This window comes from Salarias fasciatus, chromosome 4 (genome assembly GCF_902148845.1).
Source record: "Salarias fasciatus chromosome 4, fSalaFa1.1, whole genome shotgun sequence".
Lineage (NCBI taxonomy): Eukaryota > Metazoa > Chordata > Actinopteri > Blenniiformes > Blenniidae > Salarias > Salarias fasciatus.
Genome location: NC_043748.1, coordinates 23,422,146 through 23,483,093, shown reverse-complemented (window position 1 = coordinate 23,483,093; position 60,948 = coordinate 23,422,146). Strand labels below are relative to the sequence as shown.

The 60,948-nt window shown below is 42.5% G+C and overlaps 1 long non-coding RNA gene across 1 annotated transcript; it reads left to right on the top strand.

The window, feature by feature from the left end:
- Positions 1 to 792: 792 nt before the first annotated feature.
- LOC115387581 (uncharacterized) lies at positions 793 to 7,755 on the top strand. The gene is made up of 3 exons (XR_003931397.1): positions 793 to 1,939; positions 6,792 to 6,881; positions 7,025 to 7,755. It is a non-coding gene; the product is annotated as an uncharacterized LOC115387581 (long non-coding RNA).
- Positions 7,756 to 60,948: the final 53,193 nt, after the last annotated feature.

Below are 60,948 nucleotides of genomic sequence, written 5' to 3'. Positions count from 1 at the left end.
TGCCAGGAAATTGCATAATTTTAAAAATCTTTCCTCAACACTTGCAGAGAGGCTTCAGCTTCTTCAGGCTTTTTTAAGTGCTGGCAACTTTTTCCCACCAGCTGTTGTTGTAGAGAAGGGTACACAGTTTTTCTTGGGAGACTACATCGACCACAACAGAGAAGCAGTTGCACACTTAAATACTTTTCAGCCAGAAAACACGGTCATAGCTCATGAAGTTACTGTGACGGGTACAGCATACAAAAAGAACATGTTAATTGTGATTGGTGACAGTGAGGAGGGGCTCCGCATGGGAAAAATAAAATTATTACTTGTCCATACACTGTAAAATGGAATTTTGCACATTTGTTATTTTAGCTCATTATTTTATGTCAGTGTAACAAATTATTGTTGTAATCATTGTAACAAAATGAATTTACGAGTTGAAAATGCCTCAACTACTGAATATTCTTTAATATGAAAATGTCAGTGTAACTGAATCAGGAATGTTTGTCAACTTGACTTTCGAGCAGTTTTTGAAGATAGTTGGGTCACGTGTGCACGTCATTACGTTTTGGCGGTAGCCACACCCCTTCTTCCCCCTGTCGGCCGGTGCCTGGACGCCATCGTTGCTCTCCGCTTCTCTTCATACGGCCTGTGGATATTTTTCATACCAGTCCACGATTTTTGATCATTGCAGTCTCTGCACTGTTGCAGCATCGAACTGCCACCGAACTGGTAAGTTGTATGTTATGTTGTTTTGTTTTTTTTTTTTCGAGAAAGAAAAACGGGGTTTGAGAAAGAAAAAAAAAAAAGAAAATGTGGTTCAGAAGCTGTTTGTCATTCGCCACATTGGCTTGACGCACATGGCAGAAAAAGAAAGTAAAGACGTTTGGTATCATTTCACTGTGACTTTAGAAAGTACTAGAAAGCAAAAAAAGCAGCCACGCGTAATGGATAAAACTTAAAATATGACTCAGTGGTGACACCGAGGCGACTTTCCCTCTTCACCGTGGCTTGCTCGTCCTCACCGCCACACATAACTCAATGTCCGTGATAATACTAGTTTAACAGTGATAAGGAATTATCGGACCAGTACCGGTTCCTGTCATGTGGTACTGGGTCGCACAGATGATCAGTTCATTTGTGACTGTAAACACTCCTAGCACGCGATGCACAGCTGCTGCTCGGGAGTAGTCGAAGGGAGGCTGCTGTTGAAGGTCTGCTTCCCCGCGGTAGGGACGGCGGTACACCATCAGCAGACCCTGTGGGACCTCCAGAGGATTCAGGTTTATTGTTATTATACGTGACAGCGATGCTGTCGTAGCATTAGCTATGAGGCTAGCGCCACATTATTATGGGCACCATCGAAACGCATTTTTAACATTCTTTTCACAAAAACTTTCCATGTCCTGTTATTGGTGTGTTTATATTTACATATATGATATGAAATAACAATTTTATTTCTACTAATTTTTTTGTGCCTCAAAAGTAGGTCAAACTTGTATAGGCTGGAACATTATAAATCACAGGACTTACTGAAATACAACACTGAAAGGCCATTTTTCACCTGTCAGAAAATGATGAGCGAATATCTTTATCTATATTTTTGTGTTTATCTGAATATCTTTAAGAACATTATCTCAAAATACCTGTTTTTCCTGCTAAAAAGTGAATAATGCAGTGATAACTGCATTTAAATTGTACTTCCATCTGGTGCAAAGAGACAGTTATAAAATATATTCTGCAGGGTCATGACTATGCAAAATAAGTACCTTAGGTATCAGAAAATAACTTATGTGTCAGGGTGCTACTAAAAAATCTGGTACACAAATCCTAACCTATTCTTTTTTTTCTTTTGCAGGTGCCTAAAACAATCTGATCCTGTTAAAAGAGGTGCATCATTTACATTTTCAACACTGGTATTCTTAAAACCCCGGTGTGCGAATAACCATGTAGGGTAAGTACAATGGCGTTGATAGATATCCAGAAAAAATAGCTTTGTACTTTGTTTTGACCTGTTAGTTGTGATGTCAGTGGTTGTTGGAGTTGTTAGTGAATGCAACAGTATGCAGTATTCCCCCATAATTGTACAAGCCTGGTGAACAATCAGGCTACTGAGAACACCATCCAGGCCAAGAAATATATTTTCATTTTTAAGTACACAATAATCCTTTGATTTGGTAGTAATTAAAATCAATTCTGGAATTTGAAATTAAAAAAACACACCTTCAGTTTTTGAGAAGTTCTGCAAATTTCCATTAGAAATATTCTCTTGAAATTTCAAATCTTAAAGGATAAGTTCGGTTTAAACAGTTTTCACGTTGTTTATAGAAAGATGTATAACAATGTACTCACTTGGAAGGGTTTTCTGATCCGAAAAGTGGTCTGGGAGAAAATTAGTCCTCAGACCTCAGTGTTTCCCCTACCATTATATTAGGGGGGCGCCCCGCCCCCCCAACGGCACTCCCCGCCCCCCCTAGAAGGTCAAGTTAAATTAAAATAATTGTTACGTTATTACACGCAAACTTTAGTTTTCCTGCATAAAGACCGCTCCACATGCTGTTCTGAATGCACTGGACGCGGAAGCGCTGCCACAGAGTTTCTGATCGCCTCCCATGTTAACCTGTCTGACTGACCGCACACAACGCGCAGGGGCTCGCGCTCTGCAGCGCGCCCGCTCCGAGCGTCGAGAGCGCCATTTGTTTTGTTTAAAATGCTCTTTAAATGTGAAAACCGAGAGCAGACGGATCCAGCCGAGTGCAGTCGATGTGTGACCAGCGCGGAGAGCGCAGCCAGCAGACACGCCTCCAGTGCGAACAGCCAAGCGCCGGCGCCGAGACGTTCGCATCCAGTGCGTCAGCACTCGCTGCAGCACTCCACTGTGTCCACTCCATCTTATAAACAGTCACACGCCTTTATGATCTACTGAGATCCAATTTTTTCCTGAAATTTCAAATATCTGGGGAAAATCTGTCATTGACTGTGTGTTTGATGGGGAAGATGTGGCTCCAAAAGTCGCTGGTTCGAGCCCCGCTACCGACCCAAATATGTGAACTACTTCGAAGTGGATATTGTTAAACTTTGACATAAAACTAAGTTTGTTATGAAAATATTATTCACCTTTTGTAAATGTATTGCTGTCTGGTCAGACCTGCATTAAAAGAGCTTTTATAACTCTGATATTAACAAAGCTATATAAGAAGACAGGCTTTCTTCAAAAAGCTTTTCTAGTTGTAATGATACCCTTATAAAGAATAAGGTCAATTTGATCAGTTACGATTTTAAATACATGATCTTGACATGTCATTTTATCTTGACAATGCAAAAAGGTCTGTCTGTTTTCCCTTTCTAAACAGATATTTATGTGAATAACAAACCAAAAGCACTGCTGCATAAAGAAAGGCCAGATTTATTGAAAAATACAAACATCATTTGTATATGACACAAAGAGATATATGAGCTAACTGTGTACACCAAAGTATTTCAACACAATTACATACAACACCATTAAGAAAAAAAAAAAAAAAAAAAAAAAAAATCACTGAACACATCCAGGACTGTCCGAGCTCTCTTGTGGACACCGGCACCTGTGAGCTGCTTTCTGCATACAGGCCAGTGCAGAATCACTTCCCACAGTGATACAGCATCCACAGGAGGAGCCTGTGGGTGAAAAACCACTCTGGAGCAGGAAACTGGTGAGAAATAAGAGCAGGCTCTGGTGGTGTGGACCACAACTACAGGTCTAACTGCAGTTGCTGGTTTTTCCAGATGGAGGCTGAAATCCATCTCTGGTCCTGAGCAGGTCTATTTTATTAATCTCTGCTGGGAGCCAGCGAGGCTCAGAACCTGGAGCAGGCTGTGCTTCTGCTGCTGGAGCGTGAAGAGGGTCGGATGTGGAGAGCTCAGAGGGAGCAGTCGGAGGTGGAGCAGATGGACACAGAGGTGGTTGTAGAGGACAGGGGGATTTGAGGAGCTGAGGATGAGGCTGATGAGGTCCTGGACTGCAGACAGGTGACGGTGCTCTGCTTGTCGTGGTTCTGAATGTGACAGAGGACACAGAGGAGCTGCAGGCCTGATGAGAGAGGAAGAGAGAACAGCTCAAAACATAATGAATGACAGTGGATGGTGAGACTGTCAGTGACTATGAAGCATTTCAACAATCCCACTGAAATTAGGCCGACACCACCGTGCTGCTGCTACGTTACCTTGAAGACATGTTTTCTAGCCAAACTCAGGATTGGGGTCAATGCAGCATAGTCAACATGTTTTCTCTAAATATTTTTCACATGACCAACACCCTGTAACATCATTCATATTTACCAATGCCAAAGTCAAAGAGGGCCTGGGAGCAGTCTGTCCAGATGCTGCTGCTGATGGACCTGGATGATCTGGAGCGCTGGGGAATGTGACCGGGACGCTGCTGGAAGGCTGCAAGAGCACAGGGAAGGAAAATGAACTCATTCATGCAGAATAAAACACCTGCACACATTCATTTCATGAGATACTAACAACACCCTCTGTGCATGGAAACCGCAGCTACATGTTTGCATCTGGCCAAACAAAGATGACTGTCCCTCAGCTGCATTGGGCATTTCTCAATCTACAATACAATTTGAATATATCTTATAATGCCTCACACTTTTTTAAATTAAGTTTATTCTTAAGTGCACACTGAATGCTGATTATTCTGTCCAACTTTACCTTCAGATAAAGATCAGGCCACTTCTTCTGGTGGTGCTGGTCTGTTTCCTGCCTCAGAGGGCCAAACGCTGAAAGCAGCAAACCTTTGCAGGGTGCAAATCCACCCCTCATCCCCCATGCCTCTGTGCTTCTTCTATTTGGAAGAAGGAATAAATGCACACGTCACACCAAGAAGTCCAGCCAGAGTTATGCCTGAGAAATAGCTCTTACTGATATGTGTTATATTACTGTCATTATTATTTGGAGGTACATAAGTTTAAAAAGCACAAATTCTAACATATTGTATGTATATTCTTTAATGCATAGTTAACCTCAGTGTTTTTTCTCATTTCTTTTTGTGTGTGTGTGTGTGGGGGGGCTTTACTGAGGTGACACTGCAAATTAATAAAAGATTTTCAGTTAAATTTCTTAGCTGATATTTTTGCCAATAAGACAGCACAGTGAAGCCGCAGTAGAAAAGGACTTCAGTCCTTTCAGTTCCAGTCAAGTCAGGCTAAAAATGTGGCTCTGGAGCTCAGAGAAGCTCTCAGAAAATGTCAAATATATAAATTCATTGAAGTTAATTGGCACATTGCAAAATTAAATAATACTCCTGTGGCTACGGTAACAGTTAAAACAAAAGCAGCACTTTAAATAGCTAAAACAGCTTAAAAAACTATAGGTATTCTGAAGTGAAAAAAAACAAGCATCTAAATAACACAATCAAAACAACAAGCACGGATAACACGAATGAATGAATGAAATAACTCCAGAGTCACCACGATGCCACGGTCGTTTCTTTCTTGTGAACATAGCGGTGTCATATGTGTAGCTTATTAAAAAAGACTAAACGAAAGTTGATATCAACTTACCTTGATATGCAAAGCCACAGTGTTTGTCCAAAGAGTTTGAGGAGGACGAAGCGCACCGGCAGTGGGTCCATCGTGACTTGATACGAGTGCTGTCATTGGTTGTTTAGCCAGCTAGTTGTAAGCCGGACATCGATTGGTCGAGAGAAGCCACGTGGTCAGATCTGGATTGGGTGGGTGATTCTGGGCAATTCTGGGCAGAAGAGACGTCGGTTGGCTGAAAAATTCTGGGGCTGGAGATACGCGATTGGTTGCTGTGAGAATTTCTGGACAATCTTGCTCTGGATTGGGTCGGTGATTCTGGGCAATTCTGGGCTGAAGAGGAGGAGATTGGCTGAAAAAGCTGGAGATGCGGAGACGCGATTCGACGAGGAAAAGCAGCCGGACGGCTCCCAGGTAGGGCAATACACTTTACCCACCTTGCCTAGTATGAAAGTTGTGAGAGTGAATGGTTGGTGGTGGTGGTCGGAGGGGCTGATGGCGCAGATTGGCAGCCTCGCTTCTGTCAGTCTGCCCCAGGGCAGCTGCGGCTGCAGCAGTAGTTTACCACCACCCAGTATGGTGTGAATGAATAATGTGATGTAAAGCGTCTTTAAGTGTCCTGAAAAAGCGCTATATAAAACCAATGAATTATTATTATTATTATTATTATAAACAACGTGAAAACTGTTTAAACCAAACTTATCCTTTAAGTCTCCTGGTTTTTAGCTCCAGTGTTTCCTCATGGGGTGCTCCACGCTGGGTGTTGCTTCTGGTCCTCTTATGGGGTTGCTGCTGGGTGACAGCTCTGCCTGTGTGGCTGGAGGCCTCTGCACTGTGGTGCGGGGCCTCTTGTTTGTGCGGGGTGGGTCTCTGGCAGGGCCCCTCCTGGGCCAGGAGCCCTCTTAGCGTGGAGGGCCCCTTCCTTACCTCAGTCCTCGGTACCCAGCCATGACTCTCTTTTATAATAGTTTGTTTGCATGGATGGGTGTGTGTGTGGATGTGTGTCTATGTTGGTGAGTGTGTGTCTCTGTATGTCTCTGTTTGTATTTAGGGGGTGGAATGGCCTCTGTTTCTTTTGTCTTATGTTCTCATTTGTTGTTTTAGTTTTTTCTTTTCTTTTTTTTTTTAAGTACGAAAATGCCACACAAAAAAAGTTTGATTTCATTTGGTTACTGGTTTGAGGTAATGGTGTTTAACGATGCACACAGCTTGTTTTGTGCAGAGTGTTTCTTGTCACCATTGATCTATGGTCAACTTACTTGTTTTGTTTGTCATCAGAGCTCAATCAGCAAGAAGAGGTCCATTTTTCTGATGAGCCTTCCCCATTTTCTGGAGGATGAACCTTCACACTTTGTCCAGATTGTCGAGGTAAGCATTTCTTTACTGTGGTCTTTGTAATAGAAATACTTAGTCATAGTTCACTGTGCCTTTAACCACCTGAACATACATAGCATACTTCCAAAAATATTAGCCAGGGATACTAACTTTTGCTTTCCTTGTATTTTTTGTAGGCCACAGACGATGAGAACAAGTACACAAAGGGGGTGAAAGTGGGCGTCGCTATCGTCAAAGAGGGAGATGACATCATCAATGCTGCGGTGGTCCTTGAGGAGGCAGTTGTCCTATGCGACTTGGATGAGATTCCCAACGCTATTGCCATGCTTATGGGACTTCTTTATGCACTAAATATCGATTACCCAAAAGAACTGAAATACACCTTTCAGGTCATCCAGAGGGTCCTTGTGAATATTGGTGCCGGACAGTTTTCCTCAGTTGTGCATGGCCTATGCAATCGACTTTTGAGGAAAAAGCTGTAAGAAGGTTCATATGCAGAGTCAAGTGATCTCCAGATTTGTTCATAGCATAGTGTGCAGAATATTGTGTAGGTCACACTGTGTCCAGATTTGAAGATTTGTTCAAGGATAAATTTGTGTAGGTCGCACTGTGTCCAGATTTGTTCAAGCGTAGTATGCAGAATATTGTGTAGGTCACACTGTGTCCAGACTGTAGATTTGTTCAACGATAATATTGTGTAGGTCACTCCGTGTCCAGATTTGTTGAAGGAGAATTATTGTGCACGTCACACTGTACAGATTTGTTGAAGGATAATGTGCAGTGTTGAGTAAGGAACACTGTACCCAGATTTGTTCAAGAACTATTTGACATGTAAACTTTTGTATAAGTCATACTGTGCCCAGGTTGTTAAAAGAAAATTGTGCAGAGTGCTGAAAAAGTAATATTGTGTCCAGATTTGTGAAACACTATGCAAAGTATTGATATGTCACACTTTGTCACGATTTATAGCATTGGATCTGATTCTCTTTCATCCTTTAAGTGATTTGACTTGCCACAATAAATGGTGGATGTTGATGTCTAAAAGCATGATTTTGTGTTTCCATTCTGATAGATATTTTTAAGTTTTAATAAGTGAAGATGCAGTCAGGTGAACTTAAAAGTTTAAGTTAACTGTAGCAGGACAGTGTCAACACAACAAGATGCATTAGTTATGTTTATGAATTCAGAAGTGCAACAAACTACAGGCAAAGTTCAAAAGACAAAACAATTTAATTCAAATTGACTGCATTTCACTGATCCTGAAATAGATTTAAAAGTTTAGTCAGTTAGCAAATCCAAATCAAATTAACTAACACAGAAGTTAACACAACAAGGGATGTTCAGTCAAGATAACGATAGATGATGTTTGGAGAACATCTTGTGCTCTTTGACTTGACATAAAATTTTAAGGCAGCCTTAAAACTGATATTTGTATGTTGAAACAGCTTGTTTGATTTTACAGTGTAGAGATTCAGCAGTATATTTTATTGCTGAGAAATATTTAGCTGTGCATCTCCCAGATATAGGTGTTCATTGTCTCACACAACACTCTGGAAAAATACTGCTATATTAACCACGAGAACCTGCTTGATTACCACCCCTTGCCTGAATATACTGTGGGTGCCATGGCATTAATACTTCTCCACCATTCTTTCGTCTCATTATAGGGTGATGTCTACCTTAATTGAAGAAATCAGGGTCATCATCCTCAGGGCGTTGCCAAATCTTTCTGAAGAGACAATATTTCAGCTCATTTCTAAGCTTCAGTCCTCTGGCTTAGAATCAAAGGAAGACCTCAGATATGTGCAGCTGGAAGACATGGCTGACCTCTTGCCTATTATTCAGCTCTGGAAGGAAACTTTTGGATGCATTTAAATCAGGTAATAAAAATGAGGCTTGCAATGAGCCACCGTGTTACTAATTCTCCAAGCCACTTTGTGAGGTCACCATCTTTCAACAGTAATTCACTGATGTTTTGTTTTCTTTGTTTTAGAGGCAACAGAAGTGACTCTCGATCTCACAGTGATTCCAAACCCCTCACCACTCTCCAGCCCATCACCACTAGAAAGCAGCTCACCACTATCCAGTTGTTCATCCCCACCACCATCGTCAGTGTCTAACCTGTCAGACTTCAGCAGTCCAAGTAGCAGAAGCTCCCAGATATCCAAAACATGGCCCGACATTCATCCAAGTAGCAGAAGTTCCCAGATATCCAAAAACATGGCCTGAGACATTCATAGTGCCTTGGGATAAAATGCCACAAGAAATCCGATCAGCTATTGCAAATGGGAAAAGACCAAAATTGGCAGAGCTATGGCAGATGGTAAGAGTGCTGGTAGACGAAATGAGGAAGAATGAGGCTATCCCAACACCCCCCCAGTGTCTCACAGTTTATCAAAATATCGTGAGATTTCAGAGTTTTGCTGGTGTTTTTCCAGACGGCTCACTTATGGCAGGCGGTTATACTTAGCAATTTATTCAGGTGAAAAGTCGTATTGAGAACTTCAGCCGTGACTGCAGCTTTGCACACCACTGTGGGCGCTGGATCCAGCTCCAAGAGCAAGAGAGGGCCAATTGACACATATGGCTGTACAAGATTTAAGCCAGAACTCCCACCAGGAGAGTCTGATGATACTATGGAGCAGAAACACCACAGATTGGAGGAGATCTATAGAGAGGAAGGTGCAGGTGGGGTTGAAAGAGCAGATGTTTGTAGTCTTGTGGAGACCACATTCTGTCTACCGCATCGCCGAATAAATACAACTCCAGCTCCTCCAACTGAAGAATTAAGAAGCAAGTGGCCTTACCTCTTCATGCAGGCAGCGCGGAGATGCTAACAGCTAAAGCTAGAGCTAGCTAGCTCTTTACTAGCGGTAAATAAAGTGAAACCAGCGCGGCTGCCCACAGCTGGAGACGGCGTGGAGTGATATGAAGGGAGAGAAAATAGTGCCAAACGTTTACGAGGTCTGACTTTTTCGTCGACAACGGTTTGTAATGCAAATATATCACTCTTTCGAACACATATTGGTTTGAGAAGAAAAATGCTTTTTTTTCAAGATCCCAGCAAACTTGCCGGACTACTTTCCTCTGGACGTAAACCGGACAGGATCTCCGCTCACTGGACGCTGTCAGGGGTCAGTCTGTGTGAAAGAACAACACTGCTGACGGGGATGCCATACAGATTTATGTCAAAAATCCCGAACTATCCCTTTAAGACTGTCCTGTCCCAGAGTGAGGATGGTGAGGTGGCGCTCCATGTTGTCCAGCTGCTGACGGCCCACTTCAAAGAGACCACAGATGGCTCATCCTCCTCGCAGACATAAGTTTATTTCTCTTCTTTCCTCATTTCTATTGCAAATTGTTGCCTTTTTAAAAATCATCTTTTGGAACAAATATGCTTACTACATTCATATTGTCTATGCTCTACAGCAGTGGTTTTCAAAGTGTGAGGCGCGCCTCCCCTGGGGGGGCGCCAAAGGGTGTCAGGGGAGGCACGAGAGGCAGAGAAAGACTTGACTTTTCAACAATCCTTTATTTTAACAAGGCTGGGTTGTATCAAGTCAACGCTAACATATACAAAACACCAAATCGAAAGAGATTAAATAAATACAAGGAATAAATAAATAAATAAAGGGTCAACCATTCTCTGCCACAAACTACAGCAAAACATCCGCAAAAGTTATTTTTGAATCTCTAACAGAGAACAAGGCACCATCATGATCCCAGGTATTTTTAAAAGTCTCCAAGTCCTCCATTTTGAAGTAGTACCTGTGCTGAAACTGTACGTGAGCTCTCACAAGCTTCTTGAACAGCAGTAGAGCATCACATCTCCCTTCTCCCTTGATCTTCTCCTTCCTGCTTAGGTAAATTGACATTTTTGCCTGTCCAAAAATGAAATTCAACAATCTCCCCTGCCTCTTCTTCTTCTTCCCATAAGAGAAACCAAAAATGAACATTAACTCAGTGAAGTGCTCTTTGAACCGGCTCACTAAAGTGCTTAGTGCTCTGAACAGTGGAGTTAATCTGGAACACTGGGCAAAACAGTGAAAAACAGTTTCTCTCATAGAACAGAAAGGACAACCATCTGGAACCGAAGGATTGATCACTGACACAAAGGCATTGACTGCTAAAATCCCCTGTAAAACACGCCAGTGCAAATCTCCAACATTTTTTGTCAATGGTGGTTTATAGAAAACATTCCAAGCTGGTTTAAACTCTGGTTTCACTTTCAGAAAAGCTCTCCATGGTGTGTCTGCCCTTCCTTTGAGTTTTTCTCTGTTTAAGGCCTTTACACACCCCTGGTAAAGACCTTTCCCATTAGCAGAGTCCAGAGGCATCCAAACACAGCCACTGAGCAGAGGGTCAGTCATGCCACAGTCCGGAAGATTTGCTTTGATCGCCATCCTAGGAAAAGGATCAGAAGCATTAGGTGTTACTTGGCCATTAGACCACTGTTGCAGGAGTGCCTTGTCCTCTTTGGAAAACGCCCTCCTGAACTTCTCCAGGATGGCACCAACAGTCCGGACAGACCGGACCTCCAGCCTCACCGCCAGGGCCTCAGCGTTATCCAAGTTTTCTCCAGCCAGCTGCAGCAGATGTTGAACCGTTGTTATTCGTTTCTGGAAGAAAACTGCAGACATTAGCGGGGCGTCTTTCCACGGTGCTCCCAGACGTGCCCCTTGGAGTATGGGTTCCTTAAGCAGCCAGTGCAGGGAAACAGTAGGATCCAGTCTGCTCACCTCCATCAGCCTCCACACTCTGACCACGCTGGCATAGAAAGGTGGCAAACAGTTTACACTTAAGTTGGCCCAATCAAAACAAAACAGTGTCTTATCAAAACCCAAATTCCCAACCTGACCAAAAATAAAATCTGCAACTGGCCTCCATGGTAAAATCTCAGAACCATAGAGGTAACTTTGCAGAAACTGTAACCTAAAGGCAGCCTTCCTGCTTAGCAGATGAACCAGCCCCTGTCCTCCTCCTTCTTTTGGCAAAAACAAAACACTTTGAGGGACCCAGTGAAGATTGTCCCAGAAGAAGTCAACGATGGAACTCTGAACACTCCGTAACAAATCCTGCGGAGGTTCGAGAACAGCCAACCGATGCCAAAGTGTGGAGGCCACCAAGTTGTTAATGATGAGTGTGCGCCCCCTATAGGACATCCGGGGTAATAGCCAGTGCCATTTTTTTATTCTGCCTTCCATTTTTTCTGCAACTCCTTCCCAGTTTTTCATAACCTCACTTTGGCTACCGAGATGCACTCCAAGGTATTTAATCCCATTTCTCTTCCAACAAACTCCACCAGGTAAACTTGGCTCAAGTCCGCCCCATTCTCCAACTAGCAGAGCTGCGCTCTTGTCCCAGTTTACCTTGGAGGAGGAAATTTTTCCAAAAGAAGTAGTAATGTTCAGCAGCCTCTGAATGTCCTCATTGCCAGTGATGGCCACCATGATGTCATCTGCATAAGCCGAAAGGTGCAGTGGCGACGCATCCTGCCTGAGTCTGACCCCCCTCAAATCATTCCTAATCTTAATCAGCATGGGTTCAATGGAAAAAGAATATAGCATTCCGGACATCGCACAGCCCTGTCTAATGCCCCTCCCAACAGAGAAAGGAGCACATAAACCACCATTGACTTTCAATATACTTTCAATGTCAGAGTAGAGAGTCTTAATCATGGCTACAAAGCTGGGGGAGAGACCAAATGCCTGGAGAGTATCCCAAAGGTACTGGTGCTCCACCCTGTCAAAAGCCTTTTCTTGATCTATTGAAATCAGACCAAATTTCAAACCCAATGAACTAGAGACTTCCAAATAATCTCGAATTAGGGATATATTATCCCTTATTGATCTGCCGGGGATACAATATGACTGGTCGATATGAATGACATGCTCCACCACCTTTCTCAGCCGGTTGGACAGCACCTTGGACAGGATCTTGTAGTCAGCACACAACAGACTCACAGGCCTCCAGTTCTTGATCTCGGAAAGGTCACCTTTCTTCGGTAGGAGGGTGAGGACCGCTCTCCGACAGCTGAGGGGTAACTTCCCACCAGCCAAACTGTCTCTGATAACATCCAGCAGATCCTCCCCAATTGTGGACCAGAACGCTTTGTAGAAGTCCACAGGTAGACCATCCAGGCCTGGAGATTTGCCGTTCTCCATCCCACTGAGCGCCATTTGTAGCTCTTGTAGTGTCAGTGGCCGCTCTAGGTCTGCATTGTCCTGTGCTGACACCTGTGGCAGGTTTTCAAGGAAGGAGCTGGACATCAGCTGATCCTCCCTGTGTTCACTGATGTACAGTGCTGAGAAGAAGTCCACAGCTCTCCTCCTGATCTTCTCTGGCTCTGTCAGATCCCTCCCATCAGCTGATCTCAGGCAGTGAATCAGTCGCTTCTGATCATTCTTCTTCTCGAGGGAAAAGAAGAACTTCGACGGAGCATCCATGTCAGCCATATTTCGGAAGCGTGATCGGACTAGCGCCCCCTGTGCTCTAAGCCCCAGCAGATCTGCTAAAGCTGTCTTTTTTGCTTTGTAGGCCTGAAAATGGCCTGAATCTCCTGTGGAACCACATAATTCTTCAAGCTCCACGATCTCCATCTCTAGATCTTTGACTGATTTTATGATCTCTCGAGTGACATTGAAATTATATTGATTACAAAACTGTTGGATTTGTATTTTTCCAATATCCCACCATTGCTGCAAGGAGGAAAACTGAGGCTTTCTGGACCTCCATTGCTTCCAGAAAAAATCAAAACACTTTTTAAAATGGCCGTCATTGATTAAAACAGTATTAAAATGCCAATAAGCACTCTTGGGTTTTACCCCCGTAATAAAAATATTTCCCATTAGCAAACAGTGATCCGAGAACCCCACTGGGCTTAAAGTGCAGGATTTAAAAATCTGGGCATGATGTTTAAAACAATAGAGTCTGTCCAACCTGGCCAGAGAGACCTGATTATCCTTCATATGTGCCCAGGAGTACTGCCTACTGTCGCCATGCTTAGAGCGCCACACATCAGTCAGCTCATACGTCTCAATGATCCGTTTCAGCTTCCTCCTTGACTGCACATTCGGTTCCAGATGGTTTCTGTCCAAATCAGTGACAGTGCAATTAAAGTCACCCGCACAGATCAAAAAATCCGTTAAAACACAGGTTGAAAGGACATTGGATAGATCCTCTAAAAAAGCACACCGCTCACCAGGGTTAACTGGTGCATACACATTTAAAAGAGTCAGGGTACATTCCTCATATTTTGCTGTGACTTTCAATAATCTTCCCTCTACAATTTCCTCAACCTCATAGGACAATGGCAGAAAAGACTCTGAAAAAAGAACTGCAACTCCTGCACTGACTGTGGACTTGTGACTGAAAATTATGTCCCCACCCCACTCCCTCTTCCAGTCAACAACATTATCAGCATTACTATGGGTTTCCTGCGCAAAGGCAACGTCAATATTCTTAGTTTTTATGAGCTCAAAGAAGACTGCTCTCTTTCTAACATCTCTGGCCCCATTTAGATTTAAAGATGCAAACCTAAAACTGCTCATGGTCAGAAGAAGTGCAAGGAACCAGAAAAAATGTGTGAAACACATTTTTATCTGTTTTGATTTACTTTTAACCATCATTAAGTTGTAGTTTCACCTTTTGAACTAGTTTCTGAAGACGGTAAACCTCTGGTCTCTCCAGTCCCTCAGGACCTCTGTTTCTCATCAGCCACCTGGCTGATGCAACAAACAACAAACGGTTTGGAAAGAAATCTTCCACTTTTACTTCCCGTTTCCCTTTAGTTGCCTGTAAGAATCGTCGTATCTGCTCAAGACTGTAGCCATTCTCCTTCTGACCATCAGGGAGGGTTGAATCTGAAGACTCCCGCTCACTGTCCGATGTAGATAATTCATCTGAATCTTTACCTTTATTCACATCTGCTTTTTCCAGTGCTGCCATTTTCTTTGGTCTTGTCCCTGTTCCTTCTCTGTTGGTTTTCCGTTTAGCTTTTGGTACTTTAAAAACAGATTCGTCATCCATTACTTTTTGTTCGCCTTCAGAAAGAACATCCACATCTATCTCTTGTTCTCTATCACCATCTTCAGTGAACTGACTGACTGTACTGGTCTGACTGGGTTCTGTGGAAGCCTCAGCAGAGGTTGAGGGGGGCTCGCTACCCGGGTCCCGGGTGACTGGCCCCTCCGGGTCCTGGGTGTCTGGCCCCTCCGGGTCCTGGGCCCCCGGCCCTTCCTGCTCCTGCTCAGCCTCTGCATGATCTTCACTGTTTCCCTCTCCTTCAGCCTGAACAGTCTCTTCTGCTGGTTTGTTAGCATTAGCAGGGCAGCTGCGCACCAGGTGACCTTCTTCCCCACAACCAAAACATTTCATAACATCTGAAGTAGCAAACACAGTGTAGTAGAAACCTTCAATATTAAACTTCAACACGATGTTAAGTTTCTCATCCCCATCTCTCAGGATCATATAAACTTGTCTCCTGAATGACACCACATGCTTCAGTTGGGGGGATTTACATCCTGAAGAGATCCTCTTCATAACAGACACAGTCTGACCATACCGTGACAGCTCCCTCAGCAGAGCCTCGTTACTGATAAACGGCGGTACGTTGGAAACAATAACCTTTTGCGCAGGATTCATTAAAGGAAAAACTCGGACATGAGCGCCCCGCAGCACCACGCCTCGCTCCACCACGCTGTTCACTTTATCAATAGATTCCAGGAACAACACCACCGCGCTGTTCATGCGCGACGCTGCTCTCACCGCCTCACAACCAACCACCTCTCCTACCGCCAGAGCGCACTCCTCCACGGAGAAGTCCGCTCCGACCGGGACTTTCACTCCATGCCTCCGGGAGAGACGCTCAAACCCGCCAGCCCCACCATCGCTGGCCATGGCACCCAGCCAAACACCGGCTGCTGCCGCACCCGCTCACACCGTGACCCCCCTCTACCCCCCCTGTGAAACCCCCAGTGCTTTACAACAGTTGTGACAAGTGAAACAAAGAAAAAGAAAAACCATCCGCGAGAAAAAAGAGGTCGAAAACCAAAGTTTTCAGAGGAAACGCTCATACACTCACCAACACACTCCACTCACCAAACGCTCACGCTCACGCATGCGCACGAGAGAGAGAGAGAGAGAGAGAGAGAGAGCAAGCGAGCGCTTCTTGCACTTGGGCTTCCGTAGCAATCACAGTAGTTTGTCCATGTGTAGCTGCCGCAGTCCACACGTGGGACTCACAACAACAGAATATTTTACCTGAAAAGAAAGCTCCGAGTGAGTATCGCGACCGCGATCCCCCGCTTTACAGACATCTGCTACAGTGGTTGATATTGAGATGACCCTCACCCTACCCTCGACTCCTTGTTGTATACTGATCGGTATGTATTCAGTAAATTAACATCCAGTTTATTTCATATCAGATGAGCTGTAAAGTTTTCTGTATTCCAGCAAAGTATGACTGTTAACTGTCGTGGATTTTTATTTAAAAAGTATCCTAGGCCAGTCACAGTGCAAAAAATCCCACAAACATAATTTCCGGAAAAATCTCAAAATCTTCAAGTACATCCACTCTTGGTTCTTGAAGTCTTCAATCGCAGTTCTCCTCGGAACAATCAGGCAGAGTTGGAGTCAGAATGCAAAAAGAGGACTTGATTTCCAAAAACCCCCTGGCAGTCAGGTAGACCGAAAAGAACTGACGCGCGGACCGCTCGCCGCTCCGTCTATTTATACTATTTTCTGGGAGTTCGTTGCATCTCAAATGACTTTTCGTCAAGACACAATTGTTCTAAACCATTCCGTAACCCTCCATTGAGGCACAATTGTGAACTTGTCATTTGCTTCTCAATTGCCTCTCTTCCCCCCTCCCTACAAAGGTCAATGTCCGTGACCCCTTCAGGGGCCTTATCTGCCTCCATCAACTCTCCATCAAGTCTCCATCCATCCTTCCCAAATGCCAGATGTTGTGCAACAATTCACATAGTGTCACATTCCTTGTCCAATGAGCCTCAATTGCGCAAGAGGGAGACAGAGAGGCAATTGACCTGTAATCTTAGCTTTAGAAAAAAGCAAACTGTCCAGCTGCCAAGAGGCTGCCGTAAAAATGAAAAATGACAGGCAGGCAAACCTGAAAGAATACATTGTTTTTTTCCACACCTGTGTCCACTAGCACGAGACATGCATGATATGAATAATAGTAAATAACATAATATAATAAGCATGATGTGAAGAATATTATAAAATTATTCAACATAACCTAACAAAGTTCATACGGTCTCCCGTTTTACAAGTAAGCTCTTTTTTTTTTCTTTTATCTCAGACAGAAGTTATTTAGGTTATTTACCTGACGTGTTTTGGCGTCAAACTTGCACCTTCTTCAGAGTGTCACTTTTTTTAGCATTTTCATCAGTATGTCTGTTTCTCGAAGTAGAGATATTTATACATGTCAAAATTCTTTCTGAAATAATAACCTCACGTTTCAGGTGGAACAGAGTGTGTGAGTGCTGGACACTGGATGATCAGCCTTGAGGGTCATATCTTGAGTGAGGGCATCCAGCCAACATTTGTGATGGAGCTTGCTGCTCTGTTTTCAATTTACTACATCTGCAACCTGCAGTACCAAGATGAGGCTGCCTGTACTCTTGAATTCATTCAAAGGTAAGGCTTTTGTTGTCCAACACACCTTTTTCACAGCACTCATTTTGATATGAAATTGCAAACTAAACCCAGGTTTTACTGGGGACAGTAATGAAGGTTCCATCCCTGTTATAGATAACAGCACACCATGACCTCTAATCTCAGACTATTGTGTTTTTTAGGCACTTCATTGGGATCAACACAGAAAAAGGGAGAAAGGCAAGACTGTCTCCCAAAGGACAGGGAGAGTCGCTCATGTGTCCACTCTTCTGAAGAATCTAATGGACTTCGAGTGGGATTTCATATAGGCTAGGTTAGTGAGACCTCGTCACCTTGGCAGTGCACGTCAATGCAGCCCCATTTCCCATGTTCTTTTTGTTTTTGTGACATGTTCTCCTTTTTACTGCAAAAATGTGGCTAATTAAGTTGTATAGCATTGCAGAAAAAATGTTGTTCATGATTATTATGTTCTGTTCTTAGAGGACTTGGAGCTTTCTTTTCATGTTTTAATAAATGTTTAAAATGTAAATAAATGTTGAAATGTTAAAGCTAGGATTGGCAATCTGGATGAGATACATTTTTTTAAATACTTGTTAAAATGATCTTTATGACCCGATGGGAAGCAATTCATAGCGTGTTTTAAAGTAGAGCGGAAAATATCTGCTACCTACAGCAGAAGTAAAACGGGAAAAACAGCAACCAATAGTCTTGCCGGACACCTTTTTTTAAACCAATCAAATCCCTTTGCCCTTCGACCTGCCCCCTGCGTGTACATGTCAGTGGCGTGCACTGGCCCTGGTTCAGTGCGCGCGTGGCCAAGCGCTTTCGGCGCTTGCGGCTCGTGTGAAAAATAGAACGGAGTGGCACGAGCCGCGGCGCTCCCCTGCGTGTTGTGTGTGGGCAGTCAGATAGGGAGATAGGGACATTCTGATTTCAAATAAGAACTTTAACTTTAATGCGCCTTTTTCCCCCATTAAAGTGCAACGTTTGTGTTACTAGATTTAAACAAGAATTAATACTTATTTAAGTTGTTGAGAAGCTTAAGTTAAAAATTCACTAAAAAGGAACTGTGAGAGCATGTTTTGTGAGGAAAAACATTTTTTTTGTTTCCAAATTTATTTGCTACCTCTGTTTAAACTGTTAAATAAGTTTAAAATAGACCTTTGTTAAAATTACTTGATGCTTTATGGCCAAATTATTATTAGTTATCATATTACTTTGAGTACAACCTTTGTAAAAAATTGTAAATACTACTCCTTGGATTAATTGGGCATATTTTGTGTTTTCCTTAAGGTTTTTCACCTAATGAAGAGCCTAATGATGAACCTAGGGAAACTAAGAACCCTCTTAAAGGTTTAAGACTTCAAAGAAAGCTGAAATGAAATTGAAGGAACTTAAGGATTTGTTGACAATAAATGAATTCGAAAAAGGTCTTGGACTCCTTCTTTGAGTGGAATCCATGCGACGAGAACACCCCAGAGCAGCGTAAAAACTCAGAGGACTTCATAAAAAAAAAAATAATGTTGCTAAGATATTTTCTCTTCCATAGATTTTTTTCACTGCTTCATTTAAGTTAACTGACTCATTGAGTATTTTGTACAGAATGGGGATTGCTCACACACACCGTTGGAGCGTCGGGGCGCCCATGTGTACGGTCACAGGTGGCCGCAGTTTGCCTATGCCTACAGCCGGCCCTGGACATGCTGTGGAATTCAAGTGAAAAAATGAAATCTTTTTAATCATAAAATTCAATGTATGTATACATACACAGCTTAACGTCACATGATTGAGACATTGACGGCTAGGGATGTGTCACCTTTAAGGCACCAAAGCCTCCTCAACTCCACAGCTCTCCAAAAATGCAAGAAAGGTATCCCAAATCTCTTTAAATCTGGCTGATTTCCTTTCCATTGTATATGTTAAGTTTTCAAGGACTAGGCATGCTGATAATTCTTTCAGCCATTCACCGATCGTAGGTCTTTTGACGTCTTTCCAGCAGTGAGAGATCAAGCGTCTAGCTTGTATTAAATATAAATCTGTGATTTTCTCCTCTTTACTGTTAACCATACAGTCTTTTGGATACAAATTAAGAATACAAAGTGCAGGGCAATCAGGCACTGGATTCAAGGTTATCTTAGAAATGCATTTTGTAACTTCATTCCAGAACTTGCATATTTCAGGACGGTCTCACAGACAATTAAATAAAGTACCCTTTGCGACATTGCATTTAACACAGAGATCAGGAATGTTTGGATTCATTTTAGTTATTCAAACCAGAGTGATATAGATTCTCATAATTCATTTATCTTGAATCAGTGTAAGATGGGTATTTCTTGTTAAGAACTGAGCTTTCAAGCACACTTCCCTCCAATCCTCCTCAGAAATGTCTTGTTGCAAGTCATTTATCCATTTAATTTTCTTGTATTTGGTACAGTCTTTATGATTTTTCGCCAGTATATCATAAGCCCAAACCATTAAATAATTGACATAAAATTCAAATTCTTTGAATTTGGAGCCTTTATTGGTCCCTCTTAAAGCAGAACTATGCAACTTTTTTACCTCAATAAATGTCTTTCAGAATCCCTGTGGGGGTAAACAAAGACTTGTCACGGTGATTCGCCTGTCCCTCCACTCCCCCCGGGGTCTGTGTCCTGAAAACAGCGCTTGCAACTTTCAGAGGATCCGACCCGACTACATCTGAGAGAACAAACCTGCTTTACGGCACTCATACGGGAGTACAAGGATAAAAGCTGTTGGAGTGCGATATCTGTCATTGTGTTGCGATAGACGATCTTTGCATGATGTGTTGATTGGTTCTAATTTCTGTTTGGTAACTGAAAAATAAAGAGGAGTGGCACCTCCTCTGGTAGAATTGAGCGCGAGTGAGTTCGCTGCACTGAGCTGAAAGCAGCATGTCTGAGTGTGTTTGTTTTCCAATAAGTTTGAGTGTGCGAGGCAGGTATGTCTACGCCAGAGGGAGCAACCGGAGGAAGTTCCCGGGCAGCGCGAGGAACTGCCGCTGCAGAAGATTTAACAAAAGCACAAAAACAAACATGAAACCCTCGCTAGCGTTAGCAACGCCACCCTTAGGTGCTCACGGATGGCAGAACCAAAAAGACAGAAAAAAACGTCTAACAAGCGGAAAAAAAGGAAACGGAAGTGGGACGCTCTCTGCACGCGGGGGTGGGGGTGATGCAGAGGACGTTTACGACAGTGAGCTTTCACAGGAGACCAGTAGGGGGAGTGCTAAAGCAAATCTTGCATAGTTCTGCTTTAACAGACATACACATTTTTTTTTCAAATATCATTTTCCATTTATGAGCTTCAATTTGTATCATATTTGATACATCAGGTCACAATGCACAATGACAGTTTTTTTTTCCCAGAACAAACAAAAACATAATAAATCACAAACAAATCCAACAAATTTGTATTTCTAAACATACAAAGTCAAAATTGTGCAATAGTTTGAAATCCACCAATGGAAATGGCTGAGTGGAAGCACAAAAAATAACGTTTCAGTTATTTTTACTCATTATGTGGTTCACAACCTTTTTACTTTGGACAGTGGTCTCTTGAAAACAGTTTCTCTCCTTGTTCAGCAAAGATGTGCTTTTCACTTCTGACAGTACACATGGGTAAAGTGGTCCGCGCAGTTCTTGCATCTCTGTCGAGTTTCCCATGTTGGAAAATGATCCAGGCCACCCTTTCTCACATCAGGGGGGACCTCAGTGGTTTTCCTCTTTCAGGGAGGGATTGGTGTTGCTTCTAGAGAGGCCACACCTTTTGACCTTTCCTGCACTTGTGATTGTATTGCCAACAGAAGCCTGAAACTGTTGCAGAGGCAGGGGCTTCTGTCCGGGCTGCAGTTTCTTCAGGTCTCTTCTGTAACTGATCTATGCATTGATTACTGCCACTGTAACAGCGTGCCACCAAATGTAAATGTACCATCATCGAACCTCGTACCATCCAGTCAAGCTTCTCTTCAGAGTCTTCCTCAACACACTGCACCTTCTCGACAGATGGAAGTTCAAACTGATTTATTTTCCACTGATACGTCTTCCTTTTCATGTTATCCCTTGCCGACTGCTTCAGTGTTGTGTCCCTTGATTTTGTTGTGTCTTCTGGGACTTCTGGGCTTTCATCATCATCACTACTATCTGGGATTTCCTCCTCATCCTCATCACTGCTATCTGGATTTTCCAAAATCTTTGCAGTAGGAGTCCATTCCTCATCCTCCACATCATCATCATCATCATCGTCATCATCTTCCTGTAGCTGCTCCATGTCACTTGAATTCCCATCCATAATCATCTTGAGAGCATCTTCAACACTGTATTTTTTTGCCATCTAAAAACACACATGCACATAAGAAAAGATTGTGATTTTATTTGAATTGGTCAGTTTTTAGTGAAAAGCAGTAAGCAAAAGGAAGTTACAAGAAATTGTGTCATGGCAACACTGAACTAGTCATCAGTCAAGATAATACAGCAAGTTACATATCTATTTACCCAAAATGCACCAAATTATGTAATTTAATAATAAAAAAGACTGTATGCTGCTTTATGTTTTATATAATGCATGATATACAAGAAAATGACAATTGACTGTTTTAGAGTTTGATGACCTTATATACCTGCTGTATCAAATTTGATACGCCATTTTCAACATGATTTTACTAAAACATGTATTAAGAAATTGTACTTTTTTTCACATTGCATGAACCCAGTAACTGTTCCTATTGACGTTTCAATTAAAAAAAATTATGTTTTTCTTACCTTAACCTTTTCAAATTTGGCAAAGTTCTTCTTGATAAACCACCTGCGTCCAATTCCAGAGTCATGGTAATCTTGAAGTGTCACCGGAAGGACCACTAATGAGCGACTGACTACCCCCTGTTGGTTTATCTGTGCACTGCATGTATCTGATTGTATACATCAGGTTTTTCAAGCAAAAAAATACCACACTGCTTATGTGGAGGGCTGACAAAATCATGTATCAAATTTGATACGTTTGGCGTTATAGGGATAAGGATATTAGACCCCTGCCAGTTATTCACTGCTAAGTTTTCTAATGTGGACAAAGGGGGTTGTAAATGGGAGTGCATCGGTGCGTAAATAAAGATCTTTATTTGTAAGTATTTAAATAAGAGCATCCGGGATATATCATATTCCTTTCTGAGTTCCTCAAATGAAACTAGTTTGCCTTGTATGTACAGATACTAAAATATGAACAGGAACAGAGTTAAGCTTACGGTCAAGTGGGCCCAAAACCAAGTGGGCCCTGACCAACACGGCCCCGCCCCCAGGGTGCCATCAAGTCGGCCGCAACCCAAGTCGGCACCATGCAAACTCACATGGGACCTCTCGAGGGGCCAAGTTGTCTGTAAGCTGCTTAACAACTCGGCCCAAAGCCTCTTTTGTCACGCACTCACGCGACACATTGTATTTCTCACGCTGAAGAAAGAGTACTGGTAAATAACCGGGAGGGATCAAACATGTCTGTAAGCCTCTCACTTACCTGTCAATTGAAAAAGGAAAGGGGCGGGCTAAAATAGTGCAGCAACAAATGAAAAAAAGCACGTGACGCTCACGCGATAGCAATGCTTTTTTTCATTGGTTGTTGCGCAATTTTTTTTTGATTGACAGGTAAGTGAGAGACTTGTTGGATTCCTCCCGGTTATGCACTGGTATTATTTTTTTTACAGCGTGAGAAATACAATGTGTGGCGTGAGTGCATGACAAAAGAGGCTTTGGGCCGAGTTGGTAAGCAGCTTACAGTCAAGTCGGCCCATCGAGAGCCCCCATGCAAGTTTGCATGGGGCCGATTTGGCTATGGGCCGACTTGAGTTGGGGCCGACTTGATGGCACCCTGGGGGCGGGGCCGAGTTGGTCAGGGCCGACTTAGTTTTGGGCCCACTTGACCGTAAGCCTAACTCTGTTCCTGTTCATATTTTAGTATCTGTACATACTTTGTTTAAAGGGGCTGTATCATGCAAATTTCACTTTTTGTATGTTTCAACCTAGTTATATAGTTATTGACTCATCAAAAAAAACCCAAAGCGGGTTTTTCCTTCGTGGCCGTGTGTTTGACCTTTCCTTATTTTTCTCCTGCTCAGAGAGGCAGCCCCTCCCTTACTCGTGAAAACAGCCTTTCTGTTCTAGTGATGTCACTCGCAGCCTGTAGCGGAGCCAGAGTGGGGCAAGGGGGCGGTCGCCCCAGGGCCCACAATGACATAGGGCCCTGTTTCATGTGATGTGTTCACATTTAATCGTAAATAAATAATTATAATAAAATGTGCAGTGTGTGTGAGAAGGTATATACGCATATGAGAGTGGGCTCAAATTTGCCAATTCTTAATTTATGACTGTCCATGAATGCATCAGAGCTGTAAGCCAGCACTGATTGGCTGTGCAGTATTAACAAGGTTTTTCTTTGCACTTGATCTGAACTCTTTGGAGGGAAGTTAAACAGTATGCTAAACACTATGCTAGCCGCTAGCGGTACTACCCAAAACCTAACATCAGAGCCACTGGTGAGTCAGTGAAACCTTCAAAAATATTATCTTTATCAGAATGCTGTGGTCTTAAACACCTGGCTATTTGAATGTGCCTTGTGTTGCTCTCAACTACGAGGGGGGACCCAAAAGTTTCCGGACTGATTCTATTAATAAAAAAATACAATGAATTTCCGACTTTGGCCGCTAGATGTCGCTACAGGATAGCCTCATGCATAACTGTGCCAGGTTTGGTCTTCCCCCGTGATGCGGTCAGCTGACAGTCACTGTTTATGTTGACAGAGTTACACCCCGCTCTTCGATTTTTCAAGATGGCGGATATCCACGGATATGCGCTCTGTCAAAACATTTTGTTTTTTATTGGGAAAACAGCGGCAGAAACACTCACTATGTTGCAGACATTCTTTAAGAAGGATTCTTAGGGTGTCTGAGTGGTTTGGGCCCTTTAAGAGTAATCAGATTACATCACGGAGACCAGGCACGCAGAGGACAACGATCCACTTCCACAACAGAGGAAAACGTCACAAAAACTGAAGAAGACGTCCTGGTAGATCCACGCAGGACTTTTGATGACATTGCAGAACTGATGGGAGTATTGTAGAGATCCAGACAGATCATCCTCAGGCGGTTATTAGAAGCAGGGAGACGAAGGCACCCGGAAATGCCCGCATCATAACAGACAGCAGACCACAGGACGCCCCGTTATGCACAGAAATAGCACCAAATGTTGTGCGTAAAGCATATTTTTGGACTAAAACCGTGACCAGCCAGCCTCCCCACCGCCATATTCCCCTGATCTGGCCCCAGGCGACTGCTTTTTGTTGTCAAAGATGAAACTGGAGCGGCAGCGGAGAGGTAAGACAGGCATACAAGCGGGGGAGGGAAAATCGAAGTCCTATCTTTCCGGCACAGTTACGCGCGGTCATGGCGACTCTTCTGAACAGTGAAAATCTCAGGTGAAGCGTTGTATTCAAGCCAAAGGAGAGTATTTTGAAGGTGACAGTTTCAAATAATTGCGAAGATTAAAAAATAAAAAGTTATAACTACAGTCCGGGAACTTTTGGGTCCACCCTCGTATAAGAGACCGCAGACTCTATTTTTTTCTCTAATATCCGTGAATTCCAAAAGATACAGATAGCTGAGTCTATATCTATCTGAATAGATTGTGTAATTTTAGACCAGCTGTGTTCATTTTATATTTAAGCTGTATCAAAAATGGTACAGATTTAGCCCGTGACTTTTTATTTGAGCTTTCAGCACCATGGACAGCGGACGCTCTGAGATTGAAACCTGTCAGTCAGCAGTTGGATGTGTGTGTGCGTGCGTATGTGTATTTGTTCTTCAGAACAAGTTTGTGAACTGGCTTGTGACTTTATTCTGCTTTCTGAGGCATATAGGTTTGCTTGGCTCAATAAAAGTGAGCATTAGTGTGTTGTTTGATGGTAGGATGAGGTATTGTTTGAATGGTAAAATTACTATCATAAGGGCCCGTCGAGAATGCTCCGCCCCCTCTGTACTGAGACCCACGCTCCGCCTCTGCTAGCAGCAGAGCGCTCCCCTGAGCCCGCCCCTCTTCCCCTCCCCTGCAGGCCCTCGATCGTGAAACGGCCGAGCCAATCAGCATTGCCTGTCACGCCCTCTACCTCTGGCTCCAACTAGGGGTTGGCCGTTTCTTTTCTCCCTCCTCCTTCCTTCCTCCCCTTTTCTCTCTGTAGGCGGGTTGTAGTGGTTGGCTGCAGTGTAGTTATTAACACTCTTGGTTACTTCTGTCTTTATTAGTTTAGGCTGGTTGGTTCAGTTAGTTAGTCCTTGGTTAGTTCAGCTCGCAGCTTGTCAGTTTGGGTTCTATTAGAGTCAGAGAATATTCCTGCCCGGGTCCTTAGTTCGTTCATTCGAGACCCGTTTGTAACCTGGAAGTTTTGACACCTGTCCTCGCTGTTCTGGACTGATCTGGTTCTGTGTTGGGTTCGCAGTCTGTAAATAAATCTTTCTGTTTTCTAACAGGAAAAGACGTTTTCGTGTGTCTTTGCGTGTAGCGAAGCTAGAGCTAAAGAGCTAAAGTTAACCCTTAGAGAAGCTAACGCATGAGGTATTTGTTTTGAAGCGCTAACTGGTTGAAGTACGTTGTCAAAGTCCACAGGGGGAGAGTCGGGATTTTCAGTGAAACAGAGCGTTTTTTCTTCCGGGTTTCAGAATTGGCCCCAGAAAGTCTTTTATTTCACACAAAATGACTTTTCCTTAGCGCCAAAAATAAACTATTACCATGTTAATACCTAATGCACAATTAACTAAATTTTAAATACCTGTTAAAACTATATCACTATTTTACAAACGGCAAATGACTCGTCTACATATAAGAATATATATCAAATACAAACAGCTGACTCCTGTCATGCTCGCTGGAGTTATGTATGGGATAAGCATCAAAAGTGAGCAGAAACTTCTCAAGATCATCAAAAAAATCATTGAAAACTTCTGTTTTCATTCATTGCAGGAAGTGTCCTTCACGTGCATTTCCTTTTCTGGCTGAAAGATCTTTCTATTTGGCTGCTTCTTCCACTTCAGCATCAGATTTCCAGTAAGGCTGAGCTTCAGCCTCTCGGCCAACTGAAAAACACAGACATTCCTGATTGATATGAAGATTTCAACCTGATATTAAAAAAAATGTCTACGACTGCAGATCAGTGAGTGTTGGACAATGTTTGAATCTTTCTGAAAAATAACTAACGTGGACGGGTTCCATTAGCATTAGCAAATTAGCATGACTGACTGAGGCTCTGGTTTGAAGCTTAATCATGTTCCTCCTGAAGGACAAACGCTTTTTGGTTTGATTTCCTCCCACAGTGCAGTAATATTTGCAAAGACTTCACTCTAAATGGCTGGTGGATTTATTGGTGCTCGTGTGTTTCTGACCGAAACAAATCTCAGTTTCTCTTTTTTTTTGCACTCATTCACACTTTGATTAAAATTCTCCAAGGAAAATATGTAAACTGTTCTTTTAACCTAATTATTGATAAAAGAACATGACAAGTAGTGATTCACATGTGAAAGGATCCAGGATTACAATCCATGTCAATCTCTCCAACTCATTGATAAGGTTATTCTATTCATCCCGTCCCTGTAGTTTTCGATTTGGGAGTCCCGAGTTAATGGGTGAAACAAAATGGAAAAATTTAAGCTATGGACACTGACGTAGATGAACATAAAATAGTGCTATTTGCAGATTATGTGTTAATATATTGACCACAGCCCACTGCTAACAAACAGATTAGCTCATTTGACTGTGAACTGGAGCAAACTGTTAGTTCAGTCAATTCAAAATCCAGACAAAAAATATTTAAGAGTAAACCTTCAAGACTTATCTCAGTTAAAATTTTTACAGTTTTTTACAACTGCTAAAACACGAAACCCCATTGTCTGAACCAAACTCTCAGTGGCCGAAACTAATTTTTCGAATCAAACACTCTTTTGGCAAAAACTTAAACACTGTTCAGGTCCTATGCTCAATTTGCAAAACCCATCTGCTCTTTCATGCAAAGCCTGAGACACATTCTCAGTCATGAAACACATTTCACAACATTATTGCAAAATTGTAATCACTGGCAGAAAATGTGAACACAACTCCAACACAGCTGTCATCTTTTAAACACAACAACTCAAAACTGAACACACGTTTCTAATGACGTGATCAGACCAAGTGTGCACAAAGACAAGATGCTGGAGACAGAATCTCCATGACCGTGACCATGCAGTAGTGTGCTTTTATTTTGTTTGTTTTGTATTTATTTTTTGTTATGACGGTGAATTTAGATATCACTTTGACCTTGATTTTTTTTTTTTTTTTTTGCTAAATGCATTTACAATATGTAAAATAAACATTTCCTGTGCACTGCACATTCTTAAAACTGCTGGGTTACTGTAAAAATAACTCGCATAAATGGGAAATTGCTAACCCAGCGCTGGGTCCAAAAGGGACCGAGCCGATGCTGGGCTATTTCTACCCAGCCGTTTGGGTTGAAGAGTTGACCCTGATGCTGGGTCAAGATTTATCAGCGGGTCTGGGAAGGCTACTTTACAGTAAAAATGTAATCCCTTAGAATTCACACACAAGTGCCCTCTGCCATGCTCTGCCAAGGCTGTCAAACCCTCCACTGGAAGCCAGCTGGGGTTCAGTGCAGTTCATTGACAGGGAGAGGAAAAGATTTGAACTAGCAACCTTACAACTGCTAGACAACCACTCTCCCAACTTAGCCACAGCTGCACATGTCCACAGGGAGAGGGATGTCTCATACATCTTTTCCTTCTGAGCCATTTCAATAATCCTCTGAGAACACAGGACTCCAGTTTTCTGTATGCTGCCGGAGGTCTCCAGATGCAAGAAAGAGAAGGAGTTGCAGGAATGTACAAAATGGTGATTCCTCTCTTCCCTTCAGCCACAAAATCATCAACTCACTCTGCTGGGTCGACACAATTCACCTAATTTTGGGTTAAAGTGACCCAATCTGCACAAAATCTAGGGCTACCCAGAAAATGTTTTGGGAAAATAACCCAGCAGGTTTCAGAGTGTGGACTGCTGCTGTGTCCTCAGTTATTTCATGTAGAGTCTAATGAATGATCTGAGGTGAACATGTTTTTACCTGCTGTGTGTGAGATCTGAACTCAGAGTGTGGTTCTGAACACAAGAGAACTGGTTTTGAGGTGATAGTTTGATTTTGACAGAAATGTCTGAGGTTTTGCGAATGTAGTGTGAACTTTTGGATTTGTGTTTAAGGTTTTGAGAAAATGGATGGAGGTTTCAAGAAATGTGTTTTAGCAATTGTGAAAAACTGTAATTTATGTTGCATTAATTTCAAGAATAAAGTTAAAAAGTGATAAAAGCAAGGTCATGTTTGAGTGTTCACAGGTTTTCTTTCAGACTCCGTCTACAAAGCCACTGGGTGCTCCATTGAAGCTCCTCCTCCATGTGTAATTAATGTTAAATACGAATGAGATGGGTTAATTGTTGAGAGAAAACTTCCCCAAAGGGATAACCTGCTGCAAGATGTCCTCTGCTGAATCCTCCAGGCTCCCAGACCATCCCTCTGTGGATATTTTGACTTTCACCAACGCTTTCATCCACAGTGCTTTTTGGCGAGAGCAACAAGACACATGTATTACTGGTACATTTTGGATTTTCAATAGTTTTCAATATTGAACCTCAAAGCTCACCACTGGAGCAGACAAAGGGGGCTTCAACTTTACAGTCATCGTCTTCCCAGACACCCTCATGAAACAGCGAGCAGAGAGAAGAACCAATCCCATTTGGTTCTTCTGGTTCGCGCCACATGCTGGATGTCAAGGGACTGTTATCTGACCAGAACCACGTCTCTTTGAAGAAACCAATCCAGCTGTCCCTCGTACCCGTCAACCTCTGACACCAGTCATTCTCAGCTTGGTTCCTCACAATGGCCAGGGTGGAGTAGTGCTGCTTGCAGTAGTCATGAGCTTCATGCCATGCAAGTGGAATGTTCACATCATGAAAGGTTGGAGAACCTTCCAAACCTTCACATACGGGTTGAAAAGACAGAAATATGTTAGATATCAAGAATGGGAAACATTTCTCAACACATTCACTTCAAGACTTTGATACTGATCCCGTACTGATCCTTGGAGGATGTTAGCAGTGATATCCTGAAATAGCATAGGATCACATTTTGATATTTTAATGACGTCTTTAGATGAAAATATGGCGAGGCACGATGGACTTGTTCGGGGATGATTTTTTTTCATGATTTTCAGTCACCTCTCACCCCTCACATGGGGAAAAATTGCCCATTATTGGGAATTTTCTTGGAATCCATGTTCGCTGGTATGCTGGGAAAAGTCATAGGACACGATTCCTGAATTTTTTGCATGTTTTGATGTGCTTTTCGTGGTGCTACTTCAAATGGTGCAGAACTGGTTACACACCAAACTTATTGTGGCAAACAAATGATTTTCTTTTTTTAAAGGGGCTGTATCATGCTTTTTTAGCTAGTCCAAACCCTAGAAATGGCATTAACATGGTAATAGCTTATTTTTTGCGCTAAGGAAAAGTCATTTTGTGTGAAATAAAAGATTTTCTGGGGCTAATTCTGAAACCAGGAAGAGAAAACGCTCTGTTTCACTGAAAATCCCGCCTCTCCCCCTGTGGACTTTGACTGACAGCATACTTCAACCAATCAGCGCTTCCAAACAAATACGCTGGCTAGCTTTAGCTCTGTAGCTCTAGCTTCTCTACACGCAAAGTCACGTCACGCGAAAACGTCTTTTCCTGTGAGAAATTCACCAAGCGCAGACCCTTCAGACCCTTCAGACCCTTCAGACTCTTGCTCTTGCTTGACTGTTGCTTTCAGACGATGGTTAAAGTTTATCTCCATAATCAGAGTCACAAAAAGCAGCAACAATGATTGCCGACGGCCTCCGGGAGGGGGCCTCAGGGGAGCCATTTTCTCCTTGTGACGTCAATGTGGGAAACAGAGCATTTTCACGGGTGCGGGAGGGGCTGCATCTCTGAGCAGCAGAACAACAAGGAGAGCTCAAATGCACTGGCACGAAGGAAAAAAACACTTTGGGGGTGTTTTTGGTGAGTACATAACTACATAACAAGGTTAAAACATACAAAAAGTGAATTATGCATGATACAGTCCCTTTAAATTGACATATAACCCCTGGACGTGGCCGGAGTAGGATAGTAATCATTGCCCCTTGCCAGAGACAAGCACAAAGAATAAAACTTTGAGCAACATTCAAATATTTCTTATATTTACATAACATGGTATCAGAAACAATAACGTGTATTGAAATAGACTTCAATTTTTGCAGTCTGTATTTAGTTCGTCCTGTACATTTTCAAATGTATCAAGATCCTTTCATCATTCTCACACTGCGAAATAATGTAATGTGATCCATAACATACCAGAACAGATGACACCAGCATCCTCGTAATGGTAACAGTTATGCTCTTTCAGGTGTGTACAGTCCTGGAGAACCGTTTCAGATCCCAAACACTGCACATCATCCATGTGGATAGTTCCATGTCCTTCACCTAAAATGGCTGAACGAATCATGGCAAGTGGCGCGCCACAGCCCATCTGTCTGCAGACCACCTCTGCATGTTTCATGTCCCAGACGTCATCACAGACTGTCCCCCATTCACCATTGAGGTAGATTTCAACTCTTCCAGAGCATGGACTCGTCCCTGCAAGTCTAATCTGACCATCTGACAGGAAAAGAAGAAACAGTAACTTCATCAAAACTTTGGCTCACCAAATCGTTTTAATTTATCAAAAAACTCATCTCCATTGTCTCAGGGCCAAATATACACAGCAATATTTTCAAGTGAAAATGCAAAAGTTTCAACAGAGGTGGTCTGAACTTTTCGAAAATGCTCCGACTGTCTCCACGGAATGGAGAAAAGCAACTTCCTGGAAACACCCGGGCACAAGTTGTAAAACCCTCTTTGTGAGAAACAACTCACCTTTCCAATATGGACTCTGAGAAGGTAAGAGATTGCCTGTGGAAGGAAGAGCAAAGTCAATCCACTGTCGTCAGAACTTAAACACAACCATCAGTCCATCCCATCTGTTTTTTTTAACCTTTTCAATTATCAAATTTAAATTTTCTATTTATGTGACATTGATATTAAATTCTGTCAGGTAAAATTTGACTGAACATCTTCCATCCTCTGGAAAATGATTTTTTATCATTGTCTCAGAATGTCAGGGTTCCTTTGCTCATGTTTCCCTTCCTCACATGTCCACTGTTTTCATCTGCTCACTCCAGCTCTGTGTCTCATCACCAGATGATTGGTTAATGTCCTCATATCTACATTCAGTGTTCTCTTGTTTCTTCTTGTGTTTCGCACTCCAACTTCACTCACGACTCCACACCATCTCTCTCCTTGGATAGCTTTACCTCAACTTATAAAGACTTTTAATAAAAAAGGACTTTAAATAAAGACTTTCCTCATGTCAGTTCTGCCTTTGTCTGCTTTTGGGTCCATGTTGGTTCTGACACAGAATTAGAATCTTCTCAATTTCAAGTTGTTGTTTTGTTTTGTTTTTTTGTTTTTTTTTTAAGCTAGAAAGAGACAGTCACTTCATACAGGGACATTTTATTGCAACAAATAATGACAAATGCAAGACAAATAACTGAGCACAATAATTGTGTGAAATGTGAATTTGTACTTCAGATATATTCATCATTCAGGGAATGAATTCATTCCAGGATAAAGGTTCATTCAAGACGTTCAAGAAGAGAAGAATCTCTGTTTTGAACATTCCTGCAACTCCTTCTCTTTCTTGCATCTGGAGACTTCTGGCAACATAAACAACAGAAAACTGGAGTCCTGTGTTCTCACTGAGGATTATTGAAATGGCTGAGAAGGAATTGATGTGTGACATCCCTCTCCCTATGGACATGTGCGGCTGTAGCTGTGGATGTGTCCTCAAGGTCCAAGCAGCACTGGAAGAACCGCCTAGAGTGTCGCATGAAGCCCTGACAGGCCTCAAAGCAGGGCCCAGGGCGCAGTGTTGTGTATTTGATATATATTTAAGTTATGGTCAGAGAAATTAAGGATTGTGTTTGTTTTGTAGATAATTATTAGTCTGTATCTCCTCCTCCCAGTCAGGCCCTCCTCCCTGCAATCAGGATAAAAGCGCAGGTGTGAGGGGTTCTGGTGAGGTGTGGAAGTGTGGAAGGAGGAAGGAGAGAAACAGTTTTTTGACCGCAGAAAGCGCAGATAGTAGAGCCACTGAAAATACAGAAAGATTTGATTTGTTTGTTATATTTTCAGTTAAGTCAACCACGGGGATTGTTTTTGGTTTGTTTAATAAATTTGGAACTTTGGAATCGAGGAAACATCTCCGCGAGTGCTTTTTGTATCTGCGAGTCAAAACCTCCTCAAAGGGCGATTCATTTTTTGTTTGGGACACTGGCATTAAAGAATCACCGCAACAGGGACAGAATGGGGAGACCCCACTTGGGCTCGTCTGGGGCAGCATAACAAGTCCGGGCCGGCTCTGCCTCAAAGCCCACATCTCCACAAGCCTCCTCCATTGACTGGTGCAGTGGGACAAAAGTTTTGAGATTTGGATATTTGTGTGTTGTGGATTGATGCTTTGAGATTTTATATGAGAAGTGTGTGCAAACCTGAACAATTTTGTGTTGTGTTTTGACAACAAGGTGATGTGAAATTGACATCAGAATGTAAAGAAGGAAAGTTGGAGTTCTAATATGATAAGGAAATCTAAAGTAGTAACAAATTGAGTGAAGCGATTGGGGACAGAGGTAAAGGTTGTGAAAATTGTGGCTAATTTTTGCTTTTTGTGTTTTAGCAATTGAAAAAAACTGTAAGATCTTTCTTAAAAATGGACAGTGAGACAGCCTGCCTGATGTGCAGTGGCAGCTTATTCCACAGCTTGGGGGCCACAACGGAAAAAGCTCTGTCCCCTCTGAGCTTACGGTTGGACCTCGGCACCTCCAGGAGCAGCTGATCAACTGATCTGAGGCACCGAGCAGGAGTGTAGAGATGAAGCAGATCAGAGAGGTAAGGCGGGGTGAGACCATTCAGGGATTTAAAAACAAATAAAAGAACCTTAAAATGGACTCTAAAATAGAGAGAGGCCAGGATGGGAGTGATGTGGTCCCTCTAACATACTCCAGTTAGTAGTCGCGCGGCAGCATTTTGGACCAACTGGAGACGAGCGAGGGTCGACTGGCTAACTCCAACATAAAGTGCATTACAGTAATGCAGCCGAGATGTAATAAAGGCATGGATTACTGTCTCAAAGTGCTCACGTGCAAGAATACATTTCACTCTGGCCAACTTCCTGAGGTGGAAGAAGCTGGACTTAACCACTGTGCTTATTTGTGAATCTAGTTTAAAATCACTGTCCATTTTAAAACCCAGATTTAAAACAGTCGCCTTCACGTGTGGAGTCAAGGGGCCCGAGACAGCAGGTGGAGGTTCACAGGAATCACTGGGACCAAAGAAAATCACTTCTGTTTTCCTCTCATTAAACTTTAGAAAGTTCAGGGCCATCCAGGCTTTAATGTCCTCCAGGCACCATAGAGGTGTTAGTGAGAAAGCTTCTTTCTTTTTTAATGGGACATATAACTGGGTGTCATCCGCATAACAATGAAAGGAGATGCCATGCTTTCTCAGGATGGACCCGAGTAGCAATAATAGAGAGAGAAAAGCAGTGGCCCCAGGATTGAGCCCTGTGGAACCCCATAAGACAGAGGAGTGGAAGAGGATTCAGAGCTGGCAAGACAAACACACATAGCTCTATCTGTCAGGTGAACCACTGCAGTACAGGACCACTCATGCCGACCAGATGCTGCAGTCGGGATATCAACATATTGTCGTCCACAGTATCAAATGCAGCAGTCAGGTCCAGCAGAACAAGAATTGCATAGTCACCAGAGTCATTTACCAGGAGGATGTCATTAAAGACCCTGAGTAGAGCTGACTCGGTGCTGTGCAGGGGTTTAAAACCAGACTGGAAGACCTCTAAGATGTTATGATTTTCCAGGTGGTTTCTCAGCTGCAGGTAGACAACCTTCTCCCGGATCTTTGAAATAAAGGGCAGCTTTGAGATGCACCTAAAATTAGCCAGGACAGCCTGATCCAGGCCAGGTTTCTTTAGAAGGGGTTGTACCACTGCATGTTTGAAATGTACACGGACACCAGAGGACAGACTGCTGCTAATGATAGCAAGGACAAGCCGACCAATGCTTGGAAAAATGTCTTTAAAGAGATGTAGGGGAACGGCATCTCGGGGGGGAACCTGAGGGCTTAATGTGGGCAACCAGATCCTGTAAGAATGATAAGGTCACTGGCTCGAACTTATCAAATACACCAGAGCAGTGAACAGAACCAGAGGGATCGTGGTCAGGTGTCAAAATCAGGGCCCTGATGGAAACAACCTTATCAATGAAAAACTGAGGAACGTTCTCACAGGTTTCAGAGGATGGTTCTATAGACACAGGTTCTGGGGCGTTGAGAACAGAGTCTATGGTTCTGTACAGCACACGTGGGTCATGGTGGTTCTCCAGAATAATGTTTGACAAATACTCTTAGCGCCTGTAACGGTGTTCTGCTATTTGTGCCAGCAGTCTTTTAAAATTTAGAAAGAAACGTGCAGCTTGTCCTTCTTCCACCTGCGCTCACCTCTGCGACACTCCCTCCGAGCTGCGTGAGTTCTCTCATTGAACCAGGGCTCAGGTTTGGCTTTGGGCTGCCTGGATTTTAATGGAGCCACTGAGTCCAGGATTGTTTGGCAGGAAGAGTGGAGCCATGAGCTGAGCTCCTCTGTACCCATTAGTTCAGGGGGAACACGAAGCTGGTTGAAGGCAGCAGAGAAAAGAACAGTGGTCGAAGAGTCAAAGGTCCAACAGCTCCGAGCAGGAACGCAGCTTTTAACTGGTGCACAGAACAACCCAACTTCAAATACCACAGGCAGATGGTCAAAGAACACATTGGGCTCTAAATTGGTGAACTGTGCCCGGTCTATGCGCGGTCTAGGCGGGCTGTGGCGGGCTTTCGGCGCAAGAAGTCAACGGGGCGTGTCCACAACATTTTGCCAATTTCGTGAACGGGTGCAGAGCGGGGCAGTCACGGCTCCATCCCGCCCACCGGCGCAGGTGGCGCAAGAGGGAGGAGAGAAAGTGGGTTTAACCCAGCTGAGCACAATTTAACCACTCAAATGAACACTGCTCCTCATTTGTAAAGGCACTGCAGCGAAGCTCACTGCTAAATTAACATGATGAAATACATTTTATTTCCTGGCTGCTCTGCTGCAACCCAGACGATCTGAGGGGAATTAAACTTATTTCTGCTTCTTTGTGTCACAACTCAGGCTCAGATGCACATAAATAATAAATGAAAAACTATCTGTGTTGTACCTTTAAAGACTTACTGACCTTATTGTATGCATATGTGTGTACAGACCGTCATACATTTTGCAGTGTTTTTGCGCAGGAGCACACCAACAGTTTGTTTGTCTGTAATCTAATGTATTAAAATTAAGATAAATAAACAAAATATTAAGTCAAGAGGATCAGCAAACCTTTTAATGCCTCATGTCTGCTTTATTAATGCCTCAAATCAGGTTTTAAAACTTATTTAAAACTTTATATAGTGCGCATTTGCGCAGCATCACCTCTCACTCACACTGCACACTCGTTACCCTGATAAACACACACACACACACACACACACACACACACACACACACACACACACACACACACACACACACGAAATAGTTGTATTATTAACCATCAATAACAACAATAATGGTGCTGCACACTTCCCCACACGTCCTCACCCTGCTAATTTGCTTATGGGACTGCAGGCTCGACAGGACAAAGGTATTTATTCAGAAAATATATTCATTCTAAAATTAATTTTTGGAAACGAAAAATACATGGTTTGCTGTACTTTGATGAAGGATATAATATTTTACCTGAATCTGTAATTGGCACCTCTGGAGACGCTGCAGGGCTCCTTCTGTCATCTACCGTGTTCACTGTTGTGTTTAATTTTATTACATTAGTTTATTTATTTTTTACACCATTTTATGTTATTATTTAGTTGTAAACTGACAGTAGCCGACAGTAATTCTCCATACCTGGAGGTGACACGTGAGCGCTTCCTTGCGCCACTGCAGGTTCTGCGCTGGACCGTGCAGCAGCTGGAGTTCGATCGGGCATTTTTGGGGCAGCAGAATTACATTTCTTTTCGCTGTTTGTCCCGTGGCTGTTCTGACTCTGATTCAGAACTTTCCTCCTCTTCACTCCAGTCAAGATCACTGATGTCCGACACGTCTCCACCGTCCAATTCCCCCTCACTGACCTCCTGTATCATTGCTAAAGCTTCTTCCTCTGAATATCGCTTCATTATGCCTCTTTTCATTGTCTTTCTTTTGTGATTTGGTTGATATTTTTGGGGTCTGTCTGATTGTCTGCTGTCAGAGCTAGCTCCCTGTTCAGATGCGTGCATGAACCAAAACAAATCAATCGCAAAAAAAAAGCCCTGCAAAGTGCGTCTTTTTTTTTTTTTTAATCTTTTTTGGAGGTATAAATGCTTTGTAATTTTATGTGTCATTGTTAGGACCTTATTTGCTTCAGAAAAACATGCCAGACACATATTTAGGAAAAGTCAAAGAATTAGAGGACAGGGGAATTATTTTTAACAGATTTATTTGAATTATAAAAACCCAAACGGTCTGTCAGACCGTCTTGGCTGCTCTGGTGTTAATCACCTGCATTTAGACGGAAAAAAACACCGCGCAACAGTTGCGGGTTTGATGATTCATATTGTGGATGATATGACACATGGGTGTTTTTTGTCCAATCCCATTGAAAACAATCGTATTAGAAGCATAAAGCGATCCAGATTCTATCCTCCCAGGTGAAGCGCATTTTTCAGTTTCTGTGACATGATGAAAGGATCTCTCTCCCACTTTACAGGATCTGATGTTGTGCAGTCTTCTGGGCTGCTCAGCCCAGTCACCACGTCTGGTCCTGGGTCAACTGGTAGCCTGTCACTGAGCCGCTGCTGCGCGCCCATGTCTCTGGACAAAGACCGGATCAGAAACACGCAAAATAAAAATAATAATAAAAAAAAAAAAAATACAAAACAAAACTCCAAGAAATGATATTGGGGTCGGGACAAACAGCTGCGCTTGATGCGACATCAGTGCTCAAACTCAAGTTATTTGTATTCATTCATTCATTCATTCATTCATTCATTCATTCATTCATTCATTCATTCACTCACTCACTCACTCACTCACTATTATTTTCCAACGACAAATAGCTTCTACACAATCACAGGAGCTTTCCAGGCTCAAATCCTGCAGTCCAAACACAGGAGGAGGAAGCGTTTAGAAAGAATGTATTTATTTCATAAGTGATCTTAATGGCACTGACAAGCTGGAAACCTGTCTGTGAGGTTTTCTCAGACGAATTATCATCAGATCTTCCGCTCCCCTGCCTGCGCACACCTTCTGCACAAAATTATCACTGCGCCCAGCTGATTCTGTCGACACCTCCCCCTGGTGCGCGGCCATGCCCATCTCGGCGCAAGCGCAGCGGACCGGCCAGAAACCCATTCACGAAAATATGACTGCGCCACCGCCGGTTTGCGATCTCTGCGTTGCGCCGTGAAAATATGGCCCATTGTCACATATCTCCAGATTTGTAACAGAAAAAACATGGCAGAGAAAAAGATCTAGTGTGTGTCCTCGTTTGTGTGTGGGACCAGACACACACCGAACCAGACTGAGAGTGTCAATGAGTGTTAAAAAGTCCTTAACTAGAGGTTTATTAGGGCAGCATATGGATGTTGAAGTACCCAAGAATAAGGATGCAATCATATCTGGGCATGATCCCCGCCAGGAAGCCAGTGAATTCACTGATGAAATCCTTGTTGTATTTGGGCCGTCTGTATATGACAGCGACCAGCACCGGGTTCGAGCGATGCACTTCAAATGAAGTTACTTCGAAGGTGGAGAAGCAGGACGAAGGAGTGCACTGTTTGCAGTGAAAGTCATTCTTAAAAACAGTCGCTGTCCCACCTCCACGGCCCGATGTCCTGGGGGAGCTGAAGAAGGAGCAGTCGGCTGGTACGAGCTTGTTAAACGCACCACACTCACCCTCGCCGATCCAGGTCTCCGTCAGGCAGAGGAAATCCAGAGCAAGGGCGCTAAAGAAATCCCTCAGGATGAAGGTTTTGTTGCTCAGGGACCTGGCATTCACCAGGCCGATCCTGACAGGAGACGGTGCCTGTGGTCCGGCGGGAGCCCGGTGCAGCGTCCTCAGGTGCGGGAGATTCACTCCGCGCCTGCAGAGTCAGGGAGAGGAGGGGCGGTGGGGCTGGCGTGCGTCATCCAGACCGGCAACGGGGACCAAGCAGCCATCGATGGGGTCCAGGAAGTGCTGCAGCACGACGAAAGAGCGGGGTAATCCATTTCCTGTCCGTGAGATGGACACACGCCGTGCCAGGTAGATCTTTGGCTGCACCAGCCAACCGCCGCGTTTACCGCAACGGCGGGAACGCTTTCGCCGAGGAGGAAGAGTCGAGGCCCAGTACAGGTGAGCTGGGATGCCCGAGAGGTACAGAGGTAAGGTTTTATGGCCATTGTAGTCACATGCAGCGAGATCTCCCACTTCATACTGGAGATCCAGGAGAAACTTTCCGGCATTCCGGGAGCCACCACTACCACCACCGCGGGGAGAACCGGGACCACCACTCCGGGGAGAACCGGAACCGGATCCAGGACCAGGGCCAGGACCACCGCTCCAGCAGCGAGGTTGCTGCCGGCGGCGCCGCTGCACCGGCGGAGTGCTCCCCAGCCCCGGACATCGTCGCCCCGCAGCCGCCCCCGCCCTGTCCCCTTTTTTCCCCCACATCTCTCCTGGTTGGGGACAGTAGCATCAGGAATATTTGCTTTTTTAACGGCATCACGTGGTGTATTCCTGGTGCTACTGTCCCCACGATCCTCCACGATCTACCGGAGCTCCTGCAGTCCCTCCCCTCCACTGTCCGCCGGGTCATCGTTCACGTCGGCACTAACGACACGGCCCGGCGGCAGTTGGAGGTCACCAAGCAGGATTTTAAAAACCTTTTTAACCTGTTGGAGAGCTGTGGGAGGTCGGTTTTTATCTCTGGACCTTTGCCGACCTTCTCCAGGGGCGCTGAACGCTTCTCCAGACTGCTCGGCCTAAACACCTGGTTTCAGCGCTCCTGCACAGCCTCCAACTTTTATTTCATCGACAATTTTAACCTTTTCTGGAACCGCCCAGCTTTTTATCACAAGGACGGACTTCACCCGAGCACGCTGGGCAGCTCCATTTTAGCAGGTAACATTCAGCACACAGTACACACATCCCCCGCTGATTGACTACCTGGCAGCCCCCCCCCATCCACCACACGCCACACACACCCCTCACACACCTTCACTGCCCCCGGACACACCGCACACTGTACACAGCATCCCTGTCATCATCCCCTCCTCCAGACACCACGTCCCCCGGACTGTTTTTAAACAACAAAAGACTCTTTTAACAGTAAAACTCCACAGAGAGTGCACATTCAGCCCCCCCCCCCCCCCCACTACTATTAATATGGCACTTCTGAATGTGCGCTCTCTTTTAAACAAATCTTTTATTATTCACGATCTTATTTTAGACAATAACTTAGACGGTCTGCTTTTAACTGAGACATGGCTTGGTACTGATGCACCTGTTAACCTCACTGAGGCTTCCCCACCCAGTTTTAACTTTTTATATTCAACTAGACAGGGTAAGAGGGGTGGAGGGACTGCTTCCATTTTAAAGAACTCATTTAACGTGTTTGCAGTGGCTTTTAACAGTTTTAGCTCCTTTGAGCACCACACCTTTGTTTTTAGCAGTCCCCCAATCCTGTGTTTAACTGTGTACAGACCCCCTCAGTACTCCAGTCTTTTTATCAGTGAATTTTCAGAGCTTTTATGAATAATTCATTCTAAATATAACAGAATTTTAATAACTGGTGATTTATACTTACATGTTGATGACATCTCGGACTCTATGTCCAGAGAATTTTTAAACCTTTTAAACTGTTTAGATTTTAAACAGCATGTCACACAGCCAACTCACAACAGAGGACACACCCTGGACCTGGTTATAACCCACGGTCTGTCCATCAGTGTGTCCTCTGTTGTTGACCTGGCTGTGTCTGACCACTACTGTGTGTTTTTTAAGATCACCAGTTTTAACCAGCAGGAAGCCCCGGTGAGAACAGTGAGGAGACGCTACCTTACTTCTGAAGTGGCTGCAGATTTTATAGAGATTTTACAGAGCACTCCTGCAGTGATTTTACCTGCACCCTGTGATTTTATCGTTGACGATTTTAACAGTAAACTGAAGTCCAGTCTGGACTCAGTCGCTCCACTTTTAACTAAAACAATCAAGGGCCACCCCAAACCCCCGTGGAGGAAAAACGATGCAATCATCAAACTAAAAAGAAACTGCGGGAGTGCTGAAAGAAGGTGGAGGAAATCCAAGTTGACTGTACATCACGACATTCTACGTCAACAACTCAAAATTTACAATAATGCAGTTAAACAGGCTGAACTTCCCACTTCTCTCAACTTATTTCAGACAATAAAGACAACCCCCGGTTCCTCTTCTCCACCTTCAACATTTTAACTGGCACTAATTTTAATAAAGCTTTTAGGGAGCCAACAGACGCTCTCTGTGAAGACTCTGCAGACCACTTCAGAACTAAAATCATGGACATCAGGTCCAGTCTTTTACCCCAACAGGTTTTATCAGTGAACACAGCTGAACCGTTGTCCATGCCTGAGGAAACACTGGACAGTTTTGACCTGGTTGATGCGAGGACTCTTGGTCGAGTTTTCTCCCAAGTAAAATCAACAACCTGCCTTTTAGATCCCATCCCCACACCACTTTTTAAATCGCTTTATGGATTCCTTGAGGAACAGATTTTAAATATCGTAAATTGCTCTCTTCAGACGGGAGTCTTCCCCACTGCCTTTAAAACGGCGGTGGTGAAGCCCCTTCTGAAGAAGAGCAATTTAGACCCCAGTGTTCTTAATAATTACAGAGCAGTATCCAACTTAACATTTTTAAGTAAAGTTTTAGAAAGACTGGTTTTTAACCAAGTCAATGACTTTTTAATGATTAATAACATTTTAGAAAGACATCAGTCTGGTTTTAGAGTGAACCACAGTACGGAGACAGCCCTTTTAAAGATTTTAAATGATATCAGGTGGAATTTAGATAATAAAAAGCTCACAGTGATGGTTCTACTGGACCTGAGTGCCACCTTCGACACAGTAGACCATCACATTTTAATAATAATAATTTTAATAAACATATTGAGTCACCTGGTGGGCCTCTCTGGTACCGTTCTTAACTGGTTCAGTTCTTATCTCACAGATCGATGTTTTTATGTAAGTTTGGATACCTGTTCCTCAGGAACCCATGAAATTAGGTGTGGGGTTCCCCAAGGTTCAATTTTAGGTCCCATACTTTTTAATCTCTATATGCTTCCACTTGAGGACGTCATCAGGAGACACGGCATCAGTTTTCATAGCTATGCTGACGATACTCAGCTGTACATCGCCGTGTCTCCTGGTGACTCAGGGCCAATAGAAACCCTTTTTAACTGTATTTAAGACATCAAGTCATGGATGCAGTGAATTTCCTGCAGCTCAACCAGGACAATACTGAGGTTTTAGTTATCAGTCCTGAAGGTCAGTGAGAGAAAATTTTACCAAAATTATTAGATTTTAAACCAGCACAATCAGTTAAGAACCTGGGCGTGATTTTTGACTCTGAGCTAAATTTTATTCCACACATTAAAAACATAACTAAGATTGGATTTTATCATCTTAAGAATATAGCCAGAGTCGTCTGTTTCTCTCTCAGGCCAGTACAGAGGTGCTAATGCATGCTTTTATCTCCTGTAGATTAGATTACTGTAATGCCTTGCTCTCTGGTCTTCCCAAAAAGAACATTTCAAACCTCCAGTTACTACAAAATTCAGCCGCACGCGTGCTGACGAGGACCAGGGGGCGGGCACACATTACACCGGTTTTACAGTCGCTGCATTGGCTCCCTGTCCGCTTCAGGATTGATTTTAAAGTTCTCTTATTAGTTTATAAAAGTCTTAATGGCCTTGCGCCTTCTTATTTAGCTGATCTTTTTTTACCGTATCGACCCTCGCTGGCCCTGAGGTCCTCTGGCAGTGCCTTATTGTGTGTTCCTAAAGCCAGAACCAAAACCCATGGCGAGGCGGCTTTCAGCCATTACGACCCCCGCCTGTGGAACAGCCTGCCGGAGAACCTCAGGACCGCAGAGACTGTTGATATTTTTAAAGGGAGCTTAAAAACACACCTTTTAATCTGGCTTTTAATTAATCTTTTATAGTTCTTATTGCCATTATTTCTATTTTTATTTAAATTTTTTATTTTTCATTTTTACTAGCATTTTTATTTTAATCTATTAGAGAGACAGATATGATATTATATGTCAAGCCGAAAGATTTATGGCCCCCCAATAAACCCCTCCCCTCGCCATTTGTGCACCATTTGTGTACCATTTGTCCACTGCGCATTTGTCCCCCCCCCCAAACTTCCTTCCGTCTGAGGTCTTTTGAAGTTTTTACGACGGGTTAGGTGTTGACACATCTGAAGGGATGAGTAGGAGCCAGACAGACGGTTAGAGGGGGGTGAATTTATATTGTACTTAGAGATGACGGAGAAACATGTCATGACGAGGTTATATTACAAGCCGAGTCATCCTGGTAGTTTCGGCGGGGTTGAGCGGCTTCATAAAGCGGTTCAAGATGAGACGGGAAAGAAAGTCAGGGTGGAAGATGTGAAAGACTTTTTATCATCTCAAGACACCTATACTCTGCATAAACCGGCAAGGATACATTTTCCAAGGAACAGAGTTTTTGTTACAAGACCTCTCAAACAATTTCAGGCAGACCTTTGCGATATGCGCGCGTTAGCCGATGAAAATGATGGGTATAGTTATTTACTCACGGTCATAGACGTTTTTTCCAAATTAGCGTACGTGCGAGCTTTGAGAAAGAAGACTGCGGCGGAGGTGGTGTCTGCCTTTGAATCCGTCTTTCGCGAGAGCCAGACGCCTGAAAAACTACAGACTGATGCGGGAAGAGAATTTTTCAACAAAAGTTTTGAGATTCTGATGAGGAAACACACCATCATACATTTTGCCACAGCCAGTGATCTAAAAGCCTGCGTGGTTGAAAGATTTAACCGAACGTTAAAGACCAGAATGTGGAGATATTTCACTGCTAAGAACACTAGACGGTACGTGGAAGTCCTACCAGACTTAGTAAAAAGCTATAATAACACTTACCACAGCAGTATAAAAATGCGCCCGGCTGATGTGACTAAGGGCCTTCAAGTGTTTCACAATCTGTACGGTACGCCTACACCACGAGACAAGAGAAAACAAAAATAAAGGCAGGATTTAAGGAGGGCGATGTTGTCAGAATATCCAAGTTGCGAGGGGCCTTCGATAAAAAATACGAACAGAGATTCACGAACAAAGTATTTACAGTGTCAGAATGCATTCCGCGTACTCCACCGGTATACAAACTCAAAGATTACGACGGTGAAGTGATCGAAGGTTCATTCTATGAGCCGGAGCTGCAGAAAGTGAAAAAAGACTCATTAACATTTTTCAATCATACAATTTTCAAACAGTCTGTTAGATATTACATTTACGACAAACAGATATGTCCGGGTGTCTGTAGAACTTTAGGTGGTTGTATGACCTTTCTAAAGCTCTCCAGAGGTGAACCTAAAATTATGATCCAAACAAAAAACTCAGGTTTCATCTTAACATAGAAAGCAAATAATCATAAGTGTTTCTATTTGTGACCTGAAGATAACCAGATTTGCTCCTAACTTGAAATTTTAAGTTACTGCTCTCAAAACTTTGAAACATGTAGCGTCCTTTGTGATAAGCATCGTGAAATTCTCTGATATTTCCCAGTTAACGTGATTAGTGGAAAACCTTCACATCCACCCAAGTTCTAATATATAGATCTGAAAATACAACTCAAAAGGAGGGAAGGTTTTTAAAAAAGTGTATAAAATACAAGAAAAGGTATAAATGAATAGTAAAATCATTCAAAGACAGAGTCTCATTCTAAAATATTCAAAATAAAGCCACACAAACTTAATCAGGAAGCGTAGAAACGCGCTTGAATAAAAAACAGAATATCTGGTTAACAATTTTCACAAACTCAAATTCAATTTTCTGTATAAGAGACAATAATGATGTTGTCGATGTACGCCAAACAAAACCGAGTCAGCAGGTAATGTCAGCTTTGAAAGCTGCTGTCTCACAGCTGCAGCGTAGACGGTTGGACTGTCCGAAAAAAATCAAACAACGTTAATCTTGTAAAGCGATACTGTTGGTCACAGAAGGTGAAACTAAACAAATCCAATGTATTCCTGTGTACAGCAGAATACAAATACACAACTGGGTACCATTTCGCTCTGGCTAGTATTGATACTAAGATAGCATTAACATCTGGTACAACCGGAGTTAAAGGAATGACGCTGACATTTATTTATTTTTCCTTGGGTCCTGTGCAAATCTGCACTTCTTTGTTCCTGGTTTCAAAAATGGGGTTTATTGGTGTGGTGTTTGGAGACAGACATGACCCTTCTCGTTTCAGCATTGTTTGAACCACTGGCCTGATCTCCATTTCTTTTTCCATTGATAAGAGATACTGTTTAACACAAACAGGATATTTCGCATAGTTAATTGTTGCTTGATAAGGTTCCACAGCCAGGATTCCTACATGATTTGCAATTACAGATTTTCTTCCCCTTTCTAACAAATCCACAGAAACATTACCAAAGAACAAAATATGACAACCCCTTGTAAGAGCAGCATTTATATAAGAACAAAGAAAGAACAAAATAAAGTGCTTAGTTTAAGAAACAAATACAATCATCAGCTTTACATACCTTTTCCTGTGGCAATTTCTTTTCTGAACAGTCTCAACCAGTTGCACAAGAAACAGAATTTCAACTCAATATGCATTTTCTCACTCTTTTTCTACTCTGACAGACAGTAATCACTCCGTGCTACAATTTGCGCCGCTGTTTTAGGTGGCGTAAAGATTAGTTGTGCGTCAACTCTTGCCTGTATCTTGTTTATATCACTCCCGACATATAACGTGACTCTGTTGCTCATCTGATACTTTAAAAATGAACCATCTCTGAATTACTGAGCCACTGTTTTTTTTTTTTCTTTCACTGAATGGGATTTTTATTGGGGTGTTGTTTGGAGACACACAATGACTCCTCGTTTCAGCAGTGTTTGAACCACTGGTCTGACCCCATTTCTTTTTCCTCTGATCAGGGAAACTGTTTTAACAAACAGGATATTTTGCATAGTTAATTGTTGTTTGATAAGGTTCCATATCCACCAGTCCTACATGATCTGCGTGCTGTGTCCATAATTTAGATGGAACAGACGCTCAAACTGACGGAGGTTGTAACAACACATCCAACTGAACTTCTGCTTTCGTTGTATTTTGCACGATTTTAATGAAAAAAATGCAAAGGGTCCTCATCATACGACCAAACAATAAAATTATGGTTGCTATCTTCATCATCTGGTTGTCTGTGAAGAAACTGGTAACAAATGTCAAGCATTTTATTCCCTGTCCCAGTGATCATTTGCAACTGCACTTTGAAGTTTTTACGATGGGTCAGGTGTTGAGGAGATGAGTAGGAGCAAGACAGACGGACAGAGGGGGTGAATTTATATTGTACTTAGAGATGGCAGAAAAGCGTGCCATGAAGAAAGTTAGGGTGGAAGATGTGAAAGATTTTTTTATCATCTCAAGACACCTATACTCTGCATAAACCGGCTCGGGTACATTTTTCAAGGAATAGAGTTTTTGTTACAAGACCTCTCAAACAGTTTCAGGCAGACCTTTGCGATAGGAAGACGGGCTCACCTTTCCTCCTCTCCTCTCTTTCATCAGCTGGTTGTCTATGAAGAAACTGGTAACAAATGTCAAGCATTTTTAGTCACTGACCCAGTGACCATTTGTAACTGCACAGATGAATGGTTCAATGTTTCCGTGCACATCTTTTAATAATAACATCAGTCCCTCTGGAGAGAGACAAACAGTATTTGTGGACTTTCTACTCTGTCCGAGAATGGTTTATCTACTGGTCTGCTTGATAGGACGCTAATATTCTGATTCCCTCTATTGTGAACAGTCAATTAACGACATCAACATTTAGCAAAGCAGAGGCTGCTTTCTGCCAAACAGTGAAATACTGTCCTACCGTCTGATGTATGTTTGGAATGTTTTACTGTTACTCACTCTGGAGCACAAATTCTATATATAATCTTAATTTTGATAGCATATCTTTTTCCTAATAATAATGAAAACATTTCTAAATCACAAACACATGTTGAAATTTCCAGCCATCCCTCTCGACCGGTAACAGCTTTGACAGCGGTTCTCTTTGTGGGACACCAGAAATGCTGACAGTTTGAACAGTGAACTTAATGGACAGTATATCTCCTGTTGATGAGAGAAATACACCTACATTTCCGAGAAACTTTTTTGGTTTCCCTTTAATGTTTAAGCAAATCTTTGGTATTTTCTACCGGTGTATCTGAAACTTGTGCCTGAATAACCATCATTATTATTATTTGATCACCGTCAGCGTCCCAATTCTGTCGGCCTCTTCATTGTGTAGAAGTTTTTCTCCACAGAAACGAAACTGCTCTCTGTTCTGGTGTAATGTTTGTCTTTGGTACTTGTTGAGTTTTGGCCTTGATTCAACACTTGTGGCACTCCGGTGGGTCTCGCTACTTTAGCTTCATCTCTTTTTTTTTCCTTTGCTCACAGTCTCTGATAATGGCATGCATCACTGAGGTTTCTTCACCCTTGCCAGTGTTTGATCATTAGTATTATTATAATAATGTCGGCCCCTAAATCGTCGTTGATTTGGTCTCATCCTGTCTCGTCCTCATCCTCTGAAGCCTGGTAGTGTTGATACAAACGGTCTATACTCTCCCAGAGTTGTGTATTGTACAGCACGAATCTTAGCTTTTTCTTTTTTTTTTTTTTTTTTTGATTTGCAAACAAACCAGTTGCATTTAATTCTCTATTCCTTTTCCGTAATTCCACAGGACTCAATGAAAACACGTCAGGGGTTGCTAATTTTTTAAAGTATCAGCATCCTGTGTTCCCAGTCCATTAACGATCATTGACACAAAGAAGGGTTCAGCTTTATGCGACACTTTTAATTTTACCATTTCTTTCCAACATTTAAGAAATCTTTCTGCATATTCGGACACCTGTTCATCAGTCCGTTTCTTACAGTGAAGTACCCGTGTTATCACATCTGCTAAAGTAAGAAGCTTTTCCTTAACTTTGTCATGTATCGTTCACCATAAAGTCCACTCATTTGAGAACAGGAATTCCAGAGTAGTTTTTCAGCATGATCTATTTGCACAGTGGGGTTATTGACTCCATCGTAACAATAAAGATTGCTTCACTAAGGAGCAGGAATTGGTTGTAGTACAGGCCTGCAAGAATGCCCAGGAATATAACTGGCCCCCAAAAAAAAGCAAAACGGGTCGATACTCAGATGCTTTAAAGAACATTCTGTGAGAAGACACGGAACGAGGGAATCTAATCTAAAATTAAAAGTGTCGCATAAAGCTGAACCCTTCTTTGTGTCAATGATCGTTAATGGACTGGGAACACAGGATGCTGATACTTTAAAAAATTAGCAACCCCTGACGTGTTTTCATTGAGTCCTGTGGAATTACGGAAAAGGACTAGAGAATTAGATGCAACTGGTTTGTTTGCAAATCAAAAAAAAAAAAAAAAAAAAGAAAAAGCTAAGATTCATGCTGTACAATACACAACTCTGGGAGAGTATAGACCGTTTGTATCAACACAACCAGGCTTCAGAGGATGAGGACGAGACAGGATGAGACCAAATCAACGACGATTTAGGGGCCGACATTATTATAATAATACTAATGATCAAACACTGGCAAGGGTGAAGAAACCTCAATGATGCATGCCATTATCAGAGACTGTGAGCAAAGGAAAAAAAAAAAGAGATGAAGCTAAAGTAGCTAGACCCACCGGAGTGCCACAAGTGTTGAATCAAGGCCAAAACTCAACAAGTACCAAAGACAAACATTACACCAGAACAGAGAGCAGTTTCGTTTCTGTGGAGAAAAACTTCTACACAATGAAGAGGCCGACAGAATTGGGACGCTGACGGTGATCAAATAATAATAATGATGGTTATTCAGGCACAAGTTTCAGATACACCGGTAGAAAATACCAAAGATTTGCTTAAACATTAAAGGGAAACCAAAAAAGTTTCTCGGAAATGTAGGTGCATTTCTCTCTTGTATTCATCAACAGGAGATATACTGTCCATTAAGTTCACTGTTCAAACTGTCAGCATTTCTGGTGTCCCACAAAGAGAACCGCTGTCAAAGCTGTTACCGGTCGAGAGAGATGGCTGGAAATTTCAACATGTGTTTGTGATTTAGAAATGTTTTCATTATTATTAGGAAAAAGATATGCTATCAAAATTAAGATTATATATAGAATTTGTGCTCCAGAGTGAGTAACAGTAAAACATTCCAAACATACATCAGACGGTAGGACAGTATTTCACTGTTTGGCAGAAAGCAGCCTCTGCTTTGCTAAATGTTGATGTCGTTAATTGACTGTTCACAATAGAGGGAATCAGAATATTAGCGTCCTATCAAGCAGACCAGTAGATAAACCATTCTCGGACAGAGTAGAAAGTCCACAAATACTGTTTGTCTCTCTCCAGAGGGACTGATGTTATTATTAAAAGATGTGCACGGAAACACTGAACCATTCATCTGTGCAGTTACAAATGGTCACTGGGTCAGTGACTAAAAATGCTTGACATTTGTTACCAGTTTCTTCATAGACAACCAGCTGATGAAAGAGAGGAGAGGAGGAAAGGTGAGCCCGTCTTCCTATCGCAAAGGTCTGCCTGAAACTGTTTGAGAGGTCTTGTAACAAAAACTCTATTCCTTGAAAAATGTACCCGAGCCGGTTTATGCAGAGTATAGGTGTCTTGAGATGATAAAAAAATCTTTCACATCTTCCACCCTAACTTTCTTCATGGCACGCTTTTCTGCCATCTCTAAGTACAATATAAATTCACCCCCTCTGTCCGTCTGTCTTGCTCCTACTCATCTCCTCAACACCTGACCCATCGTAAAAACTTCAAAGTGCAGTTGCAAATGATCACTGGGACAGGGAATAAAATGCTTGACATTTGTTACCAGTTTCTTCACAGACAACCAGATGATGAAGATAGCAACCATAATTTTATTGTTTGGTCGTATGATGAGGACCCTTTGCATTTTTTTCATTAAAATCGTGCAAAATACAACGAAAGCAGAAGTTCAGTTGGATGTGTTGTTACAACCTCTGTCAGTTTGAGCGTCTGTTCCATCTAAATTATGGACACAGCACGCAGATCATGTAGGACTGGTGGATATGGAACCTTATCAAGCAACAATTAACTATGCAAAATATCCTGTTTGTTAAAACAGTTTCCCTGATCAGAGGAAAAAGAAATGGGGTCAGACCAGTGGTTCAAACACTGCTGAAACGAGGAGTCATTGTGTGTCTCCAAACAACACCCCAATAAAAATCCCATTCGGTAAAAGAAAAAAAAAAAAAACAGTGGCTCAGTAATTCAGAGATGGTTCAGTTTTAAAGTATCAGACAAGCAACAGAGTCACGTTATATGTCGGGAGTGATATAAACAAGATACAGGCAAGAGTTGACGCACAACTAATCTTTACGCCACCTAAAACAGCGGCGCAAATTGTAGCACGGAGTGATTACTGTCTGTCAGAGTAGAAAAAGAGTGAGAAAATGCATATTGAGTTGAAATTCTGTTTCTTGTGCAACTGGTTGAGACTGTTCAGAAAAGAAATTGCCACAGGAAAAGGTATGTAAAGCTGATGATTGTATTTGTTTCTTAAACTAAGCACTTTATTTTGTTCTTTCTTTGTTCTTATATAAATGCTGCTCTTACAAGGGGTTGTCATATTTTGTTCTTTGGTAATGTTTCTGTGGATTTGTTAGAAAGGGGAAGAAAATCTGTAATTGCAAATCATGTAGGAATCCTGGCTGTGGAACCTTATCAAGCAACAATTAACTACGCGAAATATCCTGTTTGTGTTAAACAGTATCTCTTATCAATGGAAAAAGAAATGGAGATCAGGCCAGTGGTTCAAACAATGCTGAAACGAGAAGTGTCATGTCTGTCTCCAAACACCACACCAATAAACCCCATTTTTGAAACCAGGAACAAAGAAGTGCAGATTTGCACAGGACCCGAGGAAAAATAAATAAATTTCAGCGTCATTCCTTTAACTCCGGTTGTACCAGATGTTAATGCTATCTTAGTATCAATACCAGCCAGAGCGAAATGGTACCCAGTTGTGTATTTGTATTCTGCTGTACACAGGAATACATTGGATTTGTTTAGTTTCACCTTCTGTGACCAACAGTATCGCTTTACAAGATTAACGTTGTTTGATTTTTTTCGGACAGTCCAACCGTCTACGCTGCAGCTGTGAGACAGCAGCTTTCAAAGCTGACATTACCTGCTGACTCGGTTTTGTTTGGCGTACATCGACAACATCATTATTGTCTCTTATACAGAAAATTGAATTTGAGTTTGTGAAAATTGTTAACCAGATATTCTGTTTTTTATTCAAGCGCGTTTCTACGCTTCCTGATTAAGTTTGTGTGGCTTTATTTTGAATATTTTAGAATGAGACTCTGTCTTTGAATGATTTTACTATTCATTTATACCTTTTCTTGTATTTTATACACTTTTTTAAAAACCTTCCCTCCTTTTGAGTTGTATTTTCAGATCTATATATTAGAACTTGGGTGGATGTGAAGGTTTTCCACTAATCACGTTAACTGGGAAATATCAGAGAATTTCACGATGCTTATCACAAAGGACGCTACATGTTTCAAAGTTTTGAGAGCAGTAACTTAAAATTTCAAGTTAGGAGCAAATCTGGTTATCTTCAGGTCACAAATAAAAACACTTCTGATTATTTGCTTTCTATGTTAAGATGAAACCTGAGTTTTTTGTTTGGATCATAATTTTAGGTTCACCTCTGGAGAGCTTTAGAAAGGTCATACAACCACCTAAAGTTCTACAGACACCCGGACATATCTGTTTGTCGTAAATGTAATATCTAACAGACTGTTTGAAAATTGTATGATTGAAAAATGTTAATGAGTCTTTTTTCACTTTCTGCAGCTCCGGCTCACAGAATGAACCTTCGATCACTTCACCGTCGTAATCTTTGAGTTTGTATACCGGTGGAGTACGCGGAATGCATTCTGACACCGTAAATACTTTGTTCGTGAATCTCTGTTCGTATTTTTTATCGAAGGCCCCTCGCAACTTGGATATTCTGACATCGCCCTCCTTAAATCCTGCCTTTATTTTTGTTTTCTCTTGTCTCGTGGTGTAGGCGTACCGTACAGATTGTGAAACACTTGAAGGCCCTTAGTCACATCAGCCGGGCGCATTTTTACACTGCTGTGGTAAGTGTTATTATAGCTTTTTACTAAGTCTGGTAGGACTTCCACGTACCGTCTAGTGTTCTTAGCAGTGAAATATCTCCACATTCTGGTCTTTAACGTTCGGTTAAATCTTTCAACCACGCAGGCTTTTAGATCACTGGCTGTGGCAAAATGTATGATGGTGTGTTTCCTCATCAGAATCTCAAAACTTTTGTTGAAAAATTCTCTTCCCGCATCAGTCTGTAGTTTTTCAGGCGTCTGGCTCTCGCGAAAGACGGATTCAAAGGCAGACACCACCTCCGCCGCAGTCTTCTTTCTCAAAGCTCGCACGTACGCTAATTTGGAAAAAACGTCTATGACCGTGAGTAAATAACTATACCCATCATTTTCATCGGCTAACGCGCGCATATCGCAAAGGTCTGCCTGAAATTGTTTGAGAGGTCTTGTAACAAAAACTCTGTTCCTTGGAAAATGTATCCTTGCCGGTTTATGCAGAGTATAGGTGTCTTGAGATGATTAAAAGTCTTTCACATCTTCCACCCTGACTTTCTTTCCCGTCTCATCTTGAACCGCTTTATGAAGCCGCTCTACCCCGCCGAAACTACCAGGATGACTCGGCTTGTAATATAACCTCGTCATGACATGTTTCTCCGTCATCTCTAAGTACAATATAAATTCACCCCCCTCTAACCGTCTGTCTGGCTCCTACTCATCCCTTCAGATGTGTCAACACCTAACCCGTCGTAAAAACTTCAAAAGACCTCAGACGGAAGGAAGTTTGGGGGGGGGACAAATGCGCAGTGGACAAATGGTACACAAATGGTGCACAAATGGCGAGGGGAGGGGTTTATTGGGGGGCCATAAATCTTTCGGCTTGACATATAATATCATATCTGTCTCTCTTCTATTTATTTGTTCTATTTTTATTATGTACTTCTAACTTATTTTATATATATTTTTTTTCCACTTTATAATCTTATCTTACTATTAACTTCGTATCATGTCTTTTTATGTTTTTAGCTGTTTTAACTCCAGTGTTTCCTCAGGGGGGGTTCTTCACACCGGGAGCTGGTCCTGGTCCTCTGCTGGGGTCACTGCGCTCTGGTCCTCTGGTCCTGGCTGGCCTGGGGGGGCTCCACACCTTGGTGTGCGGGTTCCCCTTGGTCTGGCGGGGTCGGGGGTCGAGCGCTGGGGCCCCAGTATTAATGACCTTCGCCTTCTCCTGGTGTGAGGGGCCCCACTGGTAGTGTTTTCCCATGATGCTTAGTGCCATGCCATGTCTCCGCTGCTGTGTGCAATTGATTCAATGTGTGTGTGTGTGTGTGTGTGTGTGTGTGTATGGGTGTGTGTGTGTGTGTGTGTGTGTGTGTGTGTGTGTGTATGGGTGTGTGTGTGTGTGTGTGTTTGTGTTTGTGTGTGTGTGTGTGTGTGTGTGTGTGTGTGTGTGTGTGTGTGTGTGTGTGTGGGTGTTCTTGTATTTCTATCCTTGTCGGGGCCAAATGTCCCCACAAGGATAGCAAAACGTGGAACGACGTGCCTTGTGGGGACCTTTTTCCGGTCCTAAGTAGGAGAAACAGTGTTTTCTTGACCATGTTGTTGTTATTGAAAAAAGTAAAAGTGCAAAAACATTTCTTTAGGGTTAGGCTTTGTTGTGGTGTGGGTTAGGGTTAGGGTAAGGGTCAGGGGCTAGACATGAATGGGAGTCAATGGACGGTCCCCACAAGGATAGAAATACAAGACTGTGTGTGTGTGTGTGTGTGTGTGTGTGTGTGTGTGTGTGTGTGTGTGTGTGTGAGGTGTATACTTACTGATGGTGCGGGTTTTATTCTTTTGTTTTTATGACTGTTTTTACTGTTCAGCACTTTGCGTTGTTTTTATAAATATGAAAAGTGCTATACAAATAAAGTTTGATTTGATTTGATTTGAAACTGCCGATCATACACCAGCAGAGACTCGCTCTGTAAAATCCCAAGCAATAAAAACACTAAAAACAAAAACAAAACTGAGAGCGGCAGACGGCAAGCCGTGTACGCCGGCACCATCTTGGTTGCCAGATCCCTCAAAGCTTACCCAGGGATTCCCTGGGTAAGGGAAACTGCAACATAACTAATGTATTGATTTATCTGTTCTGTTTCTGTCATCCTGTTTAATGAATGTTGCCTTTTCATCATTAGCTTGGTTTTTATACATTTCTAGTCCCCTTTTTTAGTTCTGTCTGTTGATTTTCTTTTTTTTTTTTTTCCTATTCCTATTTCCTATGTTGGGGACATTCTCTTTGTTCTTTTAGCCTAAACACTGTCATCACTTTGTCTTGTCTTGTGTCGTTATATGTCTACTACAATATGAGAAAAATTCATTCACTGTAAACAGAATTTACTTAATAGTACAATAAATATTCTGAATCTGAATCTCATTAGGCTGAACCCTAAACCGAGACACACTGTCTCGATGTCAGAGATGTCAAACTGTGACTCACCTGAACAGATGACACCAGCGTCGTAACGATGCGAACAGATGGTGGGTGGCGTCTCTGAATGCCAACACTCAAAGAGATTCATTTCATTTCCTGTGCAATTCATGTGACTGTACAAGACTTGGCCAGTTCCTTCCCCAAATAAAGCACGACGGACAGATCCTATTGCTTGTCCACACATCAACATTTTGCAGGCCACAGCAGCATCCATGTAGTCCCAGTCAGTGTCACAGATGGTTCCCCACTCAGATCCACGTTTCAGCTCCACCGTTCCAGAGCAGCGGTCTGGTCCAACCAGTCTGATATTAGCAACTAAGGGAATGAGGGGGAACATGATGAATAAAGTTTGTGTCATAATACCTCATTCAAACTTTTCATCTCACAATCATTTTCATTTTTGACTCACCTCCAACAGTCATTGATGGTGAAGGTCCTGTGAGGGAAGAAAAACGTACAAGTCAGAAGGTATTAACGTGTTTTGCTAATTCGAACTTGACACCACACGAGCTTGATGGAACAGTAATACCCTGGCAGAAACAAAAAAAAACTGGCTTGAACTATTTTTTGGGAAAGCCAGTTGTTACTGTGGTTCATATTGCAGTACTTTCAAAAGAAAAGTACACAGAGCTGAACTGATAGTGTTATGCCCCTCATATGTATGTGTATGTTATTTAGTTGTTTCAACATTTTAATGTGGTTTGTTTATGTTCATTGCCATGGCACCTCGTAGTCGGCGTGTCACTGGAAGTAGCCAGCGTGCCACAGGAAGTAGCAAGTGTGCTAGCAGAAAGAAGTAAGCTGCTCGGCTGTGATCAGCTGCTGTCATTTGAGCTTCGACCGTTGTCCTCCCTTGTATGGTTCTCCTTCTCTTTCCCCTTTGCTGAGGCAACGTCTGTGAGTGTTTCTAATGCTGTTGTTTCACATTGTATCTTGTTTGGATTGTGCTTTCGCCGCGATGCTAACTCGCAAATGCTAACTCGCAAATGCTAACTAGCGGATGCTAACTCGCGAATGTTAATTGGTAAACGCTAACACTAGTTAGTATCATGTTTCACATTGTTAATGGCATTTAAGCTTTTCTGTTGTTGCTTTGATAGTGATAAGGCCAGAGTGGCTCAGCTGCACTGTGTATTGTGCATATGTGATGTGAAATGTGTAATGCAGTGTGTAACTCTATTGTTTATCTCAGTTTCACAGAATTCTTCACTAAAACTTCTGGAAATGAATCTATTTTGTCAGAGAGTTTTCTGGAGACTGTTTAAGCTGATTGGGAAGCTGCTCATGAAAGATAGATTTTATTATGCCAGTTTTTTTTTTTTTTTTTTGTTTTTTTTTTACTTTGGCTTTTCTTAAAATTTACATATTGTTGAATTTTTGAATAAGGAATAAGTAACATCGACAAAACAGAACTGAAGTTCGAATAAAAATCGACCCAAAGCGCTCTCCATCCCCCCATGTACCAAACCTTGTGCCGCTTGTTTTACAACCTTGGGAACTCACATATGATTGGCTCGGAAACCAGGAAGCAGAGACAGGCCAGACATATAAATTGACAATTTACTGTAACTATCAGGCACTCTGTAACTACGAGAGAAAAAACATAAATTAAATTTCAAAACAGCCTTTTTTTTTATTTATTCAGAGCAAACCAAAACAGACTTTAACATATACAGTAATTTCAACAACTTCAAACTCTGCCTGTAATTAAAATACAATACCAAATAAAAAAACTAAGGTATAAAAAAAGATTTAAAAAATAAATTAATACAAAATAAAATAAATTAAAATCAATAAATATAATATATATAAATAAATAAAAATAATATATAAATATAAATAAATAAAATAATGATAAATACCTGGCCCACCAGATGATTTTAAGAATGTGAGGCACCTGCTTCACAGAGGCAGTAATACCTGTCAGTATCAGCTCCTCCTAAACTGCCTTCATTACCTTTGAAACACCTTGAAACCCTCTGATTCAGTGAACAACCTGTGGTGCCGTACTGCGTTCAGGGACATTTTGTAAAAGCATCTTGCTGCGAGATGTCTCAGTCAGCTGTTAGCTTAGCTGTTAGCTACCGACGAACTAGCTGGCTTTGAACGATTCCTTCATGCTCCAACATCAGTCGACCGGATGCATCTCAACTTCTGAGATGAGGAAAAAAGATTTAAACTGAGCGTCTGGGACAGAATGGGATACGTTGTTTTTGAGGACAGTTCTGTTCTGAGAGGAAGGATCTGAGCGTCGTAGCGGTGACTTGGAGAGATCAAACATTGTTCTGGTAGGTTTCATTTCTGGGTGCAGCTTGCCTGTTTACTGTTCTGCTTGTTGTTTTATCTTCTTCTTGTTGTTCAGTGATCATCGTGTTTCTCAAGGATGCAGCAGGTGACAGTCACTCAGCTGTGAGGCATTCAGGTTCCAAAGTCACAATCAGGTCTTGAGACTTTAGACTTGAGACAACTTTCATACTTTAATAGAAAGCTGTAACATGGCGGCGACGTGAGACGCCGTTTTGCGCTGGAGGCAGCATTTATGTATACATACTGGGCACAACATGTACGTCATCGTGAAATGTTATCTCTGTTGTGAGTTTTTGAGTTTAAATAATTGTACAATAAAATGTTCTTTTATGAGTAACATATTTTTATTTTCACAAAATGATATTTGAAAAATAGGGGCCGTCTTATAATCAGAGTCGTCTTATATTCGGGCCAATACGGTACTTGAAAGTAAAAAACCGATGTGCGGGTATAAATCCAGGCCATCGGACCGTTCTTAATGCATCTAAACCGATCTCAGTGCCATGGTCTGATCCACTCGGATCTTTTATGCTACAAAAAGGCTTTGGGCCAATTCCAATTCTCCCCCTTCACCCTCAATCTCAACCCTCAATCTTAAAAATGCGTGCTCCCACGAGTCAAGTCTTGTCCCAATTCTCCAGCTTCAGAAAAGACTCTTTCACACTGCACTGAAGAAGCAGGGATGGAGAGGTACTTATGGGCCAGCATGTACAAATTCGGTTACAGAATAAATTACAAATGAGGGATGTTGTTTTTTAAAGAAGGGATTTGGTCTGACAAAATAAAGCTGAGCTATCAGCAGTTAGAAGTACTTGGAATCCTGCTTTTGTTCCTAGGAAGTACCTGTGTATTTTCTGCAGTGCTGGATTGGTGTGGTTTTTGTGTTGGATTCCTTTCTATAAATAAAATTATTCTTTGGAAATAACTGATCTGCTGTGTCTCTGTCTGTGCCTGAGATTCTGAGTCTGATCTTTGACAGCCATGTACCTCTCCATTTGTCACACCCTGTGCTGCTGTGGCCATATGGGGGCACTCGGGGCCCGTTTTGTCCTTGGTTCTTGCCCTGCCTCACCTGTGTCTCTCTGCTCCTCATGTGCTCCTTCCTTGTTAGCACCCTAATGTGCCAAACCTGTGTCCACCCTATTTAAGTCCTGCTCCGCTGGTGTGTCTTGTCAGCTCCTTGTGGGTCTGTCCGCGTGTTCCTGTTTCCGGTGCCTGCATCAGCTCAACCCTGTCCTGCTATCCTGTGTCCTGGAAATACAGGAGTTTTTGTTCCACCTGGCTGCCTGTGCGTGGGTCCTTCCACTTGCACCCGTGACTCCATTTGAGGACAAAAACCTAACCAAGGCATTGTTAGAGAAGGCAGTGGATGTTTCTTCCATATTAGGGTGACAAATAGGAACACTTGAAATAATTTTCATAGTAAATTTCATTTCTTTTTTGCCTTTAATTCCATTTTTGGCAAAATTTCACGCGTAGTTGATTGTAGCATTGACTACTAAAACCAAAGTGACTATGGTAACTCGTCCAACATTAGGCACTCATGTCTCACCTGTACAGACGACAGAGGCATCTTGAACATGGTCACAGTCACTGGCTACTAAGCGCTGACACTCAACCAGACGCATCTCGGTTCCTGTACAGGACACATTTTTAAACCACACAGAGCCTTCTCCTATGTCGAAGGCAGCTGATTGAGGAGCACGCAGGGCAGTCCCACAGCCCAGCTCTCTGCAGACCACGCTCGCATCGTCCAGGTCCCAGCCGACATCACAGATGCTTCCCCAGCTCCCACTGTGGAAGATTTCAACTCTTCCAGCACATGCAATCGGCCCAAGTAATCTGAGCTGACCCTCTAACAGAAAACAAATCATCGTTTTTGTCACTGCCACACCTTGTGAAATGTTCTGGTGAAATGTGACTGACCTGCAGGAGGGGCATCGAGAACACCAGGGACTGTGGAGGAGAGAATCAAGGCTCCATTATCTTGTTAGTCACTTGAAATATCACAATTCACTTTTTCTCTGGAGAAGTTTCCCATTATTCAATGAAGAATTTTCATTGACGAAATCAAGTATAAGTGTTTGTGTTGGTTGGTTATCTTTAAATCTATAAGTAAACCTAAAATCATCAGTAGATGATTATCATGCCATCATTTGTTTTAGCAGAACATGTAGAACCTCTATGAATGGGCTAAAAATAACCCAGTAAGATAAAATGAGAGCAGTTTCAATGTTTTCTGAGAGAAAAAAAATTGTTAACAGTTCATTTTTTCGTCAATAGTTTAAGTGTGGCAAGGAGTGGTTTTGTTGTCACGTTTACAAGATTTCTTGGTACAATTTCTACATCGATCCTGGGACATTTGCACACGATGTGCAGCTTTACACATGTTCTTGTTGACCAGAGGTCTGCTATATCTATAACCAAAGAGACACTTTTGTCACTTTCCACCTAATCAAATGTAACTGGTCCTGCAAAATACATGACCTTTCGATTTGAATTTCAGATGGTAGACACTTCATTTTTCTAACCTTTTTGTACTGAGCTGCAGTTTGCACACCGCTGCTGTGGACAGTAACAGTCAGCAGCAATTTAAAAATAACCCTATCTGATGAGTCAGCAGCCACAACGGCTTTGCAGGATTTTGTGACATTGGTACAAACAGGATCAAATAGTGGCTGCTCCTCTGTGGTAAAATGATCTTTTGACTTTGCTGCTTTAACTATAGACTATTGTCAAGCTGCAGATCTCAACCTGTGCTCTGCTCAGTGTCTACACTCTTTCTGCTGAATCATCTCTATTGCACAGATCAAATGTTTTGCATACTGCCTCTAGTACTTCTTGTTGCTCATGGCAGTAGAGAAAGGTCACGCAAGCTTGAACTTTTTTCTTTACAAGCAAAAGTTAGGTGGGTGGTTTCTTGTTGCAACCTGAATCAGACATACCCAGTGGAGTCATGATTGTCACTTGTCCTGTCAGTTTTTTTTCTCACCGTTCATGCAGAGAATATGATGTTTGTTCCTGCAGTCCTCCTCAACCCACTGCCCAGTGGGAAGCATGTAGGCACAGGTATTTCTTCCCGGGTCCATTGTAGGGTTCATGTGCCAATTCCTGAATGTGTCATGTTCACCAACATGAGATTGAAGTGTCCATTTCCAGGGTGTTTCCACAAAGTAAAGTCCAATCCAGTATTTCTCATTTGGATTTCTAGCTGTCAGACTCTTCAGGTTTTCAGTATCCTCCATAGTTGCAACAGAGGCCAAGTCAATGTGCTGCTCCCTGCAATACTTCTGGGCCTCTGTCCACGACTTTGCTTCATCCACAACAACAAAGCCATATTCCCTGCAGGTGGTCAGGCAACATGCTCCTGGACAGATCAAGAAAAATAAGTCACAATATATTTGCATAAATCTTGTCTGTTTGCCTCAATCAATGAAGCAATGTGTTGAAGGTTGGGGCTATAAGTCCTTTTATCATATGGAAAATGTGCCCCACAGTGGCGCAGTGAATTAGCACTCTTGCCTCACACCAACAATGGGTTCAAATACCAACTAGGGGCCTTTCTGTGTGGAGTTTGCATGTTTGTGGTCCAAAAACATACATGTCAGTTTGATTGGTAACTTCAAAAACTGCCCCTAATGTGTGAATCTGAGAGTGAATGGTTTGTCTGTATATGTGTTGGCCCTGCAACAGTCTGGCAACCTGTCCAGAGTGTACTCAATCCTCACCCACATCAGTTGGGATTGCCTGCAACCAGTCACTACGACCCGGAGAAAAACCAAGTGGCCTAAATAATGGATGGAAGTGTGACCTTTCTGGAGTAAATGTTGAAGGTGTGAGATGACAGTTACTGGAACAATGAGCTTGTTAAAAAAAAACACAGTGCCAGGGTAAAATTTCTACCTTCCGTCAAGCATTTACTGAGTGTGACTTGACACCGCAGCCATACCTGCACTGTTCTCTATTGTGGAAGACT